At 45.5% G+C, this 70656-nt stretch overlaps 5 long non-coding RNA genes across 5 annotated transcripts; all 5 read left to right on the top strand.

Annotated features, from left to right (window-relative positions):
• Positions 1 to 4522: 4522 nt before the first annotated feature.
• Positions 4523 to 9035, top strand: LOC143694196 (uncharacterized). Its single transcript, XR_013182547.1, has 3 exons — positions 4523 to 5037; positions 6005 to 6202; positions 8939 to 9035. It is a non-coding gene; the product is annotated as an uncharacterized LOC143694196 (long non-coding RNA).
• A 30484-nt stretch (positions 9036 to 39519) lies between these two features.
• On the top strand, positions 39520 to 40633 carry LOC129122275 (uncharacterized). The gene is made up of 5 exons (XR_008534554.2): positions 39520 to 39545; positions 39620 to 39642; positions 39878 to 39918; positions 39997 to 40082; positions 40163 to 40633. It is a non-coding gene; the product is annotated as an uncharacterized LOC129122275 (long non-coding RNA).
• Positions 40634 to 41914: 1281 nt separating this feature from the next.
• On the top strand, positions 41915 to 43064 carry LOC143694195 (uncharacterized). Its single transcript, XR_013182546.1, has 3 exons — positions 41915 to 41966; positions 42894 to 42934; positions 43035 to 43064. It is a non-coding gene; the product is annotated as an uncharacterized LOC143694195 (long non-coding RNA).
• A 3400-nt stretch (positions 43065 to 46464) lies between these two features.
• LOC129121776 (uncharacterized) lies at positions 46465 to 48213 on the top strand. Its single transcript, XR_013182545.1, has 4 exons — positions 46465 to 46518; positions 46603 to 46646; positions 46728 to 46768; positions 46850 to 48213. It is a non-coding gene; the product is annotated as an uncharacterized LOC129121776 (long non-coding RNA).
• Positions 48214 to 62907: 14694 nt separating this feature from the next.
• LOC143694194 (uncharacterized) lies at positions 62908 to 70506 on the top strand. Its single transcript, XR_013182544.1, has 3 exons — positions 62908 to 63018; positions 68517 to 68714; positions 70311 to 70506. It is a non-coding gene; the product is annotated as an uncharacterized LOC143694194 (long non-coding RNA).
• Positions 70507 to 70656: the final 150 nt, after the last annotated feature.

The raw sequence follows: 70656 nt of genomic DNA, 5'->3' as shown, positions 1-70656 counted from the left end.
TAAAAGATTTCCTGATGCTTCAAGCTATTTTTCCTTGGGATCCTATACCCTCTCTCTCTTGCTGTTAAAATTGGCCCTTCCCTCAAATCACAATTTTTTTTCATTTTCAAAGCAATTGACCTGCCTGAAGATTTCACTGCACACCCGATGTACACACCCAACAGCTTTGATTTTCTGCACCACTGTGCTGGTTTTTAACTGGGATACAGTTTGCATGACCTCTTGTTCATTCAGGATTTTACAGTCTAAGTTAGTTTTGGCACAAACTATTCTTCAATGGCTATTGTCAGGTCATTAACTGTGATAAGGATAAAGATATTTATGTACATATGAACTTCTCAGGCAGCCTGGTCAGCAAATCTTACTTATTAGTACTAGCTATGTATGGATTTGCCAGCACCACAGAGTTTAATCAGGATTTTTAGGTAGCTGTGATTGGAGACCAGTTCCCATGACTGGGTTCATTGGGGTTTTTTAAACAACAAGAATTGACACCTCTGACCTCAACCTCCTTAATTTGATGAGCATTGTAATCTGTCTTTAAAAAGACCACTTTTGTTTAAATAAAGGCTTTCAATTTGTGCCTGGAAATAATGCAACCAAAGGAAAAAGAACACAATCTTGACTTGAAATTCCAATGTTTCGAGATGATATAAGAGCTGATTCTGTTGCTAAACGCTGGTATTGAAATTAAGACTGATGAGTAAGTATTAGAAGAAAATAACTTGGAGTTACATGCAATAGCATTTAATTGCATCATTTAAATTCTTCAGCATTTCAATTTTATATTCATTCAGGGTTTTCCATAATTAATTTGCAGATTTCCAGAATGCATTAGGATGAAACTTTTAAATGGCTGGATGGTTATTAATGGATGACATAAATATATTATTCATTGTTTTTGGTTGTCATGGTAAACGGCACCGAGTACTTCTGACTGAATATTAAATTAAACATCATCCCGTGAATTCAAAAGCAAAATGCATCCCAAGTAATAATTGGTTGAAATACAGAATACTCAAGGTGTCATCTTTTATGCAAAGCCCTTTCTTTAGGATTTTTCCTCCTGAGAAGCTGAGAGGCCTCAGGAACAAAATGTAAACAATGATTCTCTGCTGCTGTGGAATGCAACAGGTAAATCTGTGGGTGGTCTCATGTGGTTGTTTCTAATTAATGGCCAATCACAGTCAGCTGGCTCAGACTCTCTGTCCAAGACAGAAGCCTTTGTTATCATTCCTTTCTATTCTTAGCCAGCCTTCTGATGAAACCTTGTCTTCTATTCTTTAAGTACAGTTTTAATGTAATATATATCATAAAACAATAAATCAAGCCTTCTGAAACATGGAGTCAGATCCTCGTCTTTTCCCTCATCCAAGAACCCCTGTGAACACGGTCACAATTTCATAATAAATACTCTGTAACAAAATGTTAAAAATGGCTAATATCACACTTTCCTTTTCTCTAGAAAATGGCAGGATCACCCAGGCAAAACTGAATTTCAAGCAGCCAACCTTTTCAAAGATGTCAACACCAGCAGATCTACTCCAGTCCAGAAATACATTCTCAAAGCTCTGATTACCTAAGCAATACTAAAACCTGCAGCCCCACTGAATGCTGCATTGGAGAATAATGGCATTTATACCAAAAAGCACCAGAGAACACGCGTGAGAAGATTGCCTCAGAGAAGCTCCACTGACTCAGGAACAAGCCATTTTTAAACCTCTTACATCACACAGTCTCTAATGAACAGACAATCACCCTCTCACCGCCAGTTTTATGCCCTCGCTTTTCTCCTTTAGAGGATGGCCAAATATTTCCCCAAGCTGCCACTTCTGGCCCATCAATCGATCCAGCAGTTTGGCATTGACACAACCAAGTTCAGCAGTGCTTCGAAGTTTCCTGTGTGATGATGGCCTGGGTGCTGTGGCTGCAGGGAAAGCCTTTCCCTCACGTGTGGCTGCACTGCTCGAGCAGCCTTCAGGGACACCCACAGCTAAAGCCAGAGAGCTGTTCCTTACATTCCTCATTTCTCTTCTTCTCCTCCTTTTGGCACCACCCCCTGCACTTCCCATGTGCACACTCCTGACCTACTCCACCTACAAGTGACTGTTGTGGTTTCTGTGCACAGGAAATGGATTCAGCAGACCTAGAGTGCAATGCCACTGCCAATCTGCACAGGTAACACTGGAGGGATGAAATGGTTACACGTTAAGCTTTCACACAAAATTGTCTCACCAAGACTCCCCAAAAAGGCTTTCCTGAACTAGGGGATTCCAACATGGAATTCATGGACAGGGTTTCAAAAGGACATTACATATCTGTTAGTACACAGTAAGGTTTTTGACAGAACCAATAAACCGAGGTAGACCTACTTTGCAACACATGAATTTTAACCCAAGTTTTTGTTTTTGTGAATGAAAAGCAGAGTATTAAACCCAGTTATCAGTATAAAATTGATCTAAAGGTTTTTCAGAACCTGAGAGAGTATTACAAATCTCATAAGATCTTTCCTCTACAGTTAGATGAAACTCATACTCTAGACCAGACAATTTCTTCTCTGGAAACTTTTCAAATCTAGCAAGAACCTTTGAAAACACACTGGAATTATGTAGAATGTTAGGTCAGCAACATGCAAGCAAAGAAAAACAAACAAACAAACAACCCAAACAACCCAAACCTTTTTTCCACACACACTCATAGACCACAGTAAACTTCTTTAAGAGTGAGGAATTACCACAGACTTTTAAAAATAAGCTTTTTGCTTTAAACTAGCAGCCTTCCCCTCTGTTCTGTGCTCATTAGGAATGCAAAGAAAACACATCTCACAGTTCCATCAGCACAGAGCTAAACTGAACTGGTTAAACGGCTGGGCAGAAGCTTCCCATGTTCCTACACTGGTATTTCCAGCTGTGTTTCCCATGTTTGGGACACATACAAGGAAAACGATGCCTTGAACGACAGGGAAGCTTTAGAGTTACTAAAAGCTTCCTTGTATCTGCTGTTAGACACAACGATCTATCAGTGAAGCACTGCAGCTCATTCTCCTGAACCTGGACCAGGAGCTCAGGGCAAAAGTGCAGAGACAGCACAAAAAAGAAAAGCACACATTTATTTGGAATTAGAGCAACGCCTTGGGGTAAAACAACCTACTCCATCTATCATTAATACCTCAGCTGCTAGAAACAAGTGCCAGTTTTATATACCAAGATAGTACTTTCATTAATATCTGGGAAATCTAAGAGGTGCTGGGGAATGCTTAGGTCAGGAAATGACATCTGGCTGGGAATCATCATGAATAAAACTACCCCTTTAAAAAGTAAAGTTAGCTGGGTCTGAATGGAGAAAAATCACAAATGCAGAATATAATGGGTAAAACACTAACAGAGATGTTTGAGAAGCAATCAAAAGCAAGAGCACATTTTTAAATATGTGAAAAGCAGCCAGACTGAAGTAAAAAGGATTTGCTTGCAACACTATCAGAGAAAAATGGGACATGCAAAACAACTCCTTGTCTTTTACTAAAGATGAGAGCCTGTGAGACTGCAACAAAGCAACTCTGCCATGAAACTGCCACAGACTGCTGCAGGTTCAGACTGAAAATGGGGACAATTGGGGTTTAAGTAAGATGATTCGTAAACCATGTAGAAGAAATTTCCTAGAATCCTCCAGACTTCTAACTATATAGCAGTCATTGAACGTGCAGGAGATGGATAATAGACAGCACGTGTCAAAATGTATTGGTTAAATTACTTAGGAAAGCAAACATTGCATAAGATAGCATTTGGTGTTGGAGATGCTATGTTAGATTTAAAGCGGATTGTCAGTTTCTGCTTTTCCCCATTTCTTCAAGTTTTTAAAATAAAATTCATGCTTTATAAATATAACTTGCTTTACGAAACACCCCACAGAATAAACACCTGCACACATTCTATAAATCAACCCATTTCTTTCCTAAGTTCCACACCAATGCTGCCATGGTATTTCTCTGTTCCATTTCAACAGTTTTCTACAACAAAGAAACCCATTCACACTTGTTCTAGCGGACTTTGCACAAGCAATGCAAATCATTGTTATCACTCTCTTTATATTTTCTCAGAGCTTACTTAGACTGAGAATCTAGTGATGCCAACTTGGTTTTAAACCACTTTTTTGTGCTGATTGGCCTTCTACCATTTGAGGAACAGTTCTTATATTTGAGAAATACTGGAAAAGATTCTCCTGAAATATTCTAAGAACACCTGAAAGGCCGTTCTGTTCGTTGTGTTTAACAAGGCTTTCTGAGGGTGTTTTATTTTGGTTTGGGGTCTGAGGGAGGCACCCCACGGAAGGGTTGGTTCACCCTCACGTCCGTCAGGACGGACCCGGCTCCCCCCGCAGAGCTCTGAGGAGGCTTTGGGGGCCAAACTCAAAAACAAACCAAAACAAAAATCCAAACACACAGAAAAAAAACGCACAAAAAGATAGCAAAAAAAATTAACTTGCCATGCGCAGACACCCGGAAGTCTCCGCCGGTCCGTGTCCATCTGTTCGCCGACCCGGAGGCGAGGCTGAGGGCGGAAACGCTGCCCCCTCACGGCTTCCCGCCCGTTTTCAGGCCTCTGAGGGCGGGAAGAGCCCTCCCCTCACGGGTGCCCGCCCTCAGAAATCCTCAGCAGGGTGGGGAGCTGTGCGGCGCAGCTGTTCCTCGGTCTTTTGAGGACTTCTGCGGGGGTGGGCGGCAGCTGTGAGCGGGCGGCGTTCCGTCCCTTTTAGAGGCTTTTTAGCTCCTTTGCTCAGTGCTGCTCGACTGTGAGGGTGTGGCTGGGGCCCCGTTCCTCACGCCTGCCGGAAGGTGCTGGCGGGCTCCGGCAGCTTGGTGGGTCTTTGTTCGCTGGGAACGCGTGCGGCTGGCAGGTGCTTCTTCCGTCCTGTTTCTCAGGAAAGTTATGTTTCGTGTTTTAAGAGGAGAACGTCTCTGAGGGGGTGTTTACGGCCCGCCCGTGCTGCTTCCCCTTGCGGCTCCTTTGCTTTTGGCTGTGGCGCGGGGTGAGGTGTGAGGTAATACTTTCCTTTCTGCTTGTGGTTTTATATATATGCCTATTATTTTTCAAGTACTTGTATATATATCTGTATATGCTGTACATGTGTACATACATTTATGCTTGTCAGTCTCCGAGGCTGGCAAAAATACTCTGCTGAGCACTTTCAGGGAGGTGAGGGTTAACCCTGCTTGTGGACCTGATGTGTGAGGGATAATTGTTTCACTTATCTCATATACTTAATAACAAGCAGGAAAAATGTGTTTGTGCTGTGTAAGATGATCTAGATACATTTTTATGGTTTGAGTAATCTGCTGATCTAATTACAAGGTAGTTAAATCATATTAGAGAACTGCACATTAAAAATCTCCTCCAGTAATGTAGCCCTTTGCCCATGAGGGTGAATGTATCTTCATTAAAAAATATTATGTTTCTTTTACATTCTACAGTGTAAACCAAGAAGCGTTATTTTGGTTATTTTGGCCACTCTGCAAAAGTAAACATAACTAAAATAATGTGTTTTACCGTGTTCAGTCTGGATTTAATATCTCCCTTGCTCCTTAAGTAAAAGTGAGGTAAAATGGCAAGAGCTTCTGTCTCTAGGATAGATCTATTATTAACTCTGCTCCTGATGTCCTTGATAGTGTTGCGAGCCTGAAGTTATCATTACTGGGTAGCAAGGGTATAAATGCTCTATGATATGCAGATACTCATTTCTTCCATCCACCAGCTCAAATCAAGGTTAACAACAGAGCCTCTTAGAGAATATGTTGCAGTGTATTATTTTGGGGCAGAAAGGGCTCTGAATGGGTAACAGCTTTAGACTTTGCTCCTTCTGAAAAATACAGCATTAGCTGCTGTATTGTTTATTTGGTGGTGGACTAAATACTCTTTAAGGGCTCCTTCCAAACCAAACTACTCCATGATTTCCATCAGTGCTATGCTTGCATTGGTGTAATCTTAACAGTGTATTTCTTTTTTTTTAGGGCTGAACCAGTGCTCACCAGGATAAAAGAAAACAGGAAAAGAGTAATTTCTCCATCATTCGATAACATTAAGTATGATAATTTTGAAATAGAGGAGTATCCCCTCTCAGCACAAGGCTTTGACTGGGAGCTGTGGTGCAGGTATCTGAACCCTCCTAAGTCCTGGTGGAAACTGGAGAACACAACTGCTCCAATAAGGTAATAAATAACTAAATTACAGTGTCTAAAAGCTCTCCTGGGTGTGACAGGGGGCAAGTGGGCTCAGCTGTGTGATAGGTTTTACTGACTGTAAACTTCAAATACTTAAATGTCCTTGATGCCTACACAGTCATCAAGAAAACTCCTGTTTTCAGTAGATGTTTTTAAAGGAAACTTTTGTTTTCAGTAGATCTTTTTAAACAGGTTTCCTGCCCAAGTGGAATGGTAGGCAGGGCTGCTCTGCAGCACTCCGTTCTCCAAATGTCTTGCCTGCTGATTTAGTGCTTACGGGCCAGAAATGGAATTTTCTTTGCAGTTACATTGCATAAGCAGAGCTGACCTGACAGCTGTGTTCTTTATAGTGTTGTCACATAGGTGCACAGCTGTGCTGTGTCCCAGGAGTTAATGTCTGGTCAGTGACACTGTGAGCAAAGGCTGCATTGGGTCCTTGCTTTGGGACAGTCTGGGTCTGCACTTTGTTCCCATGTCCAGAGTGTTGTCAGACTGGTACAGAACAATCCCTTTGTCTCAGGGAGGGGAGTAGTACCCTCTGAACCCACTGAGCAGCTCTGCTGAGAGTACAGGCCTTGCTTGTAGACACACATTCATTCCAAGGAGGGCACTGGTACCTGTGCTCCAGCTCCCTGCAGAAAGGAAGTGTGAATGCTGTTCTTACCTCCTGAAAGCAGAACCTCAAACAGCACTGGCAGCTGTTTTTCATCCAGCAGCTATCTTGGCAGGCAGGCACTTTTCTCAGGTTCTGTCAGTTTAACACCCTCTGAACTGCACTGACCTATGAACAGAACCTAGAATTGGAAAGCAGGAGATAAAAATTAACAGGTTTGCCAAAGACAAACGTGAAAAGGGGTTAATTTCCACAGCATTAGAAATAGTTATTGCTGTTAATGAACTCTGTTGACACTATAAAAATGTTCCTGTGAAGACAGGTTGAGAGAGTTTGGGTTGTCCAGCCTGGAGAAGAAAAGGCTCCAGGGAGGTTTACAGCACCTTCCAGTACCTAAATGGTGATTCCAAGAAAACTGGTAAGGGACAGAAGTAGGTAGTGATAGGGCAAGAGGGAACAGCTCTAAACTGACAGAAGGCAGGGTTATGTTAGATATTGAGATGAAATTCTCTCTGTGAGTGTGGTGAGGCACTGGAACAGGTTGCCAGGGAGGTTATGGATGTCCATTCATGGAGGTGTTCAAAGCCAGGCTGAATGGGGCTCTGAGCAACCTCATCTGTTTGAAGATGTACCTGCTCATGGCTGGGGTTTGGAATGAGATGATCTTTCAAGTCCTTTCCAGCCCAAGCCATTCTATGATCCTGTGATTAATTATACAGAGTAACCATTATGATTTTTAAAATTAAAAGTAGTGAAACACAAAGTAATGACTTTCCCATTTTACCCCCAAACTCTGTTCCACATGAGGACTGGGCAGTGCATGTACTTTATGAATTTCAGGTTTGTCCCCTAACTCTTTCCCTGGCACATTTTTTAATTCAGTGCAATATGCTGCATGTGTGTGTTGGATAATTAAAACAAGCACACCAACAAACAAAGCCATGTGTCTTGATGGATGGTTTCTATCTGCCTCCATTATTCTTTTAGAATTATAGCAAAGGGAAGCAGGTGCACTGAGAAACACTTAAAAACAACAACAAAGGCAAAAGGACCTATCATAAATGAAGCATAAGTTTTGTATTGATGTTAACTGCTATTTTCTTCATTAATAAATACATCAAAGATGGTCTTTCATTGTTATAAAACGGGTACTATAGCACTTGGAGGCATATATAGATTTCTGTAGAACTGTACAATTTGTGATTAAGACAGCCTATGATCTGTTTGAAAGCAGATGTGTCCACTAGCTGTAGCTTGAGTGTTCTCCATAAAAGCAGGGTGATTTCTTCTGTACTGCTAATTAACATCTTGTCATTACCAGAGTGCCAGCATAATAATCTGAAAACACATATTTATTTCTTGCAATTGTGGATTATAAGGTAGGAGAAAAATGAAAAGGCTAAATGACTCTGTATCCTTCTCTACTCATAAGGTGAAATTGTACCCTCTGTGGCTGAACTCTTACCTGACTAAAATTTGCTCTGTGTAGCAAAAATTGGTTGGTTCCCACCATGACATAGGTAGAGTTTACTGATCCAGTAAAGCTATGTGATTTGTTTAGGTTTGGCTCAGGATAATGGACTAATGTTATGCTGGTAAAGGCAGGCTTTGCTTGATTCTGTATTAAAAAAATGTATCTGGATGGTCCTATTCAAGAAATAATCTCTTTCTTTAGGTAAGCTTACAGACACAAGTTTTTAGCTCTAGCTGAACCTGGCTTCTGGCTAAACACACAGAACTGCACATCATTTGCAATTGTCACAGGCAAGAGCCTTGAGGACTTAGCAAGGACAGAGGCTACACTGGCTGGTGCCCCAGAAACAAAACTGGGGCACCTGGATCTCACACTACTAGCACTGAAATCCTTACTGCTCTGGTGAATATTTATGTCCAATAATTTGACTCTAATTTCCTTCAATGGTGCTCATTTCACTTTAGAATTAGGAATGTCAGAAGGCAAGGCTCAATAAAGCTCTTTGAGAAATACTTTCTTAAGAATCTGTTTTGCTGCATCATTTTACCTAGCAATGATAAATACAGTCTGTGCCTGAAAAATAAAATTCTTCATAATTTATCTGCTAATTTTGGTTGCTGATGATTTATTCTTCCAGAAGTCCTGCACTGCTTGGATGCTTCATAGTGGACAGAGAATACTTCCAAGAGATTGGATTGCTGGATGAAGGCATGGAAGTATATGGAGGAGAGAATGTGGAGCTTGGAATCAGGGTAAGGAAGGAAAACAATTAGCCCATACTGGTGGCTTACATTTAAAATATAGCTTACTTCTTATTGCAGAGGGGGAAAGCAGTCCAAACCATGGATGATGGCATGGAAAGGAGATCCACAGCTCTGCAGACATGTACATTTATTTGAGGAGAGAGGAGGGAAAAAAGAGCAATAGCTCTCTTTACAGAACTTAATCTGGGACAAGGGTAGATGTGTAGAATTTGGGATTGTTCTTTCAACAGAGTTTTGCAGAGTTGATAGCTCAATTTCCCTGCTTACCTGTGGTCCCAGACTCAGTAAGAACAGTTTCTCACAGGTGTGATGAGAAAAACCTTTCTAGATTACTTGGTTTATTTAAATTAGGAAAATCACTGTGGAGCAAAGTAGAATATAGGGGCATTTATGCTGCCTTCCAGACAGAAGGGAATTAAGGTATTCATAATGTGAATATATTGTGAGTGCATATATTTTCTTTTTCCATTGTACACTCTTCACCTGTTTACTATAATGCAGTATTGTGTGTGATTTGTGTACTTCTTTCTGTATCTCTTCACAGTTTAACACCTTTCTGTTCTCTTTGAGAATCTCTCAGGTTTTTGATAAGAGTGGAATTCCTAGGTAGATAATGGTAGTGAAAAATGGGGTGGTGTGTTATAAAAATAAATTGTGAGCCCTGCTAGGAAAGGTAAGGGAGAGGTAACATTGTGTTTTGAGCCTTTTAGCTGCCAGAATATCAGCATACCGTTGTACAATAGCAAAAAAAGGGGAACTTACTGTAAGAATAGATAATTATCTCCTGAGACAGCAAGATAGAACACAAAATACTCATTTTTATTTCTGGCTTCTTGAAATTCTTTTTCTTCCGCCTGTTAGAGATAAAGAGGTTTTTCAGCCAGAGTGAAGCACAGACCCTCTTTCAGCTTTCTCTCTCCCTCTTTCACTTGTTTAAGGAAAGGGAGAGAGAAATGCAAGGCTGCTTCTTTTAATAACATTGTTCTTCTCACTGTAAGGGCCAGAGAGCTGCCTTCTGCTCCCAAAAACTTATTTTGCAGCTCAGTGTTGCAATGAGTTGAAAATTACCATCACTTTGATTTTTCTGTTCTTTTTCCAACTGACAAAACATTATTGTTTCCTCATGAGTGCAAGGAGTTGTCTCTGGGTTTGCATCATGAGATGTCTCCTGTCTGGGCTGCAGCACTTAGCCTTGGAGGAGTTGATGTTGGTATGTTGGTAGACAAGGCCAGAGAGACACAATCTCTGCATAATTGAAATTTTGGAGTATGCTGGATCACTGAAATAAGGCCTGACACTGCTCTGATTTCCTTATGGCTTTTTCTCTGTCTCCAGGGAAGCAGTGCCTGACCTACATAAAATACTCTCATCTGTAACAGATTGTAGTGTGCAAGGTAACATAATACGTGCTTCCTTATCTGAATTTATGCTGGCTTGGATCTGCCTGTATGAAAACAAATTCCAGAGCTGTAATAAATTACAGATTGTTTAACAGTTTATTAATGCTCTTCTGACAATCCTCAGTGTGTCTGAGATCATCCAAGGGTGAGACTCAGTGAGGGGAGACCTCAGTGTGGTCTTCAATATCCTCACCAGGGGAGGTGGAGGTGCAGGCACTGATCTCTTCACTCGCGTGGCCAGGGGCAGGACCCAAGGGAATGGCCTCCAGCTGTGTCACAGAAGGTTTAGGTTGGATATCAGGAAAAGGTTTTTCACTCACAGGGGTGGTTGGGCACTGGAACATCTCTACATTACTTGTGGTGCTTTCAGCTGTGGGGCTGCTGATGAATGCCTTAATCAAAATAGTCATTGTTCTACAAAAACGACATTGTAATTACAGTATTAGTGCAATAAATAATGTTTCCCTTTTAAAATGCTGCTCTCCAATCTGTGACTATGTAGGCTCGCTGCACCTCCTCTTTCATTGTCGTTTTCCTTTTTTTAAAGAAGTATCTAGATTTTTTTAGTATTCTGCTGTGTGAAAAGCATTCTCATTCAGGATAATGGACAAGCAGACACTGTCTGTCCAAAATGGCCTGCTAGGGAAATTTTATGCAAATGCTTGTAAGAGCAAACATCTAGAGGAAGAACTGGAGAGTTTATTTTTGACTGCAGAAATAGCACATGTTAGAATCATTTGAGCTACCTGTTTATCTGAAACACAGTGGGTAGAACATGGTCCCATGTCCATCTATCACTGATTTTGTTCCAGAGGATGTAAAACTTCTGTGAGGAATTAGACCCTGACAAATGGAGACTTTTCCCACTATCCTCACCCAGGAGTTATGTTTGTCACCTCATCATCTGCACAAATATCTAGTTATTTATGTTATAGGAGTGCAAGAAAATCACCAGCTATTGGAAACTGTATTTGAAGGATCCATTGCTGGCAAACCATTACAAGCCACAGAGAGCAGGACTTTGGAGGATTGTTCTCTTGATTCTGAATTTGCTTCAGAGCTGCTACTCAGCTCTGTTGGTCTCTGATTTGGAATACTGTTTTAACTTCTAAGATTTTTACCCTTGTCTATGGATTTGCAACAGCATTTGTAAAATACTAAACATGTATTATTAAATAAATATTAATAGAAATCTTTTGCCTTGAGCTAGAAGCTGGCAGATGAGTTCAAAACATGAATGGATTTGATTCTTAGAAGAAACTCTTTACTTTTCAACCAAATGTTTTCTTGTAAATCTGTTTATTTGCCTCATAAGACAAAAAAGGCAGGCTGGTTGATGCAAGACTTAATAGAATCCTCTTTGAGCAGTTCAATCATTTTAACTGGGGTTTAGAAAGATTCATTTACTGTCAAGAAGCATCATATTTATAAAATCAAGTTAGAATGAGTGGTGCTTCTTTTTTGTTCAATCATTCCCAATTGAATGGACTTAAGTGTGCTTTTAAATTACCAGGTTGCATTTGGAGGGCAGATTGGAATCACATTTTCATCCATGTGCCCAAGCAGGAACTGTGTTGGTAACTGCCTTAAAAGAATGTGAGTGTAAGGCTGGTGTTTCTCAGTGTCATTTGGGCTCAGCTTCTGGCTTGGGCCTGCACAAGCAGTTCTTGTGGCCATGGAAGACCCTAAAATCCTCTGCCATCAGTTGCATTCATTCAGCCAGGTTCTGCTTTGCATGGTTCATGTCTGGTTTGCAGTAGGCTTCTTAAAGGCCTCTTCCAATTCCTACTGAAGTCAGAAGAAGATTTTCTATCAAAAGCAACCCTGTAGCAATTCTTTTGTCTTTTAAAGCAGCCTACATACTTGATAAAGCTCTGGAATATCTGTTACAAGAAGTTATTTGTGCCACTTTTAGGGATGCCCTAACAAATACTCAGTGATCTGCCTCAGGTCCCAGACTAAGTCATCATCAGAGTCCTGGGAATGCAAGCCCAGGCTTTGACTTAGAGTAATTCTGTGTGTCACAAAGACTTTGTGCTTGCAGATGAATTCGTGTTCACTAGGATATAATGGCCCTCTTAAGTGGGTAAGAGGAAAATTTATTAGAAGGTAAAAGCTCTTTAAGGGATTGGGTCTTGTTCCAACTAAATGCTATATCAGGACTTTACATCAGGTGACCCAGGAGGAAAATTGCATTTATAGTTAGACTGAGTGTGGCGCACTACTTTTGTGTAGTATATTTCTGTAGTGAAATTAATTGCTTCATTTCTTGCTAGTCGGGTGGTTTGTCTGCAGACCTTTTGTGAATCTCGTGCTGTTTCTGATGGTGGAGAACTGGAGGAATGCAGTTAATGAATAGAGATGGAGAAATTAGTTACTTGAGCAAAAAATAGTCCTAGGGTTCTTTGGGGTATTTTCCATACATGAGGGTCCCTCTGTGGCAAAGCAAGCAGATGTGAAGTCTGTCATGGCTCTCTCTGATCTATTGTTTTGGAATTCCAGAAGTTAATATTTGTTTGTTAGTTTTGGGCTGGGTCTTTGGGTCTTACCTATCTTGTCTTTTCTTTAACCCCCTCCCCACAACATGCTTCTGGGATCGTGATTTTTCATTGCTTTTTTCATTGCTTCTTAGTTAAGTGAGTCTCTCCCATTTGGTGCCTAGAAACTGATGGCTGCTTACATGTTCCAGCCATTTCCAGTCCACAGTGTGTGTGTATCCTGATTGTTTCTCACCTGAGATCTTTCTTACAATATTGCCCTTGGGATAGTGTTCTTTTTGTTAATCACAGGCAAGTGAAGGTACTTACACTTGGCCCCAAATCTCCATATTTATGGGGAAACATTTCACCCTTTTTCCTCTTTACCTGGAAGTTTCCAGCAATTTTACCTGTCAGTGTTCCTAACACAGGCCATAAATGACACGAAACTGTGACTATATTGCATGTAAATAGATGTCTGACTTTATTAAGGAAAGCCTTTGCACAGCTGTCCTGGCCATGGCTGGGGTGGAGATAATTTTGTTCCTAGAAGCTGGTACAGTGCTGTGTTTTGGGTTTAGGATGAGGATAATGTTAAACTGCACCAACAGTGTTCAAGCTCAAGTGAAGTTTCACAGCACATAGGCTACACTGGGTTACATTTTCTCCTTCTCCTTGCCATGCTCTTGTTCTAGCTCCTGCAGCAGCTCACCAGTGCTTTGGCCCTGCCAGCAGAGTGGTCTGCCCCACACTGCTGCCTCTGAACACCTCTGCTTCAGTAAACTTTTATTTTCTTTCAGATACAGGGTTAATTGTAATGCTAATCAGCTCGTGATTTGCCCTGCTGCCTCACAAACTGTTTTGTTAGGCAGATTGACGGGCTGGCGTGCCAGTGTGATAAATATGGCCAGGAGACTCCTTTAAAAAGGCCTTTATTACCCGAGGGGTCGCGCACAGCGCCGCTGCTCCCACAGCACGGTGCTGAGGAGGAGGAGGAGGAGGAGTGCAGCAGGAGGGTGCGTGCAGCTTTGTCTCTCGGCAGAGCTGGGGCTTCCACCCTCAAGAGAATCCTTAGGAAGATGATGTTGGCTTGTAGTCCAGGGGTATCACCCAAGCTGAGCACTATTAAAGTTATGGTGGCAGGACGGAATCCGGCTCTGGTCAAGGGTGGGTGATTTAGTGTGGTTCTGGGGGGTTAAAGTCAGAGTTCATGTGCTGGTTTGTTGTTTGGAGAGGGTTCATATAGTTCCCACAGCCTCTCATTTGAATTCAGTCCGGGTGCAAGGCCTGGGAGCAGGGGAGCAGGGGAAGTGGTTCCTGACAGGAATGGATACAAATCTAAGGTGAGATGGAAAGGGGCACAAATGCAGAATATGACAGAGAGAGATACAAATACAGGGTAAAATGGTAACATAGAACAACAGCAACTCAAGGCAAGTCCTAGAACTCTGACATTCAATGTTTAACAACAGACCAACACTTCAAATTAAGACCCTATCCATTTCATTAACATCAACTAGCAATTACTTCTCTAAAAAAGAGCTCTCATCTCCAGGGTTTCATTTCTCACACCAAGAGGTAGAAATGTCAGGAAAGGAACCAAGAAGATTGAAGGGATTTTTCACCCAACTGCTGTGTTGTGGGACTGTTTGCATGGAGAGGGAGTAGTGGGCTGTGCCATGTGTGCCTGGTGTCCCTTTCTGTCCTTGCTGCTGGGCCTACCTCCGTTGCACTCCACTGAGCAATGGAGATCTTCCCCAAATATGCCTCAGGAAAATGAATCAAGATGTTCCCCATTTTTGCACTTGCAGCTATCATCACTTCTTGTAGTCTTAAAGCCATGTTTTTAGCTTGTTTTCAGTAAGAAGGCCAATATCCTTTGCCACTAGGGAATGATTTGCTCTACAGAAAACATCCTCAGTACGTGATCACAAGTGCTGCTCAACAGTACAAGGTTGGTGATGTGTAAAGGCAAAGGGCTGAGAAGTCCAAAAATAGAAATATCCTTAGTTGTTACTCTGAGATAACTTTTAAATACTGCTTTTTCATATAATGGTTCTCTTTAAATTTTCGTTAAAGCTTTAAATAGAGAGAAGTTTATTTTGCTTTTATCCATTTTGTGAATTAAGAGGAGACTATTTCTAGATTGAAGCCTGAAAGAAAAAGATGGTAAAGATTGACCAAATGTTGCTTCTTACAAGATGTAGCCAATGCTTTTCATAGCTCACACTTTCACCAAGACAAAAAGAATTCCTTAGCAGTGCAAGTGTGGCATAAGCACTTGCCTAGCACCCTGTGTAACCAGCAGTGGCTTATCTGTGTGCACAGGATTATTCCTGAGGTTAATTTTGTTTTGCAAAGTACCTCACTGTGTCAACAATTTGAATCCCAAGATGACACAGACTAAAATTCTCTCTTTACAGGATTGTAATTCCAACAGGTTAAAAAAAGAAAGGCTCTATTGAGAACAAAACAAGTAATTGCCATGCCTCCAAATTCTGCCAGTCATGACACTACTGAGTTTTTTGGCTTGCTCTGGTTTCAGTCACTCCTACATTGGAATAATTGTTTTTCCCTCTGTTCTTATGAATGCCTCAGCAGGTAATCTGCAGCTACAGCATGTGTAATTATACATTACCAGTGAATCAGTTTTGTGGTTTTGCTGTTTCTGGGGAGAGAACATGTTATTAGCTGCTCCCACAGGAAAGAAAAGTATTACAGCAGCAGCTAACATGGGACATCACTATACCCTACAAGGAAGGATGAGGAGGCACTTGGAGATTTCTCACAAGTGTTTTTTCACCAACTGTGCATGTGTAGTTGCACATTACCAACTGGGAAGTAATACAGATATATTTATGTTTTATGAGAGGAAAGTGTTATTTATAGCGGTATGGGAAATAGTAAAACAGTTTAACTCAATATACACTTACACATCAATGGACTCAGGTGAGATGCAAGTTAATTAGTGCATTATTAGCCTCATGTTTAATGCTCTCCTGCACTTTCAAGTCATAGTGTAATTGCCATTGTACCTTCTTATATTCCAAGTCTTCACGGCCTAAGCTGGGAAGATTCCATATTTGTGGCTTTCCTCTAGAATTTAATTTCCTTGAGATATTTTAATATTGCAAGACTGATTTAGTAATCTAACAAAGATTAGAGGAAGACCAGTGAGGGAGAGCAAGGGGTTGTTGTGGTAGTGCAGAAGTGAGTAGATGACTGAGATGGGTTCACCAGGATGGATGCAGCATGTTCAGGTCACAGGTGTGAAGGCCAGACACCTTTATGTGTGTGACAGCACCTTATGTTGTAAGGCAAGGCAGTGAGGCAAAAGACCAGCCTGGCTGAACAGGGAATTCTTCAGGAGCTCTTGCCTCAGTCTTTAATAGTACTGATAGAATTTGGGCTACTGTGCTGTGGAAAGGGACCTGGGGCTCCTGCCAATGGCAAACTGAATGTGGGTCAGCAGTGCCCTGCAGCCAGGAGGGCCAGGCCTGTCCTGAGGCCCAGCCAGGAGGGCCAGGCCTGTCCTGAGGCCCAGCCAGGAGAGCCAGGCCTGTCCTGAGGCCCAGCCAGGAGGGCCAGGCCTGTCCTGAGGCACAGCCTGGAGAGCCAGGCCTGTCCTGAGGGCATCAGGCACAGCCAGGAGGGCCAGGCCTGTCCTGAGGCCCAGCCAGGAGAGCCAGGCCTGTCCTGAGGCCCAGCCAGGAGAGCCAGGCCTGTCCTGAGGCCCAGCCAGGAGAGCCAGGCCTGTCCTGAGGCCCAGCCAGGAGAGCCAGGCCTGTCCTGAGGCCCAGCCAGGAGAGCCAGGCCTGTCCTGAGGCACAGCCAGGAGGGCCAGGCCTGTCCTGAGGCACAGCCAGGAGGGCCAGGCCTGTCCTGGGGACATCAGGTGTGAGGGTTTCCAGGATGAGGTGAGACATTCATCTGACTCTATATATTTTAGAAGGTTGATTTATTATATTATGATGTTATGTTATATGATATGAAAATGATATATTAAAACTATACTAAAGAAAGAGAAAGACATCAGAAGGCTAGCAAAGAATGAATAATAAAAACCCATGACTGACTAGAGTCTTGACACAGCTGGCTGTGATTGGTCATTAATTAAAAACAATTCACATGGCAGCAATCAAAGATGCACTTGTTGGTAAGCAACCTCCAGACCCCATTCCAAGCAATCAGATAATTATTGTTTGCATTTCTTTTCTGAGGCTTCTCAGCTTCTCAAGAGAAAATCCTGGTGAAGGGATTTTTCATAAAATATAACCGTGACAACAGAGGTGGCTGGCACTGGAACAGGCTCCCCAGGGAAGTGGCCACCACAGCGAGTCTGACAGAGTTGAGGAAGTGTTTGGGCCATGCTCTCAGACACGTGGTGTGACTCTTGTGGTGTCCTGTGCAGGGCCAGTGATTGAACTTTGATGATCCTTGTGGGTCCCTCCCACCCCAGCATGTTGTATTCTATGATCAGGCTTTAGGCACAGTGCAAGATGAACAAGACTGATCAGGCTAAGTGTAGCTGTGGTAAGGAGAGAAAGGTAAAGCCATAAAAGATGGCCAGCACAGTACATTGCTCCATGAATACTAAACCAGTGGCAATCCTGTTTTTCAGTCTCCTTTTGTGCTTTTTAAGAGAAAAAGTGATTTCTTTTACTTCCTGTTGATAACATCAACTTGGCAACGCAGTGATTGATGTGTGGGTTCTTGACTGTGCCTGGCAATGAGATGGACACACTTGGCAGAGAACTGGATGGGGCCCTAAGTGACCCTTGCCATGTGTTACCTCCAAGTAACACAGGTGGAGAGTGGTTCCTGCAGTTCCAAGCAGCAGCACACCATGCATAGTTTAACAGTACACTCTAACAGTTTCACAGCTCATGAAGATACATGCAAAATTAATCCCTGCAGAACAAAACAATTGAAAAAGTACATAATGAAGCAATTAGCTAAAAGAGGAAGACAAGTAATGACCATTTAATTTGTGAAGAATCTTTACATGGATTAGGTTTTCAATAAGAGTGTTCTATGAAGGCACAATTAATGTAAAATGAGGCCTGTGAGGCAATTAATGATGACTTCAAAAGTTAGATTTAAGGGATAATTTACATATTAAAACTGAAGAGCAGCTCTAGTTATGTTAAAGTCTTTTATTTTTCTTTTAAAAAGCCTTTTAGATTGTGAGGGGGTGTTTTTGTAGGTTACTTAGAGTTTCACATTAATCTGTCAGCTTGGTTATGAAAAAAGGCTGTTCTTCCATACAAATAAATAAGTTTACCTGAAAGTAAGTATGACAGGATTGTGTGATGATCAGACATATTTAGTAAAGGTTAACTGAATTCAGTGGAGATATTACCTAAATAAATATTAACATATTCCATCCAGTGGGTACAGTTTCTAGCTCTGCAGAGGCAGATACCCAGTAACAAATGTGCACGACAATCCAAAAACTTCTAGGGTGTGATGAAAAAGCCACTGATAGCAACTAGAAATATGAGCCTTGATTTCAGTGATCTTTGTGTCTGACACTCTCTCTGTCCTTTCTGCAGTCACCTGTCCAGATACCAAAATAAAAATGCAGATTCAAAATGATTATGGTATTAAATGCAAATAGCTTATTCCTACTTGTCTGTAGAACATCAGGCTCATTACTTTTATCAGTAAACAATTAATGGTAATGACAAAGGATGACAAGATTTTACAATAAATTGTTCCCAAAAATATATTTCAAAGATACTGGTAACTAATTAGTTTGTATCCACAGTAGTAATTAATTTACACTGACTGTTTTTTTAACTCTGGGGCATCTTTAATGAGTACTTCTAATTTTGTAATCTGATAAAAGCAGCTCAGCCACGAGGGTTTGCAGGCACACTGCCTTCTCTGTGCAGACCTCAGGCCACAGAATGCACTTCTCAGAGTTACAGCCAAGCCTGCTCATCTGTTTCCAGCAACTGATATGTGTAATTAAGAAAACAATGCAACCCCCCTTTATGTTCTTACATCATGTTTTCTGTAGTGACAACATGCTGAAATGGAATATCCCTTCCTGTTAGTTAAAAATTTAAATAACCAACAATTTCCCTTTATGTTTTCTAGTCGTAATTTCAGGTAAGAGGTAAACGAGCTGCAAGAAAAAGTTCATCTGTAGGGTGTCCTAACAATCCCTTTGTAAGATCATCTTGACCTTTTAGCCTTGCTCGGTCACTACCTCAGTTTCTCCAAAAAAAAAAAATGTCTAAATAGATCATATACATGTCTAAAATAGTTGCTCTGGGCCTGTCTAGAAAGTGCATTCTTCATGTTTAACAGTTTTCTAAGGCATCAGTTTTGTTTGCAGGAATGTTAATAACCTGAGTTGTGGATGCAGAGTGATCTTGTTATAGTTCTTAGAGTTTACTTCAGTCATAACCATCCATTCTGGAAATGTGCTCTGCCAGTTCCTTTATTACCCTGCTCTCCTCCTGTAGGGCATAACTAAACTATTCAGCTTTTCTCTGTTCAACCTCTTAAAACTTCCACTCACCTCACTTCAGCCAGCTCAAGCTTGTTACTGTTTCTGTGGGGTGAGAACAATGAAACTTCATTAAGGGGGCAAAACCTGGGCTTAGTCTAAACCATTAATGGTAACGTAATTAACTTGAGTGCAGCTCTGGCAGGTTACATCTGCCCTGGCAGTGCTACAGGAGGGTAAACTGGGCACACAGTCTTGCCCAGAACACCACCATTTGTTGTGGTTGTATTCAATCCCTGAATTGACTACTTACAGCATTCCATTTTTTTTAAATTTTATTTTATTTATTACATGAAGCTCCGAAATCTTTCATCAGACCTGGCTTGTTCTGCTTTTCTGCTTTCTCTCTTATTTTACCAGAGTGTTCACAAAGGAGAACACTCACACATAAAACAGTTCACAACACCAACAATGAACAAATACCAGGAAAATCTGGGCACCAAAACAACAGGTGTATTCCCAAATAGACCCAGCAGAATTTCCAGTTTCCCTTTTGTTACAGACAAATAGAATAGTTACAGTAAATGGCAGGGGCATTAATTTGGTGCTTCTGTCCACTCTTGTCTGTTGTGACTCTGCCACCACTGAGTTACCACAGACTTAAAACCTGGAGCACGATGTTTCCCTTTAATCTTTCTCATGGTCCTTCCAAGAAAAAGGTCTGATTGTAGCAAAATAAATTCTATTTGTGATTAGCAATCAGGCAGTCCTGGTATAATCCTGTGTTACCTTCCTGGGCTTACACGTAACCTGCCAATCTGAAAGGGGACATATCCCCTCCATCCTTCCCCTTCTTTCCTTTCTTCCAGAGAAACCTTCCACGTATCTTTGTAGTCAAACAGAGTAGAAAGAATTTGTATAACATAATGAACTCATGTCTTTGGTCCCAGGTGTAATCCCTGAGGCCTTTGAGGGCCCTTCTTTGCTAGAAATACAGAGCAGCCAGTGTCTGTCCCTTTTCCTTGTCTCTTGTATCTGTGTGTATGGACTTAGAAAATGTAAAATGAGAACAAATGCCTTGAAATGTGGCCATTCTGTTCTCTCTCATGCCTGTATCTGTCACCAGTTGCTAACAACTTTTTCTTTCTATATAGTATCTGCTTCAAGTGTGGATTTTAGCATTTGTTTGCAGAAAACCTTAATTTATCTTTGTATCTGTCCTATAAAAGACGGAGATGCTCTGAACTCCTGTGCTGCTGTTCTCTTTTATTCCCTCTCCAGTGAGGTGTTATCCTCAGATGAAACAGTCTAATCAGAGCTGATGGCCATATTCAAGCCAGTCCCAGGGGGTCTATCTTCCTCTTTGAAGACCCTCAGAAACAGAAGGAAAAAGTCCCATGATGAGACAATAATCAGTTGTATTTGCATATTTCCTCTTAAATACTTAACCAATATTTAAGCAGTTAATTGTTAATTTAGACCAACTTTTAAAATGTTGTCTTGCTTCCTGCATGAAAGGAGATCCTTTCAAAGCCACCATGGGGTCAGCCTATTCAGCATATTTATCTTTGCCATTAGCTTTTGGGTGAAAGTGCTGCTTCTGTGTAGAGGCCACAAATGCTGTTTGTGCTTCCTGTTGCAGAATGTTCATTACACGAGCAGTCAGCAACTCCACGTGGGTGTTCTGAGCCCCACCATCGACGACGATGACAACAGATGCCTGGTGGATGTCAGCAGCAGGCCCAGGCTCATTGAATGCAATTATGCCAAAGCCAAGAGAATGAAGCTTTACTGGCAATTTACTCAGGTAATTTTTGCCCAGCAGCCATTTCAGAAAGTTTTGAAGCTCTGTTTCTGTGTTGAAGTGTGAGTAATCTGTTTATTAGCAGAACAGAACCAGATTTATCCTCGCTTGCTTTGCACAGAGCCAGGAAGCTCTGTGCGGGTTTAGTTTTGATCCCAATGTCAGCTACCTCAGTAGGGTACAAAACTTGTATTATATTTTCTGAGTTCACCATGAATAACTCCTAAGGCACAGCACTGTTATGGGGAGTGGAAAAAAAGGTTATTTCAGTGGAGTCAAATGCAAAGTAACCTATTTAGGAAAGAGGAACAGAAATCTGTATGGTTTTCTTTTAGAAGTAGCTGTCACAAATGGTGGTAGTGGCTCATTGGTGCTAACAGCCTCATAATGAGCTAGTTCTGCAGTTTCTTTTGTAAAAAGGCTCAGGCTTTTACACATGAGTGTGAGAGAGGCAGAAAGAGGCTCGAGGAAAGGCTGGGAGGTGCTTTCACAGGGATGAGAATGCTGATAGGACACTAAGGCCAGGCCTGGTGTCTGCATTCCTAACTGATTTAGAAACATGAGGGAGAGTAAAGAATCCACACAAGTTCTGGGACTGGAAAAGGTGCTCCAACACTTAGGGAGATCACTCTGGTTTAGCTAAGAGGAAACAGCAGGGTGACTCAAGGCATCTCAGTGCTTCCACAGTGGAACACTTCCAACCACTGGAACCTGTTTTGGCTTCAGGCTAACCTATACCCTGAGGACAAAACAGGTTCCAATGGTTGGAAGCCAAAGACAGTCAAATTCTGTTTTTCAAAGAAAGATGAGTTTTTCCCAAGGTAAGTTTAACACAGTGGAACTTTGCCATGTCAGGTGCTGGCATGCAGATTTGTGGTGGTTAGTGGTGAAAAAGCCATTTTCAATAACTAGACACTATGATCAGAGTCCCAAGGAGCTCAGCCTAAATTCCATGGTAGAATATGCAGATCAATTGAAATACTGGTGCAAATTCATTTCCTAATTTTCTTCACTTTGCACTCAATTTATTTCTTAGGCCCTAGAGACTGGTTTAATCATAAGCATATAATGATAATGCAAGTAGTTCAGTTTCTGGGTTAAAATGCATGAAGCCTCCTTCTTATGAAGCATTCAGATTAGAGAACTTAGATTAATTAAATACAACACCCACACAAACGAAATAAAATCATCATTCAGTATTTTTTTTTCCAAGGGAGTTATTTCTCACAAATAATCTCATCTAAACCCCATAAACCTTTGGAAGTCTGTTAACATGTCTGGGAAAGAGATAAAAATCTTGGGTTTCCTAGTTGTGCTGAAAGGAGTTTCTCATTTATCTGGCTGAAGAAGAGTACCTAGGTATAACCTATGCTAAGGCTGGTAAATAGCAATGTGAAGTTGTGTTCCTCACATCACTTGTGCTATATTAGGACAATATTTTCATCCATGGAGAGAAAAAGAGAAAGAACAAGGCAGTGAGGTGCTCCTAGGCATGAGCTGCAGCTGCAGGATGTGAATGTGTATAGGTTTGGACCCCTCACTGTCAGCAGGACATGGAGATGCTGGGAGGTGCCCAGAGCAGGGCAGCAGAGCTGGTGACAGGTCTGGACCACGAGGCTGAGGGAGATGGGGATGTGGTGTTTGTGAGGGTCCCCAGGACGAGGTGAGAGATGAAAATCTGACTCCATGTTCCCAGAGGGCTGATTTATTATGATAGGCTATGCTGTTATTCTATTCTATTCTATTCTAGAATGCTATACTAAAACTATACTAAAGAAAGAGAAAGGATACATCAGAAGGCTTCACAAGAATGAATAATAATAAAAACTTGAGACTCCTCAGAGCCTCAACACAGCTGGACCATGATTGGCCATTAAATTAAAACAATTCACATGGAACCAATCAAACATTCACCTGTTGGTAAACAATGCCCAAGCCACATTCCAAATCAGCAAACACAGGAGCAGCCATCAGATAATTATTGTTTTCATTCCTCCCTGAGGCTTCTCAGCTTCCCAGGAGAAAATCCTGGGCAAAGAGGATTTTTCAAAAAATGCCATGGTGGCAGGGGGTGTATAGTCAGAAGAAAAGGAGGCTCCTGGGGCCCTCATTGCTCTTTGTGAGGGGAGGCTGTAGCCAGGTGGGTGTTGGTATCTTTTCTCAGAGCTAGGAGGAGAGGAAATGGCCTCGAGCTGTGCCAGAGGAGGTTTAGATTGGATATCAGGGAAGGGTTGTCAGGCAGGGGAATAGGCTGCCCAGGGAAATGGTGCAGTCCCCATTCCTGGATATTGAAAAGACACGTAAAAGTGGCACTTAGGGACATGGTTTGGTTTGGTTATGAAATTGATAGTGTTGAATTAATAGTTGAACTCAATGATATAAAAGGACACTTCTGTAATTCTGTGTACCACAGTGATATTACTTTTATTAAAACCAAATAGGAAGGCAAAACCTAGGAATATACAATTTGCTGCATCACAGATCACAAAATTAATGAAGTGGATTATTTACCTAATCCAGAAGACTGTCCCAGGCAATGGGCAGTGCTTGCAGTTTCACAGAAATGAGCTGTTGTGAGCCAGCAATTCACTGTAAGTCCAGGAGGAGGATTTCCTTCTTGACCCCTGATTTGCTCTCTTGGAGAAGATTGAGGCTTGATTTGTCTGAATGATCATCTCAGCATGCCTAAAAAGAGCTATCAGCACTCTTAAAATTAACTCAGCCATCAGAAACATCTAGTCAGTCACTGAACACTGATGTCTGGGACAGGGAATTCAACAGGTTTCCTGTACTCTGATAAATCACCAATAGCTGTAGCAAATTTTTAACCTAACACTTATTTTCCTTAGAAGCTTTGTTCACCAGTTCCTCACTGCTATTCACAGGTATGCATCCTTTGGAATGCTAAAGGCAGGTCCCACTGATGTCCATTCCCCTACTAAGCAAAGTCCTGGTTTTATTTCATGTTACTGTATTTTGTAATTCCCCACCATCTGAACAGTCCATCGCACTTCAAAACAGCTTTGTTGCCTTCCTCTGTCTTACACTTTGAACATCTTGAAGCAGGCCTAGATCACAGCAGAAAAATCAAGCCTGAGTTGTTTGCAGAAATAATTTATGTAATCTCAGAATGAAAAAGGTAACTTTTCTGAGAGTTTCACAAAATGCAGTGCTAAAACAAATAAAGCAAATGTCTCCAGCACTCCTGGTTTTTTCTTGGTTGTATCAAGGTATTGTTTCACTACAAAAGCAGCTGTTGCATGGCACAATAAATGAAAAGATAGGAAAGAATTCTGGGTTTAGTTAGAGAAGAATTACCCTGCAGAAAACATTGGGCAAAGCATTAACTTTGGATATTTTCCATAGGTTGAGTCTCACATATGACTCCAGAAGTGTTTAAAATGCAGGATTTGCCTATATCCAACTCTTCTACTAGAGGGAGTATAAAATGTAGCAGTTGTTGCTGTGAACTGACATAGTTTAGAAACACATCTTAAGTTCTAATTTAGTGCTTGAGTATCAGAGCTGGAGCACAGAGTAGCCAGTGAGCCCTGAATGTGGTGGGCTCTGCATATGGAGGTTTCTGAGTGCTGCCCAGTAGCATAAGCAGGCAGATTAGGGCAAGGGAGGACACAAAAGACAAGTGTGAACATCATCCCCTTTAGTGATGAGGAAAATAAAATCAGAAATACCCATCTGTGAATCATCCCCCATCAGCATGCATCTCTGCAGCTTACTCCTTCAAGTTCCCAAACAGGCAGTTCTTGCTGAGTGCTGGTAGGGGTTGCTCAGGACAGCTGTGGTCAGAAAAGCCCAGCACAGCATCCTCAGCTGCAGGGCATGGAGCCAGTCCTTCCTTTTCACAAACGGCTTGCTAGGCAACCCTGGCTCTCAGAGCATCAACACAACCCAGCATCATCTGGGTTTGCTGCCACATAAAAACCAACAATGCATGCAGCTCTAAGTTCTGCATTTCCCATCATTATCAGGGCCATGTAGGGATAAAGGATTCCCTTTTTAATCTGCTTTCCACTCTGCCACAGCCACCCCCCAGCCCTGAGACAGTGTTCAGTAATTAATTACAAAAATCTCATCATACACCTAGAATAGCTGTTTCTGCGTGTTTTTCTAGCATGTCAGGAAGATTTCCTGGCCACTGCTGATTGAGTAATAATTCATGTTTACTTTCTGTAAAATATCTTAGTCTGGCTCATGTATTCTTCTCCAAAACTTCTGGTTTTGTAGTCTTATCCCAATTTTCTGTAGTGAAACACATTTCCAGCTGTGATATCCTGAAGAGCTTCTTGGTATTTCAGTAAAGGCTTGAATTTAATTATTTTCAGGTTATTATTTTTCTTAATCTTGCTATTACCAGGACTGCAACCTGTTATAAATCTGTGATAATTTTTTTTATATGTGGAGAAATGTTAGTGATAGGTAGAGATCCACGTGTTCCATTTCTGATTTTTATGCTGCATCTCTCTAATTTCTTTTCTATTCCAATTACATTCTCTGAATGAAGCTGCATTTCCTTGTACCAGGTTTAATTGCTTTTATTTTAAAACCTTAATTAACAGTATAGTGTATTTCTACATCCTGGAGAGAGTAAGCAAATCAGACCATCCAGTCTAGAGTAAAGAAAACAGAAATGATTGCACAGATGTCTAGTTATTAAATCCTGCTCTGGACATGCAGATGAGGCTGCTTCATTTGATTTGTCACAGCTGCAGTATTAAAAATTTAGTGCAGCATTAGGAAAATGTAGCATTTATGATCATGTAAAACCTGAACACTCAGATGTCTTGGGAAAGGAATGAGACAAAATTGTGATGCAGACATTGAAGCTGTGTAACTGTTGAATGGTGTGCCTGATCCCTCTGTCAGAGGATGTTTCACAGTGTTTACACACTGAGTACCAGCAAGTGGGTGTCAGTGCTTGGGTGGCTACCTGACAACAGAACTGGAGTGCAGGAGGAGGGAAAGAGTTTACATTTCCCTTAAGAAATGGTTTGGCTGATCCCTACTATAGCACTACTTAAGTTTACATTGTACATCATAATTAATTTTGTTTAGTACTGGAAAAATGAATTCAGATTTTAAGTGAGTCTTGTAAAAATTCTCATGTGCTTAGCTACCCTTTAAACAAAGATCCAAATAGCTGAACAGATAACAATATATTTTTAATATATAAACCTGCTGTATATGATACTTCATATACATAAAAGCAGTTAAATGCACCTCATTTTCACAGTACTCATCTAAAATATATTAGGAAGCATGTGTTTGAGTAAGGGCAGCTATCAATATACTTGAGTGAGAAATATTTGAATTAAAATAGTTCAAGTTAATTGATGAAACATTTGAACAGGAAAGGATATGTTAAAGAGCCTGCTTTACTTCCAGCACACCTGTTAGACAAAGAGTTGGAAAATTTGTCATACTTCTTTGCATTCAAGAAGAAGTTAATTCATTTCCTCTATGTTATATATATCTGTGTCCTTTATACAGCTAAAAAGCAGAAAATTTAAACTGAATAACATCATCCAATATTTCTAAGAAATGGGCAATACTGAAAATGCATAAATTACTGGATGGGATAAATTATTCCCTTCTTCCTGTGAACATTTTCTTATTGCTTCCACATCCATACAGAGGTGAATCACACGGAGGAAAAAAATAGATATCTTTTTTGTATAATTTTTGAGTAATTTTCTTTAGGTTTAAATTTGGTGTACTAAGAGTCACTGAAAATGTAGCCCAGTATTCCTGGGAAATGCACAAGGAGATCAAGTGTTCTGTTTGAAGTGGAGATTGTCTCATACACCTCACCATAATTCTTTGATTCAAATGTATCAAAGCAACAGCAAAGATTAGAGTTTCTGCCTCAAAGGCAGAGTGAACATGTAAATATTTGAGGTCACTGGTTGAGGTCCACATAGAAAATTAATAGACTGGAGAATGCAGTGATCTATACAGTGTATGTGATAGGAGGCTGGATATACTTATTAACCTTTAAGGACCTTTTTCTGAAAAATCCAGGTTTAGGCGAGCATGTTTTTTCTCTTTCAGGCAGAATAACAGGAGCTTTAATACGATGAGCAAAAAGCAGGTGTAAACTCTGAAAGGAAAAGTGTTCCCTTTAGAGTAAGTCCTTAAAAACAGCCATCAGTCTGATTTGCAGTAATGCTGACAACCTCCAGCCCTCATCCTTCTTCTCTGCAAGTGACCGGGCCTTACAGAGTGATCAGGTTTGGTACCTGTGCATCTGCCACCCCCAGTAAACCAAAACAGATCCCATAGAACAGTTCAGCAAAAACTAGCCTGTCTAAACTGTCTGATTGCTTTGCACAACTTTGTACTGCAAGGGTTTGCAGGCACAGCAGATGGTGTCCTTAAATGCCATGGCACTGGATAAATTCTGCTTTAGTGAAGGACTGGGAAGGAACCCCCTTCCATCCAGTAGAAATGCAGAAAGTGCAGTAACTCTGAAGGAAGTCAGAAGCGTTGCTTTCCACTCTGTGTACAGGATGTTGACTTGGGACAGTGTTAGCATTAACAGTACACTTACAAATCACCCAGTCAGCCTTCTGTGTGTCTGGGTACCAGCAGGAGCTGAGAACATTTGTGTTTCTCACAGGAATTGCTTCAATTTGCTTTGCAAAAACCATGCAGTTCCCAGTCAAACCTGTTAGTGCTGACACGTTCAGTCCATTTTTTACAGAAGAGTTGACCTGGATGCTTATTTATCCTCTTGAGACTCCTTCTGCCATTGAGCTGTCTCTCATCATCAGTGCTCTTAATCCTAATTCTGTTCAATTGCCCACAATGCCTCTTGAAACTTCTTTCAGTCTACAGAATTATGTTTAATGTTTCATGCTTAAAGACATTACTCTAGGCTATCAAGTTTTGCCTTTAAATTGGAAAGTAGAGATCTTGCCTAGAATGGGGGAAGGAACCCAGATGGGCATCTCTCCTTTCAGTGAGCATGAAGTGTAGTAACACAATAAACCCTTTTGCCAAGCATGCAGTAAATCCAATTATGAGAGTTTTATACAAGTTTGGATAACTGCTTACTATAAAAAAAGGCAAAAAATAATTCACTTAAAGGGCACCTTTGCTTGCATTTGGCTTTAGGGTTCCAAATGCTAATGATGGCAACAGACTGCAGAAACCATTCAGGAATGCTGGAATTTGGAGGCCAGGCCAGTTAGAGGAGCACAAGACAGTGTTAGCTTTTGATGCCTCAGTCCTGCCTGCTCATTTTTTTCCTGGAGTTACTCAGTTTGTGTGCTTTAATCCTTACACAGCTCACTAGTTCAGGCTTTGCAGCCTGTATTAGGTGCACTGTCAGCAGTCCAGAGCTGACAGGACAGTACCACTGTCCCAGGCTTGGATTGGGCATATGAAGGGGTGAAAACAGACGCAGTAAGTAGAAAAATAACAGGAAATTTTAAGTAATGTGTGTGAATTGAGTATAGAAACCTTCCTCCCTGTACTTCAGAGCAGTTCTAAAGCCAAAGCAGAGGCAGAGCTGAACCAGGCACTGCTCTTGTTCCTCCCTGTCTGTGTGGATCTGAGAGCCAGCAGTGCTCATCCTGCCTTTCTTCCTTGCTGCACCCCAGGCCATTGCTGTAGGACACATTCAAGGCCCTGTGCAGAGGAGAACAAGTGGCTCTGTGGGGGTTTAAATGATCTGCCCAGTGCCCTGAAGAGCTGCTGTGCAGGTGAGCTGGGAGTGCTCATCCAGCTGTGCTGCAGCCCCGTCCTCACACGATCACCACAGCTGGATTTCACCAGAGCCCCCGGGGCAGAGTGCAGCCACTGGCTTTCAAAACACTTGCAGAATGTTTGGGCCTAACTCTTTGGGGAGGATTTAATTTTCTTAATGACTCTGAGTAAAGTGTGCACTGCACCCACTCTGAAGGCTGAAGCAGTGGCTCTGCACAGGCCTCTCATCTCTTGGAAACAGAACAGCTTAGCTCCTCACAGGGCTTGAGCCTTCACATTTCCCTTTTGTGGTTAAAAAAAGCACATCTTGCTAGAAGCATCTGTGCTCCCTACAATACTCAATTCACACACATGAACCACTACTTAATTTTGGTGTCTCTTTGTATTCCATACAGCAGCTCCAATGTACTCAGCTGGCTGGTTTTCAGTAGCCAATGCAGAGCACTTTCCCCACATCAAAAAGAGCTTCCTTGGCTTTTTATCTCCCAACTCCCTTGTTTCTGTTAAATAAAAGCCAGATTTTACATGAGGGCACTTCAGAGAGAGTGAAGGAGTGTGAGGGGGCTTTTAATATGGTTTTTTGGTTGCTTGTTTGTTTTGTTTTTCCTTAAGAATGGTTTACACTTAGTTTGTGTAGCTGCCTGTATTAGTGTTTCTCATGAACACATTTACTATAACACCTAGGTCTGCGCTACAAAATTTAGAAAAAAAGAAAAACGTTGTCTCCACAGTGAACATCCTCCTTCCTCCGCCCCCAAATCCACATGGCATTTCAGCCCATTCAAGTGAAAGAAACCCTTAACCACTGACACAAATGGGAATTAAGCAGAAAAATTCCAACTCCTCATGGCAGTCTTTAAGTTTTAACCCTGTGCCTTCCTCTACCTAACAGAGCTCCAAGTGCTGTACTTCACAAAAACATGGAGAGAGGGAATTCTGTTCCTGTTCTTATGCCAGTAAATTAGAAATGACAGGAGAAGCCTAAGAGTGCCATGCACAGAGTCATATCCCAAGTCCAGAAATCAGGCAAATAATGGACCCCAACTAAGGCAGTTTTCTAACAAGACAAAGTGGGAGAACTTTCCTCAGCTTCAGTGCAGGTTCCGAGCTGAGAATGTCTCAAGCACCAGAAGTCGGATGAGAGACAACCAATAAATGGAAGATGCAAAACTGCTTTACATAGCTAACAGCGACACAAGCACCTCCAGCATCAGCTGAGAACACAGGGAAGTTCATCTTGATTTTGGCTTTAGGCAGAAACACTTGTAAGGTGTAATTCCCAATTGCCAGTTTAAGCCAAGAGAGCTGAGCCTGGGTGCCATGCAACCCTGAGTCTCCCCAGTGGAAAACCACACTCTACAGCTTTCATCAAGGATAGAAATGTTATTCTGGAAGAAAACAGGATAACTGTTCCTTTCACAATGAGAAAATATCCATTACCTCAGAGTTTCACATGTGAATAATCTGGTTCAGAGCTCATTAACTTGGAGAAAAAAAAATCAACCTCGCTGCAGTGATCTCCAGAAGGCCAAAGTAACAAAGGGAATGGGGGAATGAGATTGGTGGAGGGGCAGGGATAAAGTGTGAGTGTCTAGGATAAGACAAGAAATGGCATATAATACAGAACTGAAAAAATTTTCATCTTAGTTTCTTCAAATTTCTTGTATGTCATGCAGTGTTATTACTTTTGGATAGTTTGGAGTTTATTTTCCCACCAGGCAGCCAAATGTAACTACTGTTATTAATACAAATGTCAATAACAGTTACACAGCAGTGGGAAAATACAGTTCATTCAGCATTTCATTATGGAGGTGTATTAAATGCCTCTGCAAGCCTGTCTGTCTGGTAAAGTAATCAGTGGGAGTTTTATCAAGGCTGCACATAGGCCTACCAGGAGGATTTATGGGAGCCACACGTTTCAAATTTTTGTGGATTATTCTAGAAATGTCCCTCTTGTCCAAAGCTATATTTAAAATGTGGAGCTTTCAAACCTAATTCTGTATTTCATTAACCAGGTCCAAAATGGTATTTTAGAAGTCCCATCTCAGAGAAAGTTCTCGCTAAGCATTACTGGTGGGATAGGAGGGGACCCTGAGCCACCTGTGTGCATGAAGCAGAACCTGCCCTGAGTGGCACAAGCTGCCCCTGGCTGGGGAACAGCACACAGCCTTTCTGTGGGGTTTGTGCCAATGTCCTTCCACTTTGTAATGACTTTATAATACAAGGGACAACACAGACTTGAACAGAGCTATGAGGTGGTGGGCTTTTGCATGGAATTGGGTATTCAGTTTGGGTTTTTTACAGAAACTCTTTTTTCCCATCGTACCTATAAGCGATTTGAATGCTTCTGCTCCTTCCATACTTCAGGTGTACCAATCTGCACCAAATCCTTTCTTTGATTTACAGATTCAGCCAGTGATTCTCTACACAAGCCCAAGGTCCTTTTTAGAGAAAGCCACTTTCAGACCTGTGTGCAATTTACTCTATCTCCATGTATCTTGGGAGAAACCTCCCAGACCCTGATGTGTACACGTTATCTGTTGCCTTCCTTAGACAGGAGAGAGGAGGAGAGAACCAACTGAAAATAGATTTCAAGAGGGGGAAATGTAATTTATGTCACCTGCATGACAATTTAATTGTAATTGAGGTCTATAGGTTTTTGTGCGATAGCAGAGATTTAAAGCTTGATGCAACTCAACAATGAAGGCAAGGCTTTAATAAGGCAGCATTAAGCTGGGAATTGAACAGAATCAATACTGAGAATTAGCAAGAAAAGATTATAAAAGACATTTCAGTATTCAAGGAAAAAACAGTTTTTGCATTTGATCATTTATGCAGCATACCATGGCTGTGTTTTGCCTTATTTTGGTGTTCAGAAGTGCAGCAGAACCACAAAATCAGGGAACTCAAGCAAACAGGAAAGCTTTTGGCTTTTTTATGGTTAAAATGCATGGGTAGAAACACAGCTCCATTCCAGAAATCCCATTTGCTGAAATGGAAACCAGGCAATTGAGACTATTGCAAACTGCATCAGAGATTAAACCAGCCTGCAACAAAGGAACCTTCATTCCAAATCCAGCAAATCCTCACCTTGTCTCTAACTGTAAAGGTTTTCACAGTAGATGGACACTGGAATGTTCTATAACTTCTGTTACCCCGCAGGAGCAATGCAACAAGGTCAGTGTTTAACACAAACCCCTCTTTTTCTTTTTCTTCTTCTTTTTGCCCCAATCTCTACAGGGAGGTCCTATCCAGAACCGAAAATCCAAGCGCTGCCTGGAATTGCAGGAGAACAATGAAAATGAATTTGGATTTCAAGTGGTCCTTCAGAAGTGCACTGGACAACGCTGGTCCATAACAAATGTCCTGAGAAGCTTGTCATTATAGCAGACTAAATTTTGTACCCATTTCTTTTGCTACTGTGTAGCAAGTACTGCATTGTCGCCTGCTGTACTGTATCCCCCCGCTCCCCATCCCCCCAGCTCCTTCTCTCCCCTTTTTGTCTCTGATTTGATTTTGTGAGTGTGTGGAAATAGGGTTTGTGGGCTGGAAATAAGAAGTTTTTATTTCACCATGATGTTTTCACGACATTTATAGAGATGCTGAATGACAGGTGACGGGTAGGCTATCCTAAAATATTTTACAACTGTAACTATTAAGCAAATGGAGAATATTTACATCTCAAACTTTTATTGAATAAAAAAGCCCAAACACTATTACTGGGTAGGTGTCTCCATGGAAATCAATTTGGAAGCTAAGTGCTGGTTTCATTGCTTCATTAACCCAAGCCTGATCCTGGCATGTTGCTGCAGAGCATCAGAATTCTGCAGACTTTGGATAAAGAGTTCTACCTGCACACCAGCAGCTACAGCAAGGGAGGATTTTCTCCAGTCTCCCTCCAGAGCTCTGTCTAGGCCACGGTAGGTACCGGTGTGCAAATACAGGGGAAAGGTCTGGGGTGTGGAGGTGTTATGTCCCCAAGTATTTTTCCTCTCCAGTACCACTTAATAAAACCCCAGAGAAAGCTCCAGGGCTCAAGTGAGGCAGGGAAGAGAATTTATTAAAAAGAAGGGAAAAAATATCCCAAGAGAAAAGCAGCAGCTACTGGAAGAAAAGTAAAATATAAACCCTGACATTTCACAGTGGGCTGGCCTCCATTTCAGTGGCTGAACCTTCCTTCCAATTCTTCATTGTTCTTACAAGTCTTTTTTTTTTAATGCAGTTGTTCCCTGGGTGCTGCAGACTTGGGTAAAAGTGGCTCCATCCAAGAGAAAAAGGGATGAATTCACTCTGCTTTTCTTCCTGCCTTGAAGGAGGTGTGAATGCAATTCCACATCTCTTCATCTCTGCTCAGACTGGCGAGGAGAGGAAATTTGATGAGGTAAACCAGAGCACTGGGATTACTAGAGTTCATTTCCAGCAGCTTTTATTTGTATGTAAATTCCCCCGTATTTTGATCAGTTTTTCTTGACAATAACAGTACACCTACCACATCTACCAGCTGATAAGGAGATACTGACAATTAAAGGAAATAGAACATTGCAAGAAACCCCAAGCCGCCTTCCTACAGTACTTGCTTAAATATTTATGGACAGCAAATATCTTGTCAGGTATCATCCCTCGTGCCAGGATATCACCTAGGGTGCTTTCCCAAGGTCTCCCACTGTGTGTTCTCTCACCACATTTGCACCTGGGGCAAGCCACCAGCACCAAGGAGGAAAAAGTTGTGCTGGTGATGTGAGGAGAGCCTGCAGAGTATCTCCACATCCTCAGGGAAAAGCTGTTAGGGCTTGGTTGCTATCAGAGACCCTGGGTAATACTTTTGAAGATGGGCTGTTCAGAAGGGATCCAGCTTCCGGGAATTTATTCATTGATCTGTTTATATACTTATTTTTACAAAGCTACCGGTTTCAGGAGCACAGATGACTGACACCATACCCAGTCATTCCCAGCTGGAACTCTGACAGGAGAATTCCTGATTATCCTTGCCTGCCTGATCTTTCCAGGCTGGCCAACATCTGCTGGGAGTGACTGTGCAGGGCATGGTTTAGGATTGTCCTCTTTTGCTGGGGAAGGTTCTTTGGCTTCCTCTTTCTGAAGGACCAGAATTTCATCCTCCAACACCATGTGTCTTTTTCTCTGTCTTTTATAAACAGAAGTTAATCAGTCAAAACTAATCACTGAGCCTTTTTGTGTATGGTAATCAAGAGGTAGTTGCAAAAATTATAATTAAGCAAGTAGCTGTCATATGTCATTTTATACTGGGTAGCACTGAATACTTATTTAGCTGGAGATATAAAGGGAAACAGATTTTAGAAGGTCACACTTACATTTTACAATCAATGTAAAAATGTGTCTGTAAGCATCATTTTGTTTGCAGACCTAAATTATGTGTATTTGTGTGTGTGTATCTCTACATCATCAAATACATGTAAATTTATATTTAAAACATCAGCATGCATGTACACAGACAGCTCACTGGCCAACCACAACAGAAGCAAAATTACATTAAAATGCACTTTCTCCAACTAGAGCCTTTTGAGACGTGCAGATAAGACACCAAAATGTCAGCTTTGGTTCACAATTACATCACTGCTACACAGATCACCTTCAGCACTGCAGCTATTTTTAATGCTGACAAAAAACACAGAACACATGATCCTTTTTCAACATTTTTTCAAGTGCATGTTGGAAGTTTTCCACAATAACTTCTCCAACCAGAATACAAAATAGCTGTGTTCACGCAGAGGCTCTGGAGGCAATTAGCAAGGCTTTTATCTAACAGTGCATTTTCTACTGATTTTCTAAACTTTCCCCCTGCTGCACACCTTGCTTTAAAAATACTTAAAAGTGCAAAAGTTGAGTCTCAGGTCTGTCCTTCATGGCTACATTTTGACAGCAAAGCAGTGTATTGTTGTTTACTGGCTAAGATGAGCTTTGCATTGTCACATGAAATGACAGTTTTACCTGAATTCAGTCTTGTTCTGAACAGTCTGAGGGGATTTTTGTGATAAACCAGCTGAAAACTGTTTAGCACTACAAAAACATACTTTTCATGATAATATATTGTTTCCAGTGAAGTCGTCTCATTTGAGGTGCATATATGATAGGATAGTTTTTCAATTGAAGAATATAATCTTAGGATATGAAAACAACAAATATATATTAGTTCAAAAGGCCAAAGGTGCATGAAATTTTAATTCCAATTTTAAAAGGAAAGAAACTGAGTAGTCTAAATAAACTAGACCACAGTTTAGAAGGTGGTGACTGCTCAGGCCTAAAAGTATGAAGAGTTCAGCCTTTAAACTCTGCTGACATTCTTGATCAGAAGTCTGTGTGGGTGGCAGTTTTGGGGTTTCTTTAATCAACAATAGCAGGCAAACATTTTAACATAGAGACTCTTTCTTACTCCTAGAGAACCAAAGCTCCTGTAAGCACACACAAAGAATGGTGTGAGCCCCAGCTTGTCATTTGGACTGATAGTCCCTTAGCTTCTCTCATTGCTAAAATCACTTGATTTCAGTGTTTTATTTCCCCATCTGCTCTAGAAGTGGCATACCAACAGCTAACCTCAGGAAGATCTGCCCATTTTCTGCAAACACAGATAGTAAAGAACCATATTTAAGTGCCCATAAATGCCAGTTATTCTCATAGCAGTTAGGAATATTTTGCTGCAGGTGACAAGAGCACTCATTCAAATTCAAAACAAGCCACCAAAGGTTACATTCTTATTTTCAGCATCTGTTAATAAGGGTTTTCTGTGCATCATATTTTTGTGATTTACCATTATTTTATAGTTTTCTGTATTCTCCTAGACATTGTTCAGCTGTTAACACAAGAAGTATCACTTGAGTTAAATGCTCTGGAAATGCTCACAATTAAAGAGGAGATTCTAAAAATATGTCCCAAACTTGTGGACAGATCACCTTGAATAAGCACTGACAACCACAAAAAGCATCCTGTTGCACAAAAAGGACCTTGCCACCAATATTGGATGCCGAGACCTTTCTAAACAGTAGAAAAAGTACAACACAAGCAGTGCAAAGACAAGAATCAAAAGCTGTGCATGGGCAGCACTTTCCAGAACAGGTCTCGTGCTTTAGGCATTTTTGCTGACCATATCTCATCAGATCTGGCAGCCATTCAGAGAGAGCTTCTTTTATTAAGAGATGAAGAAAGATCATCACACTAAAGAAGTGAATTGCCTTGACTTTTAGTGTGCCTAACGTGCTTTGCTATTGAACACCTTTTACCTGGGCATGCATTGCAGGAGGGAAAAAAATACCACAAAACCACCAAACCTGTATCAAAGGTAGCTTTACATTTCTGGCAGGCATCACTTTCCTAATCTGCCTCACTTTCCTGTTCTTAGAAATCAGAGTCCAAAGTTCAATTGAATATCTTGGAAGGCACATTGGGTATGTGTGAGGTAGCTAATCCTTCTGCCTGCAGCTGAATGCAATGTGTACCACCGCCATTTTTCTAACCTGTGTGTATTGTGCCTAGGCACTTCAATGTTAGATTTCTGTGTATTTAGCAATGAACAAAGTTAAACCCCTCTCTTACACCCAATTTTTTTAGCAGAGAGACAGGAACATTCAAAGTGTCAGTTCAGGCTTGAACCAGTTCATATTTAAATCATTTTATTGTTCCGCAGCATGACTTCCTCTACTTGGTCTCACAATCACAACTCCTGTCAAGGATGGCAAATTTAAATGATTCTTCTTGAGAGTAAAGCTTTCAGATATTAAACCCTTGACTGAATTTTCCTAGGAGAGATTGAATCACTTGGAGATTTCATCATCTGGGGAAGGGCTTGGGGGAAGCGCTGCGCTGCTGTCCAGGGCAGTCGGACTCGTTCTGAGCCTTCTTTGGGGGTCAGGGAAAGGGGGGGTGAAGGCTCGGGGCTCTGATGCCGTTGGGGGCAGCCCAAGGTGCCCAGGAGAGGGAGCCCCACGGCGGTGCAGGAGCAGGTGGGGGGCGGGCGAGGGGCGGGGGTCACGCTGGGTGCCGTCCCCCAGAGGGACCCAAAGCTGCCACCAAATGCACAGGGAAATTGCATTCCAATGTCTTGGAACAGAGGCTCATCGGAAGTTTTCTCAGCTATCCAAGGCACGGAGCCCTGGAGCCAAGTCAGCCTGAGCTGGTGCGTGCTTGCTGTGAGCCTTGAGGTGAGCGCGCATCATTCCGGCCTGGGATCGATTGAAATGCGCTAAGGAAACCAGCTCTGGGGAGGGAGGGAGGCAGGGAGGCAGGGAAATGCTCTCTTAACATGTGCCAATGCTTCTGTCAAACTCATCAGGGCAGGACAGCGTTCAGACTGAAAGTGTAAGAAGATGTGGAGTGAGACAGAGAACCTGACAGGAGCACCGGACTCACAAGTGCACGAATTTTGCTTTTTGCTTGGATTTAAACTCAGAAGTTGTAAGGAATTTGGAAAGGAGAAGGGACGTTTCAGAAGGAGAAGAAGAAAAAGAAGTTGTTGGTTTTTTTTACAGCCCTGGCAAAATCTTTGGTTCTAGCTAATAAAGGAAGTTAGTTGAAATAAAAAAAAGAAAAAAACATGGGTTTTTCTCCTTCATTGTTGTATTTGTTGGTGGTAGATGGTGTGTTGTTTTATTTCTTGGTCTTATTAACTCTGTGTAAATAGTTTTTTGAGTGAAGCTAACTTTCTGGACAGGTTGGTTTGTATTTGAGGTAGGATTAATTTCAAGAGGTTTCTTTCCTAGACTTCTGATAGGTATTCCTGGGATTTTGGTTTTATTTACTGCATGTATCAACAGAGAGATTTGGTAGGGCCAGCTGGGCTGCTGAAGTTCTGGGTGTTAATTTATTAGATGGCTTTTGTTAAACACAGATTAATTAAGTAAGTTAACAGCAAATTACCCAATTTATCTAGGTATGCTACCTAAACACAATGCTTTATGTCTTACCATTTTTCTGTTGTTCTGCTCCAAGTAGTTGTGTCAAAAAAGAAAGCGCTGTTATTTTTCTGAAGAGCTTTCTTCTATAACAAGACCTTTACTCCCTTTGGATTTGAATCAGAGGAGCCAAACAGCTGCAGCTGCTCTGAGGGCTTTTCTATTCAGTGGGATTAGCCCCCTCCCTTTTCCCAGGCATCATGGGAATGGGAGGCGGGCACCATCAGGGGTATATTAACCCCAGCCTTTGCTGAGGGGCTTCATTCCCTCTCTGGGATGTGCTGGGGTGAGGGCTCTCCTGTCATTTCAGTGACGAGGCTCTTTCAGCTTATCTCAGCTTGCTTTCAGCAGGTGTTTCTGGGCATCTAAAGCAATCGAGGCTTGGAAGATCCTGTGAAGAAAATGGCATGGAATACAGGGAGTATTTAAGGTGACAATGTCAGATTTTGTGTTTAGGGGTGATAAAGTGCATTTGCAATTTCTGGTTTTGTTCTTGTTTTGTGTTTTTATTGTTTTTAGGAGGTGCACAGCTTCCAGAGATCCCAGGTTGTGTCCAGCACAGCACTTCTTTCAGCAGATTGATCATGTCACAGGAGGCATCTGCCCAGTGTCAAAAATGATGTTTGAGATGGAGGCTTCAGGTGAGTTGAGGGTTGTGACTGGGAGAGGGAGGGTGAGCAGGTGTCCAGTTAGGAGTTATTGGGGGGCAGGGGGGTTTGTAGGTAGCAGGGTGAGAAAGGGTGTTTATTTGAGGGCCCCCCCACGCAGGGCTTTTCAGAAGCACAGCAGAGGCATTCCCATGTCTTCCTCACACAAGGTCATCCAGTGCACTCACAGGAATGCCATTGAACTTTGCTTTTCTCTAACCCAGGTGTCACTCATAATAATGCCCACAGCCTTGGAATCAGGATGAAGGTGGAGCCTGAAGGAGCCAGGCACACTCAGGAGAGGGCAAGTAGCTGACTTGCTGGGATTTGGCCCACATAACTCTGAACTCATACTTTGGTTTTGGTTTTCTTTATTGTAGCTGACCGAGAGGCTAACAGGCGATCACGGGGCCCTCCGAGGCAGACTCATTTCAGGTGCAACGTGGATTCACATCACTGATCATCCAAAAGATAAGTCTGGGTCACGGCCTGGAGAAGGGAGAGCAGCGGGTTGGGAGTTCCTGGGACAGATTGAAAAATTAGCAGAGGGAAAAGCAATCTTCTCTAAGGGGCCTCTTAGGACAGCTAAGGGGAGAGACTCCACATTTGATGGCAGCGTGCAGGCGGGCAGGGCAGAGCAGTTCCGGTCCACGTCGTGTTGTCGGGTGTACCGTGTTACCTACTGTGTCTTTGGGGTCCCTTTTGCCTTTTCCCCTCGAGGCCCTCACCACAAGCATAATGTGTCGTGTTTAACGTCCCCCCGTTGGTCACGTTCTGTGTCACGGGTGTCTGCACATGTTTGTGCCGGAGCTGCTCTGCCCTGCCGCAGAGGCTGCTGCAACAGGACAAGGCTCAGGGACACGCAGTTTGTGGGGTGTGGCCGGACTCTAGATGATATTCCTAGATAGACAGAAGATGTTTGGAGCTGTGAAGATATCTTGCAGCCCTTTGACGTTTGTCCTCGCTTTCTTTCAGATGCAGAAGGATAAAATCCAGGGCAAAATCCATCCGCCCATCCCGAGTGAGGAGGTTCCCCTGAGCAGGTCAGTCACCGTTTGTCTCTGCAGGGGGAGTGTCAAGTGTGACTCTGTTACAGCTCTGTTCTTTTTCTTTTTAGGAAGCTGGACATCAGCAGGCAAGGTGAGATGGGCAAGGTGAGCATTGAGTAGCGTACAGAAGCAGTTGTTATTGCTCCAGTCTCACTTTGCGGTGCAGCTCTAAGCATCCGTTCCTGTTTCTGCGCTTCAGGCAATCCACTCGGAGTACGCCAAGCCCCAGTCACCAACCGGCCGACGCGCCGGGTTTGCCGCTCTCCCGAGCCCTGGGGAAGAATCCCGGGACTCAGCGATGAAGCCTCTGCCTTTTCTGTTTAAAGGTGTCACCAGGGTAGCCTTCAGCAATGGCCGAGGAGTTGCGGTGAGTCAGGGAGGTAGGGAGGAGGAGCGAGGCTCCGCTCAGGTTTCAGCAGCGCCACATCCCCTCGTCTCCTCTTAGCCCAGGCGTGCCCCACGACGATGGCGTCAGCCTCCGAGTGCGGCTGAAGCGTGCGGCCCCAGGAGCCGGGCATTCTTGGGAAAAGAGTGAGTGGCAGAATTGTTGGGTTTTGGCCAATGTGCTGCTGAGGTTATGCATTGATATTTTGTTTACTTTATTGGAGCAGATGAAGAAACAACAGGAAGTTGTTGAACAAGAGTGCCAGCAGGACCTTCCCAGCTGTCGAGGCAGCCTTCCTTTGCACCTGACACAGACCGGCATCCCCAGATGTCTGAGAGATAAGTAGAGGGCCACGACCCACAGAGGGGATGAAACCAGGGCGCAGGGCAGGGACCCACCGGGAGGGGTTTTTGAGTCCACTTTGGAGACGGGGGTGTGCACGAAGCGGCCCCTTAGGCCTGGGGGGGAAATAAAAGCAAAGTCTCACTTTTGATCACAGTGCTGAGGTGCGCAGGGCAGAGCAGTGCTGGTGTGTACTGTGTCATTTGTCTATTGTGTGTTCTGTGTGGTTGGATGTGTCATGTCCTTTACCTTAGGCCTTTGAGGAGCCTAGCAGAAACCCTGGCATCATTGTTAGCATCTGTAATCTCTGCATTCCTTGGCCTGGTACCCAGGCCATTGACCTTTTGACTCGGGAGCTCAGACAGGCATCAGAATTGCATCTCTCTTTGGAAGCATCCGGTCAGGTGGCTTTTCAGGTCTTGTTCTGAGCTGCACGGACAGCCGTGCTCCTCAGTGCTCCGTTATGACGGATTAGGCTTTGTAAGAATGCGAGGTTAGGGAGAGGATTCTGACCGTAGGATTCCTGGGTGTCCATCTTTGCAGTTCTTGGAATAAATCATTCAGCCAGCATCTTCCTCCAGGGTTCTCTGAGCCTCATCAGTTTGCCATCAGTCTCACCTCGGTCATCTCCTTTTGCATTCTCTGAGTCCTTGCAGCCACTTTCCTTGCCAGGAGATTTCTGTTCCTGTTGTGTCCCCCCTGTCTGTCACGTCCCGTCCCGTGTCACGGGTGTCAGCACACACATTTGTGCCGGAGCTGCTCTGCCCTGCCACATAGCCTGGTGCAGTAGGAGAAGTCCCTGGGAGTTTGTAATGTGGGGTGTAGTGGGACTGTAGATGGGATTTGTAGATGGACACCAGACGTCTGGAGCTCCTAAGTTATCCTGCAACAGTTTGAGTTTTGTCCTAACTTTTTTTTCAGATTCAGATGGATTAAATGTGTGCCAGAGGGCCCCATCCCGAGTGAGGGGTTTCCCCCGTGCAGGTGAGGCACCGTTTGTCTCTGCAGCAGAAGTGTATATGGTGACTCTGTTACAGCACTGTTCTTTGTCTTTCTTTTTAGGAAGTAAATGTGGATACCAGCAGTCAAGGTGAGCAGTGGAGAGAAGTAGTTGTTATTGCTCAGGTCTCAATTTCTGGTGCAGCTCTAAGCTTCCATTCTCATTTGTGCACTTTAGGCAATCCACTCGGAGTATGCCAAGCCCCCGTCACCAGCCGGCCGATGCTCCGGGTTTCCTGCAAATGTGAGCCCTGTGGATGTATTACAGGACTTGGTGATGAAGCCCTAAACTTTTCTATTTAAAGGTGCCATCCGGGTGGCCTCCGGCAGCTGCCCAGGAGTTGTGGTGAGTCAGGGATGTAGGGGGGAGGAGCGAGGGTCCACTCAGGTTTCAGCCGTGCCAAATCACCTCATCTCCTCTTAACCCAGGCGTCCCCTGTGACAACGGCCTCGGTCTCTGAGTGTGCCCGAAGCGTGCGGCCCAAGCAGCTGAGCGTTCTTAAGAGAAGGGTGAGGAGCAGACTTGTGGGGTTTTGGCCGATGTGGTGCCACGATCAGGCATTGATGTTTGGTTTTCTTTAATACAGCTGTCTAAGAGACACCAGCCCGGTGCCAGCAGGACCTTCCTAGCTGACGAGGTGGCCTTTCTTTGCACCTGAGACCGGCATCCCCAGATGTCTGAGAGAGAAGTAGAGGGCTACGACCCCCAGGGGGGATGAAAGCAGGGTGCTGGTTTGGGAAATACTGCGACGGGTTTTTGAGTCCCCTTTGGAGGTGGGGGGGTGTCCATGAAGTGGCCCCTTAGGCCCCATAAAAGCAAAATCTCACTTTTGATCACAGTGCTGAGGTGCGCTGGGCAGAGCGGTCCTGGTGTGTATTGTGTCCCTTGTCTATTGTGCATTATGTGTTGTTTGGGTATCTCATGTCTCTTACCTTAGCCTTTTCAGGGTCCTGTCAGAAACCTTGGCATTGTTCTTATCGTCTGTGATCTCTGCATTTCTTGGCCTGGCACCCATGCCTTACAACCTTTGCCTGGGGAGCTCAGACATGTATCAGAATTGCATCTCTCTTTGGAAGCATCCAGTCAGATGTCTTTTCAGGTCTTGTTCTGAGCTGTATGGACAGCTATGCCCTGCCAGGATCCATTATGGCAGATTAGGACTTGTAAGAATGTGAGGACCGGTGGAGGCTTCTGACCGGTCTGATTCTCGGGCATCCATCTTTGCAGTTCTTGGAATAAATCATTCAGTTAGCATCTTCTTCCATCAGTGTTTTCTGAGCCACATCAGCTTGCCATCAGTCTCACCTCAGTCATCTCATTTGGCATGCTCTCGTTGCTCGCAGTAATCCTTTTTGCCAAGAGATTTCTGTCTGTGTTGTGTGCCCATTGTTTGTTGTGTCCTGTCTGTCCTGTGTCACGGGTGTCTGCACATATTTGTGCCGGAGCTGCTCTGCCCTGCTGCATAGCCTTTTGTAATAGGACAAGCCCTGGGGAGTTGAAATTTTTCATGTGGGGTGTACTTGTACTCTAGATGCTGTTCCTAGATTGATATAAGGTGTTTGCAGCTTTTGAGTCATCCTGCAGGTGTTTGACATATGTTCTAACTCTCTTGCAGGTGCAGATGCATTGCATCCATGGCAGAGCACCCCATCCCGGGTGAGGGGGTTCCCCATAGCGGGTCAGTCACCATTTGTCTGTGCAGGGGATGTGTCAAGTGTGACCCTGTTACAGCGCTGTTCTTTGTCTTTATTTTTAGCAAGTATAGCAGGATCTCAGCAGTCAAGTTCAAGAGGGTAAGGTGAGCAGTAGCCTTTCTTGTTGCTGAGGTCTCAATTCCTGGGGCAAGTCTAAGTCTCCATTCTCATTTTTGTGCCTTAGGCCATCTGCTCGGAGCATGCCAAGCTCCCATCCCCAACGGGCCGCCAGACCGGGTTTGCCGCTCTCGCGAGCCCTGCGTTCCGGGCAGCCGTCAGGAACCGCCGAGGAGTTGTGGTGAGTCAGGGATGTAGGGGGGAGGAGCGAGTGTCCACTCAGGTTTCAGCAATGCCACGTCACCTCCTGTCCACTTAACCCAGGCGCACCCCACGACGATGGCATCGGCCTCCGAGCGCGGCCGGAGCGTGCGACCCGAAGAGCCGGGCCTTCTTAGGAGAAGGGTGAGTAGCAGACTTGTGGGGTTTTGGCCAATGTGGTGCCAGGATCAGGCATTGATGTTTGGTTTCCTTTGATATAGCTGTCTAAGAGACAACGGCCCGGTGCCAGCAGGACCTTCCCAGCTGGCGAGGCGGCCTTCCTTCGCACCTGACATGGACTGGGATTTCCATATGTCCAAGAGATAAGTCAAGGGCTACGACCCACAGAGGGGATGAAAGCAGGGTGCTGGGTTGGGGCTCCTGGGGGGGAGGGGGTTGAGTTGTCTCTGGAGATGAGGGTAGCCAAGATGTGGCCCCTTAGGCCACGTAAAAGGAAAGTCTCACTTTTGATCACAGTGCTGAGGTGCGCAGGGCAGAGCAGTCCCGGTGTGTATCGTGTCCCTTGTCTTTTGTGTATTATGTGATGTTTGGGTATCTCATGTCTCTTATCTTAGCCCTGTGAAGGGCCTGTCAGAAACCTTGGCGCCATTCTTAGAATCTGTGATCTCAGTGTTCCTCAGCCTGGTACCCAGGCCATTGACCTTTTGACTCAGGAGCTCCGACAGGCATCAGAATTGCATCTCTCTTTGGAAGCATCCAGTCAGGTGGCTTTTCAGGTCTTGTTCTGAGCTGCACGGACAGCCGTGCTCCTCAGTGCTCCGTTATGACGGATTAGGCTTTGTAAGAATGAGAGGTTAGGGTGAGGATTCTGACCGTAGGATTCCTGGGTATCCATCCTTGCAGTTCTTGGAATAAATCATTCAGCCAGCATCTTCCTCTAGGGTTCTCTGAGCCTCATCAGTTTGCCATCTGTCTCATCTTGGTCATCTCCTTTTGCATTCTCTGAGTCCTTGCAGCCACTTTCCTTGCCAGGAGCTTTCTGTTCCTGTTGTGTCCCCCCTGTCTGTCACGTCCTGTCCCGTGTCACGGGTGTCAGCACACATATTTGTGCCGGAGCTGCTCTGCCCTGCCACATAGCCTGGTGCAGTAGGAGAAGTCCCTGGGAGTTTGTAATGTGGGGTGTAGTGGGACTCTAGATGGGATTTGTAGATGGACACCAGATGTCTGGAGCTCCTAAGTTATCCTGCAACAGTTTGAGTTTTGTCCTAACTTTTTTTTCAGATTCAGATGGATTAAATGTGTGCCAGAGGGCCCCATCCCGAGTGAGGGGTTTCCCCCGTGCAGGTGAGGCACCGTTTGTCTCTGCAGCAGAAGTGTATATGGTGACTCTGTTACAGCACTGTTCTTTGTCTTTCTTTTTAGGAAGTAAATGTGGATACCAGCAGTCAAGGTGAGCAGTGGAGAGAAGTAGTTGTTATTGCTCAGGTCTCAATTTCTGGTGCAGCTCTAAGCTTCCATTCTCGTTTGTGCACTTTAGGCAATCCACTCGGAGTATGCCAAGCCCCTGTCACCAGCCGGCCGATGCACCGGGTTTCCTGCAAATGTGAGCCCTGTGGATGTATTACAGGACTTGGTGATGAAACCCTGAACTTTTCTATTTAAAGGTGCCATCCGGGTGGCCTCCGGCAGCTGCCCAGGAGTTGTGGTGAGTCAGGGATGTAGGGGGGAGGAGCGAGGGTCCACTCAGGTTTCAGCCGTGCCAAATCACCTCATCTCCTCTTAACCCAGGCGTCCCCTGTGGCAACGGCCTCAGTCTCTGAGTGTGCCCGAAGCGTGCGGCCCAAGCAGCTGAGCGTTCTTAAGAGAAGGGTGAGGAGCAGACTTGTGGGGTTTTGGCCGATGTGGTGCCACGATCAGGCATTGATGTTTGGTTTTCTTTAATACAGCTGTCTAAGAGACACCAGCCCGGTGCCAGCAGGACCTTCCTAGCTGACGAGGTGGCCTTTCTTTGCACCTGAGACCGGCATCCCCAGATGTCTGAGAGAGAAGTAGAGGGCCACGACCCCCAGGGGGGATGAAAGCAGGGTGCTGGGTTGGGAATTACTGGGAGGGGGGGATTTGAGTCCGCTTTGGAGGTGAGTAGCTTTGGCGGTGGGGGGGTGTCCATGAAGTGGCCCCTTAGGCCCCATAAAAGCAAAATCTCACTTTTGATCCCAGTGCTGAGGTGAGCGGGGCAGAGCAGTCCCAGTGTGTATTGTGTCACTTGTCTTTTGTGTATTATGTGTTGTTGGATATCTCATGTCTTTTATCATAGCCCTTTGAGGGGCCTGTCAGAAACCTTGGCACCAGTCTTAGTATCTGTACTCTCAGCGTTCCTTGCCCTGGCACCGATGCCATGGAACTTTTAACTCGGCAGCTCAGACAGGTATCAGAATGGCAACTCTTTTTCGAAGCATCCGGTCAGATGTCTTTTCAGGTCTTGTTCTGAGCTGTATGGACAGCTGCACCCTGCAAGGTTCTGTTATGATGGATTAGGACTTGTAAGAATGTGGGGACAGGTAGAGGCTTCTGACCGTAGGATTCTCGGGCATCCATCTTTGCAGTTCTTGGAATAAATCATTCAGTTAGCATCTTGTTCCTCCAGGGTTCTCTGAACTTCATCAGCCCGCCATCAGTTTCACCTCGGTCCTCTAATTTTGCATCCTCTTGGTGCTCGCTGTCATTTTCCTTACCCAGAGATTTCTGTTCCTGTTGTGTCCCCGTTGTTTGTCCTGTCCTGTGTCACGGGTGTCTGCACACATTTGTGCTGGAGCTGCTCTGCCTTGCTGCATAGCCTGGTGCAATAGGAGAAGTCCCGGGGACTTGATGTTTGTAATGTGGGGTGTCGTTGGACTCTAGGTGGGATTTGCAGATGGGCACAAGATGTCTGGAGCTCTTAAGTTATCCTGCAGCTCTTTGATTTTTGTCCTTTCTTTCAGGTGCAGAAGGATGAAATCCAGGGCAGAGCCCCCCATCCCGGGTGAGGGGATTCCCCCGAGCAGGTCAGTCACTGTTTGTCTCTGTAGAGAGAGCATAAATGATGGCTCTCTTTTTAGGAAGTCAAGGCCGAGTGGGCGAGGTGAGCATTGAGTAGTGTACAGAAGCAGTTGTTTTTGCTGATGTCTCAGTTTCTGGTGCAGCTCTTAGCATCTCCACTTTTTATTTTAGGTGGTCCACTTGCCGTCTATCCTGGCCGGGCATGCCCATTCCAGCTGTGTGCAGCTTAAGGTATCAGTGTGGCATCCTTGTCAGATTTGGGAGGTTGTGTTTTCACAGTGTCTCAGCATGCTTTTCTGCTTTGTTTCTTTGCAGGTGCTGTCGCTGCCCTAGGCATGCCAAGGAACAGAGGAGGGCAGGTGAGTCGGTGTTTAGGCAGGCTGACTCACAGGTGAGTGTTACACAGCAGCATGCTAAGTGTGTACCTATTCTTTTTGCAGGTATCTTCTGGGCACCCTCTGGAGTCAAATCAAGATTTGAGGTGGGCCGGGGCAGGGGTGCGGAGGAGCCCTGGGGATTACTGTTTTTGACGGCAATAGTCACCTTTTCTGTTTTGTCTTAGGTACCCTGAGGAGCCTCGTAGCCAAAGGTTGGAAACGACAGCACCGAGGCACACACGGAGCACATTTCACCATCCACGTCCGACCGAGGATGGATTTTGTCTGCTCCTTTTCCAAAAGCTAAGTGTCGGGGCCAGCAGTTGGGAGAAGGGGAAAAACCTTTACTATCACAGAGGGCAATTTGATGTCAGCTTAGCGGAGAGGTCTGTAGTGGGACCAGCTCTCTGGAAGAAAAGGGAGAGGGTTTCTCCTCAGCCTGACCAGAGCCTTTGCCGGGCAGGGCAGTTCCGACCCATCTCAGCATTCTCGTGAACTTTGCGTTGTCCGCCTTCCTCGGCCCGACGTCGTCACGGATCATTCCCCCGAGGAGCTCGCCTTCACGTCCGGAGCTACAGCCACGGTCACCCGGCCGTCGGCTTCCTTCTCTAGGCTCGCTGAGCCTCTCGAGCATCCTCTTAACTGCTTTGGCACTAACTTCTTTTAACGAGTTACATTTCATCATCACATGCTATCGTCATAGGGCTTCCTCTCCTTTGGCATCATCAGCCTCTGGCACATCTTGCGCTAGGCATCTCGGGTGCCTAAGGGGACAGTGCCAGGCAGTTGCCACTTGTCTCTGTGTCTATGTTGTCCGTGTCTGTGTCCGTTGTCTTCCACGTCATAGGCCTTTGTTACGTCTCGATGCTTTATCAGCACTATTCTGTGCCATATAGGCTGTATTCTACTCACATTCCTTTCTGGATATCCCTTATTCTGGCATCTTTACATTTTTACTCTTTGAGACAGGAATGTCTCAAACGGACAAGATGTTCTCATCCATCTTCCTTCTCACTACCAGCTTTGGTAGTGCCTTTTTTTCCATGCCATTTTCTTGGACTGCTAGAGGGAGTGTCTTGCACCCTCCTCATGTGACTGCAGTACTTCTATAGGTTCCATCTTCTCAAGGGTATAGGACTCAAGAATTCATCTTCCAGCGAGTTATCTCAAGTCCTGGCTTATATTGTGTGTACCTGTGCTGGCTTATACTGTATGTACCTACCCTCTATGTACACTTGCACTGTATGCATCGACTTAGATTGTTGTGTGTACTTATATTGTACCACTTATGGTTGGAGCTGCCCTGCCCGGGCACGTAGTCACAGTCAGGTAGAAGAGTTATAAAAACTTTACTGTTCATCTGTCTTTTATGGGATTTTGGGTAGAAAACTTATTGGTCCAGAGTGGAGACAAGTCCTAGCTGTCAGATAGCCACTCGTTGACCGCTTCCTGTCGTCTCACAGGTCCCCGAGGCTACCGATTTCCCCAGAACCTACCAACTGACGTCAAGGAGCGCAGCCAGAAGATGTGTCGCAGCACGTTCTTCAGCGTCTCGGTTCTTCAGCGTCTCGAGTAAGGGCCACAGCGAGTGTGTAAGTGGGAAGAGCGTGTGAGCATGTGTGAGAGCATGTGTCTGTGTCTGTCTGCGTCTGCTCGTCTCTGCGTGTGTCAGCGCATGCCGACTGGATTACTGGATTTAACCTTGTGTGTGTGACTCTTGCTTTTCAAGTTTTTCAACTCATTTTCAAATTTAGAATAAAAAATCCCCAGCTGGGTTCCCCCCCCCCGGCTGTTTTTTTTTTCTCGGTCCCGGTCGGTCTGTGAGGTGACGTTCATCACCAGAGTTTGGGCGCGGACTGTCCAGGGACCGGGGTTTTTGTCAGGCAGGAAGATTTTTTTGAGGCTCCCGGGAACCACGTTCCCGAGGACCAATGATTGCTGGGGTGTAATTTAGCAGTTGTGATGAGAGGGATGGTGACTTCATGTGTCATCTGAAGGGGGTGTTAAGTGTAGATGAGTGTTGTTTTTTGCGTGCTTTTGTTGTTTTGGGTTTCCTGTAACAATAAATCCACATGTAAAGAAAATAGAAAAAGGTTATCATCTTGTGTTAATATGTGTGTTGTGTTGTATTGCTCTGTATTGCAGGGTGAGCACAGGGTGAACTCTCTCCTCCTTGCTGTGACACCTGGGCTGGCAGGGATGACACAGTGACCTCGGCCGGCCGATGCTGCCTGTGCCATCACCTGGCACTGACCTGTTTGATGAAAATCTGTAGAGAGCTTTTTAGAGAATTGGTTAGCTGAGAAAAGACATTCCGATGTGATACCAATGGATAAGGGTAAGAGAAACAAGCTGGGAACTGAGCAACCGATGCCCAATTACTGATGAAGGTCACAGTGACCTTCTCTAAAATGAGAAGACAGAAGAGAAAATTGCTTGCCAGAAAATGTAGTTATCCCAAAGTAGAGAAATTAGAAAAATGTACACATAGAAGCAAAATAATTGTTAAGAGATAGAAGTAAGTGTGTTTGATTATAGTGTGCTTTAACCAATAATGAGCTCAGATTTTGCAATATGCATAAGCTTCATTAACACTAATATAAAAGTGTGTAAGCTTTCAATAAACTTCGAGATTTGCTATTCATCGCATATAGTGTGTCGCATCTCTCCCGCCGTTACAACAAAAATCCTTTTGCTGGGATTTTTCTCCTGAGAAGCCTCAGAACAGAAATGGAACCAATAACGATCTGCTGGCTGTGGAGTGTGGGCTGGAGATGGTTTAGCAACAGGGGCATCTTGGATTGGTCTCCTGTGCAGTGTCTACTTGATGACCAATCATGGTCCAGCTGCGTCGGGGCTGTGAGCAGTCCCAGGTTTTTATTATTCATTCCTTTCCAGCTTTCTGATGTCTCCTTGCTCTTTTAGTATAGTTCTACTATCTCATTTTCTTTTAATATAATAGAGATCATAAAATAATATTTCAGCCTTCTGAGAGGTGGAGTCAAGATTCTCGTCTCTTCCCTCGTCCTGGGGACCCTCAAACACCGCCACAATCAGCGGCCGAGCGGGTTTGTGTGAGCCTCCCAGTAACCCTCGGCCGGTCCCGAGTCGGCAGACACCGGGGGGCAGCCCTGACACGGCCGAGAGCGGGGAGACACTGTCTGTGCCCCGAGGGTGCTGAGGGCACCTGGGCTGGGGGGAGACACTGTCTGTGCTCCGAGGGTACTGAGGGCACCTGGGCTGGGGCGAGACACTCTCTGTGTGGGCCCCGAGGGAACTGAGGGCACCTGGGCTGGGGGGAGACACTGTCTGTGCCCCGAGGGTGCTGAGGGCACCTGGGCTGGGGGGAGACACTGTCTGTGCTCCGAGGGTACTGAGGGCACCTGGGCTGGGGGGAGACAGTCTCTGTGTGTGCCCCGAGGGAACTGAGGGCACCTGGGCTGGGGGGAGACACTGTCTGTGCTCCGAGGGTACTGAGGGCACCTGGGCTGGGGGGAGACACTCTCTGTCTGTGCCCCGAGGGTGCTGAGGGCACCTGGGCTGGCAGGGAGACACTCTCTGTGCCCCGAGGGTGCTGAGGGCACCTGGGCTGGGCCCCTGTGCAGCACAAGAGACACCAGAGACAGCGGTAGATGATAAAGGGCCGACTCTTAGCAGGGGTTAATCCAAGGTTTTATTAGGAGTCCCAAAGGAGCTCCTGCACCTCAGGGGCCTCCTGCCAAGCCCCAGGGAGATGTGCCAAAGTTACATTTAAAGGGAGGTGGAAACCCAAAGTAGATAACATTTTACCAACCATTAAGTGACCCTAAGGGATGGATGCTGGGGCATAGACATACAGGACAGCGTATGGGGCAAGGCTCGGGGGGCTGACCCCTGGCCTCTGGCTGATCACTGGACGACTTGGACCGAAACTTCTGCATGGAGGGGATGGGAGGCTGAGTGATTGACAGAGAGCCAGGGTCGGGGTTTGGGGATGATCTCATCCCGGGAGAGGGATAACACAGGGAGAAGGAGGGGGGTACAGTTTGGGATAAACCATTTGGGAAAAATATGGGGATACAAAACAAAATGACTTCAAAGTATTATAAAGTATAAAAATGCACTACAGCAGGTTTGGGCAGCACCAAATGAAATGTAATAAAATGCTTTAAAAATAGAAAAATTAAAAATAAAAATTAAATAAAAGTAAAAAAACAAAATTAATTTAAAATAAATGAAAAACAAAACAAAAACTGTAAAGTGCTGTAAGAGTTCCATAAAAGGTAGTGCCGTAATGCAAGACCCTCAAACACCACCACAATCACCAGCTTGAGTTGGTCTGGGCAGCACTGAATAAAAAAAAAATAAAAACCTTTAAAAATAGAAAAATTAAAAATAAAAAATAAATAAAAAATAAAATTAGAAAAATAAAATAAAAGCTTTAAAAATAGAAAAATAAAAAATAAAATTAAAAAATAAAATTAAAGCTCTAAAAATAAAAAAATTAAAAATAAAAATTAAATAAAAAATAAAAAAATAAATGGTTTAAAAATAAAAAAGTTTAAACTTAAAAAAATAAAAATCTTTAGAAATAGAAAAATTAAAAATAGTAAGTAAATTTAAAAAATAAAAAATAAAAACGTTAAATATAGAAAAATTAAAAATAATAAGTAAATAAAAAATAAAATTAAAAACTAAAATAAAAATGCTTTAAAAATAGAAAAATTAAAAATAAAAATTAAATAAAAGTAAAAAAACAAAATTAATTTAAAATAAATGGAAAACAAAATAAAAACTGTGAAGTGCTGTAAGAGTTCCATAAAAGGTAGTGCCATAATGCAAGACCCTCAAACACCACCACAATCACCAGCTTGAGTTGGTCTGGGCAGCACTACATAAAAAAAAAAAAAAAAAAACTTTAAAAATAGAAAAAAATATAAATTTAATCAAAAATAAAATAAAAAAATAAAATAAATTCCTTATAAATATAAAAATTAAAAATAAAAATTAAATAAAAAATATAACTAGAAAAATAAAATAAGTGTTTTAAAAATTGAAAAATAAAATTAAAAAAAAAAATTAAAGCCCTAAAAATAGAAAAACTTTTAAAGAATTAAATTTAAAAAAAAAGCTTTAGAAATAGAAAAAATAAAAATTAAATAAAAAATAAAATTTAAAAAAAAAAGCTTTAGAAATAGAAAAATGAAAAATAATAAGTAAATAAAAAATAGAATTAGAAAAATAAAAGCTTGAAAAATTAAAAATAAATATTAAGTAAAAAAAAAAATTTTAAAAAAATAAAAATAGATTAAAAACAAAATAAAAACCGTAAAGTGCTGTAAAGTACCATAAAAGTTCCATAAAGGGTAATGCCATAAAGCGCGACTGTCGTAAAAGGTACCGTAAAGCGCGGCTGTCGTAAAACTGTCGTAAAGCGCGGCTGTCGCAAAAGGTGCCGTAAAGCGCGACTGTCGCAAAAGGTGCCGTAAAGCGCGACTGTCGTAAAACAGCCGTAAAGCGCGGCTGTCGCAAAAGGTGCCGTAAAGCGCGACTGTCGTAAAGCTGCCGCAAATCGCGACTGTCGCAAAAGGTGCCGTAAAGCGCGGCTGTCGTAAAACTGCCATAAAGCGCGACTGTCGCGAAAGGTGCCGTAAAGCGCGACTGTCGCTAAAGGTGCCGTGAAGCGCGACTGTCGTAAAACAGCCGTAAAGCGCGGCTGTCGCAAAAGGTGCCGTAAAGCGCGACTGTCGTAAAGCTGCCGCAAATCGCGACTGTCGTAAAACAGCCGCAAAGCGCGACTGTCGCAAAAGGTGCCGTAAAGCGCGGCTGTCGCAAAAGGTGTCGTAAACCCCGACTGTCGCAAAAGGTGCCGTAAAGCGCGACTGTCGTAAAACTGCCGCAAAGCGCGACTGTCGCAAAAGGTGCCGTAAAGCGCGACTGTCGTAAAAGTGCCGTAAAGCGCGGCTGTCGTAAAACTGCCATAAAGCGCGACTGTCGCGAAAGGTGCCGTAAACCCCGACTGTCGCAAAAGGTGCCGTAAAGCGCGACTGTCGTAAAACTGCCGCAAAGCCCGACTGTCGCAAAAGGTGCCGTAAAGCGCGGCTGTCGTAAAAGTGCCGTAAAGCGCGGCTGTCGCAAAAGGTGCCGTAAAGCGCGACTGTCGTAAAAGGTGCCGCAAAGCGCGACTGTCGCAAAACTGCCGTAAAGCGCGACTGTCGCAAAAGGTGCCGTAAAGCGCGACTGTCGCAAAAGGTGTCGTAAAGCGCGACTGCCGTAAAATTGTGCCGTACAGGCTGGCGGCGCCCTGGCCGACACGGGGTGCCGTACAAGAGGGCAACGGCCGCCCGAGTGGGCGTGTCCTGGTCGGGGCGCCGTGTCGACGGGCTGACGTCATTAGGCGGCACTCTGCCTGCAGTGCGCCCATGCAGACGGCAGGGGGCGCTGTGCCTGTAGTGCGCCAAAGCAAACGGCAGGGGGCGCTCTGCCTGCAGTGCGACAAAGCAGACGGCAGGGAGCGCTCTGCCTGCAGTGCGCCCATGCAGACGGCAGGGGGCGCTCTGCCTGCAGTGCGACAAAGCAAACGGCAGGGGGCGCTCTGCCTGCAGTGCGCCCATGCAGACGGCAGGGGGCGCTCTGCCTGCAGTGTGCCCATGCAGACGGCAGGGGGCGCTGTGCCTGCAGTGCGCCAAAGCAGACGGCAGGGGGCGATGTATAAATAGAGTATAAAGTATAATCTATATAGAAGAAGGAATAAAAGCTCTATGTTACCTGCAGCTGTAGAAAATTTAAGGCTCCCATGGAGGAAATAGTTTTCCTAAAATCATTGCCGTTTTGGGGTTTTTTGCACTCCCCAGTCGCCTGAACGTTTCTACTGCTGCTTTTTTTTATTCTAAAGCTAGAATGGAAAGCCAAGATTAGAAATACAGCGAAAGAAAGAGAGAAAGAATTAAAGAAAGAGAGAGAGACAGAGAGACAGAGACAGAAAGAAAGAGAGACAGAAAGAAAGAGAGAGACAGAAAGAGAGCGAAAGAAAGAGAGAGAGAGAGAGAGAAAGAAAGAGAGAAATAGAGACAGAAAGAAAGAAAGAAAGAGAGACAGAAAGAAAAGGAAAAAGGAAAGGAAGAAAGAAAGAAAGAGAGAGAGAAAGAAATAAAGAGAGACAGAAAGAGAGCAAGAGAAAGAAATAGAGAAAGAAATAGAGAAAGAAATAGAGAGAGAAAGAAAGAAAGAGAGAGAGAGACAGGAAGAGAAAGAGAGAGAGAAAGAAATAGAGAAAGAAATAGAGAAAGAAAGAAAGAAAGAGAGAGACAGGAAGAGAAAGAAAGAAAGAAAGAAAGAAAGAAAGAAAGAAAGAAAGAAAGAAAGAAAGAAAGAAAGAAAGAAAGAAAGAAAGAAAGAAAGAAAGAAAGAAAGAAAGAAAGAAAGAAAGAAAGAAAGAAAGAAAGAAAGAAAGAAAGAAAGAAAGAAAGAAAGAAAGAAAGAAAGAAAGAAAGAAAGAAAGAAAGAAAGAAAGAAAGAAAGAAAGAAAGAAAGAAAGAGACAGGAAGAGAGCAAGAGAAAGAAAGAAAGAGACAGAGAGAGAGACAGAAAGAGAGACAGAGAGAAAGAAAGAAAGAGAGAGAGAGACAGAGAGAGAGACAGAGAGAGAGACAGAAAGAGAGACGGAGAGAAAGAAAGAAAGAGAGAGAGAGACAGAAAGAGAGACGGACAGAGACAGAAAGAGAGACAGAGAGAAAGAAAGAAAGAGAGAGAGAAAGAGAGAAAGAGAGAAAGAAAGAAAGAAAGAAAGAGAGACAGAGTGAAAGAGAGACAGAAAGAGAGACAGAGAGAAAGAAAGAAAGAGAGACAGAGAGAGAGAGACAGAGAGAAAGAAAGAAAGAGAGAAAGAAAGAAAGAGAGACAGAGAGAGAGACAGAAAGAGAGACAGAGAGAAAGAAAGAAAGAGAGAGAGAAAGAAAGAAAGAGAGACAGAGAGAGAGACAGAAAGAAAGAGAGACAGACGGAAAGAGAGACAGAAAGAGAGACAGAGAGACAAAGAGAGACAGAAAGAGAGACAGAGAGAAAGAAAGAGAGAGAGAAAGAAAGAGAGACAAAGAGAGAGACAGAGAGAGAGACAGAGAGAGAGACAGAGAGAGATAGAGAGAAAGAAAGAGAGACAGAGAGAAAGAGAGAGAGAGAAAGAAAGAAAGAGAGACAGAGAGAAAGAAAGAAAGAGAGAGAGAGAAATAGAGAAAGACAGACAGAAAGAAAGAAAGAGAGAGACAGGAAGAGAGCGAGAGAAAGAAAGAAATAGAGAAAGACAGAAAGAAAGAGCGAAAGAAAGAAAAGGAAACAGGAAAGGAAGAAAAAAAAAAGAAGGAAGAGAAAGGAAGAAAAAAAATGAAAAAGGAAAAGGGTGAGAGTGAAAAAGAAAGAGCGGAAGTGGAAAAGGGGGTGAAAAACAGAGTGAAAAAAAGAGTTGGAGTGGAAAAGAAAGGACATTCGGGAGGGGCGGTGCTGCCTAAGGTGCTTCCGCGCCCAGGAGCGAAGGAGCCGTTTGATCCCCTGGCGGGAGCGCAGCTCCCGGTGGCGGAGAACGGAGCGGTGGCTGTCAGTCCGAGACTACAACTCCCGGCAGGCCCTGCGGCCGTAAAGCGCGGCGTCTGACGCAACGGCCGACGCGCCGTAGGAGTGGCTGGCGGCCCGAGGCGGCCGCGCGCCGGGGGAGCGGGCTGGGCGCGGGGAGCTCCCGGCGCCTGTGCCACGCGGGACGGAGCCGCGGCAGCGACGCTGGAGGGGCGAAGCCTCCGTCCGGCCGCCCACACGGAGCCGAGCGGCGCGGAAGGGGCGTCCGCCCGGTGCCTCGGCCTCGCTCAGCGGTCCCGGTGGCGGGGGCTCAGCTCGGGCGGGGCGCGCTGCCGCCCGCCGATGGCGGAGCGCCAGGCGGTGCTTTGCTGCCGCGGGCCGGGAGCTGCAGGAGCCGCCCCGGGCGAGCGGCGCCGGGCGCTGCCGCGGTCACTGTGCGGCGGCTGCCCTCGGGCTGGCGGAGGCGCGGGAGCCGCCGAGCTGCAGCCGTCTCCCTCGGGCCGCTGCCGCTGCTGCGGGCGGGGGCGGACGAGCGGCTGCGGAGGCGGCTCCGCGGCGGGCTCAGCCTTGCGAGCAGAGAGCGCTCGACATCGCTGGCATGACACGGCTGCTGAGTGCCTCAGTGCTCGTGGCTCTTCCTTCCACGCAAACGGATGGAGCGGCATCGCTGAGCAGTAAAACACAGCGATGGCCCGGAGAATGGCGAGCGCAAGGAGCGCCGGGCAGGATCCTTCTGATGGCACAGGTGCGATCGGCAAACTCAGCCCCTTGTGGCCCTGCCCTCCCGACCCCCAGGGGAAATGCTCTCCAGCCTCGAGCTGCTGAGAGACAAAACGTGTGATTTGACACTAGGGTCCGGAAAAGGTTTCCGTTTAGATTAGCAAATGCCTCCATTGTTCTCGGTTACATCCTAGGATCGGTTTTAGGCAGTGACTTTCTACCGCTTGTCGGATTTTCTTGTGCAATGGTAAGAAAATAGGCAGGTCTGATACTGGTTTCGCTTTTTTTCTACTTCATGTTCCATGAGCTGCTTTTATCCAAGCAATTGTTTTAAAGTTCTACTGTAGGCGTTTCTGGTTCACTTTTTTTTTTTTTTTCCTCTAAATCGGCAGTAAATATAGCTGAGTAAAATTACCTTGGTTTTCTTCCTTCTTAAATGTTTTTATTGATAATCCTATTTGAATATGCAGAACACGTGGGTATGTCCTGTAATATATCCTAGCTTTTCTTGTTTACAGGGTACTCAGAAAATATTTTTCCCTTCGAGTCCCACTGAAACATTCTCCGTGCAATGTCCGTTAAGGTCTGTGTTTGCAAATAAGCCACCATCAGCTGAGATATTTGCCTGTGTACCTTTTCCTGTCATTCAGAGCTTGCGTTCTGTGGTTTTTATGATAAACCTATCAAACTTGCGAAACCGTTTTGCAAGTCTTAACCGTTGAAGGCAGCAAGAAGTGGTTTTAAAGCCTGTTCTTGAGCAGTCAAAGGGAAAAAGTGTGAATTTGATGCTGAACTTGTCCTTTTTCATTTGACGTGCCTTGAATTATTTAGGAAGAGAGAGCACTAGAAAAAAGAGAGAAATAGAATTGGTTCTTGAGCCCTCCTAAAATGCTCCCTGTGATTCCGTGTGGAGCCAAAGTGAAGGGTGATGGAACAGAGCCCCTGTGCTTTAGAAGGAAATCAATTTCAACCTGATCTCCACCCTGTGTCTCCCTAATTTCTGTTTTTAAAATGCAAACTCAGTTTAGGAAGTGTTGGGAGTTAGTATTTTGGGGAACAAACCGTTCCATTTCCCAGAGGCTCTGGGAAGGATTCATTTTGTAAGCGCTGTAACTGCCATCAGTTGGTGGTTCGGGGTTGGAATGTGCACTTGCCCTCCTATAAAGCACTCGTTCATTTGCATTTCAGTGCCAGGAGTCTGGAGAAACTGGAGAAGAGCCCAAGAGACATTTTTCATCCTGAGATACAAAAGGTAGGAAGTGACTTTTTTTGGTTTGGTTCTTTTTCTTTATGATTTCCTGGAAATAGAAGTAATTAAGTATAGATCCTACTGGTTTGTTTCTTCCAGTCGCTAATAAGAATAAGAATAATAATCTAATACTACTTAAACTGTCTCTTTATCCATTGATCTTGCCATTTCAAATCCAAACTTCTAAACACCGATAAAACCATCATCCTTGTAGAATCTTTAATAGGAGGGGGCTAAAGATGCTGTTTTTGTTGACAGGATTTATTGGTTCTTGAAGGGCAAGAGGTGAGTACAAGCCTGACTACTTCTTGCTCACAGACCCGTCCGGTGAATACGGCTTTGTATTTTGATGGGCTTTTGATGACTTCTAAATCAATTGCTCGTTACAGTAAAAAGAAGTCATGTTTTTTTGAACCTGACAGCAAAAATAACTTGAAGCACCAACTTAATAATAATTGATCACCCATCTAAGTTAATGATTTTATGCTATACTATCAAAGTTTAAAGGTAAATTATTGTGTAGTAGGAGATGGTATAAAATGTATGTTCTAACGTGTAGGATGTAGGCAAAGATTAGAGGAACCAAATTTTTATGTCTTCTGTTTGACTGTTCACCAAATAATATTTGGTTTTATTTTCCAGGGATCGGTGAATTTTAAATTTGGAGTCCTCTATGCTAAGGATGGTCAGCTTACAGGTGATGAAATGTTCAGTCATGGTGAGGTTTTCACCTTCTCCTTAATTGTTTTGCTCATCTGAAAAAAAAAAAAAAAGGCAAGTTAAAAAAAAAAAAGGTATGTTTATTATTTGTTACCCTGTTCTGATCGTTTCCTCAGTATTTGCTGGAGCTCTGCTTACCCAAGCTTTGGGTAAAACAAGCTTTGGGTTCCTTCTGTCCCACTGGGAGTTGCCCAGTTTGGTTGCATCTGGTGAAATTCACCCTGAGCCCTTACAGAACCAGCTCAAACCAGGTGAGAGCCATTCGCAGCTCTCTCAGGACACCCGGAGGAGGATGGGTGACGTTTCTGAGCATCTGGCAAGTGCACTTCTATCAAAACTCGGCCTGTGACATTGCTGGGGAAAACCCTTCTGTATCCTGAAGGGTTCCTCAAAGTCTGTTGAGGATCCGGTTAGCAGTTGCTCACCTGGATGGTTCCAGCTCCTCAAGTTAACACTTGTACTCTTGCCATGTAGTTTAGATCTATTGTAGTTTTGTTATTTTGCAAGATTTTACGTCTTTGGACAATAATGTGCATTTCACTCTTTGGAACCTCTCGGATCGTGCTTTGGTGCAGCACCACCTAATGGGACACTTGGCTGCTGTGCTGAAGGGCTTGGTTACTGGAATTGTAAATCCCGGAGAGTTTGTAAGTCTTCTGTCCCCAGGGAGGTGTCACGCTTTGTTCACCGTTGCTCTGTTTGTCGGGTGCTGCTTCTCGTCGGAGGTATTAACTTCAAACTGCCCTGTTCTTTTTTGAACTTTTTTTCCTGGTTCTCTCCGTAGGGCAGGGAAGGACTCTCGTATCCCGGTCGTCAGACTCAGCGCTGCCCGAGAAGATACAGAGACTGTAAAAATCATAAGAAGCAGCTAGGACTGCAGAGGAAACAAACTGGAGAGAACAAAAGGTGATATTGTTCTCCTTAGCCTGGATTAGAAACATCCACTGCGCTTTGATGCCGGTGGCTGCCAGGGGCTCGTTAGGTCTCTTGAGGCAGGTGTAGGTGTTCACTTGTAGGTTCTATTTTTTGGCAAAGGACCACGAGAGAAGTTTATTTATAGATCCAAATAAACATTCATCTTATCTGAACATAACCTGTCATCCCCTTTCTGACATTAAGGACTCCTGTATAAATACTTGGGGGGGTTTTCTTTGTCATTTCTGAATGGTTCCATTTTGCCGGATACTTGAACGAGTCTGAGGTGGTTTAATTGCATACTGCTTCCTTGAAATTCTGTTGGTCTCTGCTTGGAACCCTTCTTGTACTGCTTAATGAAAGACTTCTGATGGTGTTTTCTTGCCTGTTTGTGGTTAAGGTCATGCTCTGATGCATTTACAGAAGCCATGGCAGGAGAGAGTCAGCTGCTGGAGAAGAGGAGACAGTACTATCCCTGTGCAGCACGGAACTGTGCTACTGCTGTGTCATCAGCTGTGTCTGCACTGAAAGTAGCCACCTTCACTTGTAGGTAGCTCCTTGGTGCTTTAGGACACGCTGAGGGATTTATTCCTTTTGGGATCCACGATGAGAATTCCCAAGAGAGGTAGTAGTAATAAGGTCTGAGATTGGAAAAAAGCCTGTGTCCTTGGAATGTTGTTGTTGTCGTCAAAAGTTAATTTTTCCTTCTTTCTTAGCCGGTAGTCAGCTTTTTGCTTTATTTTTTGTGGTATCAGTATTTGATTGTTTAAAAAGTTGCTTCAAAAGAACTGCAGTGGCTGGCCACCAGGACCTTGTTCCGATTTGCCTATTTGCTTGTAGCTAAAACGTTTCCATATTGTTTATCATTCTATTGAAGAAACTGCTGCCCAGGCAACTAAGAACTGAACATCTATCCCTCTAGGACATGGGGAGAGGATTTAGGTCATGTCTTTGTTTCCAGAAAAAAGTTCCAGTGTAGTTTCTAACTAGAGGAAAAGGGGGGGGGGTGAAGACTCGGGGCTCTGATGCCACTGGGGGCACCCCGAGGTGCCCAGGAGAGGGAGCCCCACTGCGGTGCAGGAGCAGGTATGTTATCACGTACTAGAGAGCAAATTATAAATAGAAATAGGAAAATTATAAATATAAAAATATTTTTTAGATCGTTAAAGAAAGCGGTTTTTTTTACTTGTCAATAGGCAGGGTTTTGATGATAAAAATGATAAATACAAAGAATATGAAGGTAGAAATCTAAGTCTAGAAAGATATCATAAATACATACAGATAAAGTTTAAAGCTAGAAGAAAAAATCAGTTGCAGCAGTAGATACGATACATAATATAGATAATACTTTAAATACTTGTCTAGAATTTTATAGATATTATAGATAATTATTAATAGATTGCATCAAAAGAAACGATAAATATAAATGTGAGTATAACTATACAAAGTATAAAAATATTTCGATACCGTTTAAAAGAAGGTGTTTTCTTGTATTTATTTGGTTAGAGATGGGGTTTTTCTTTGGATTAATAGAAGTATTCTAGAAATATAAATCTAACTGTAGAGAGATCCAATCGATAGAGGAGGATATTTCTAAAACCACAACCGAACGCCGCCGCCTTCGGGGGAATCGCACGAGCTCGGCCGAAGCAAGGCGAGAGCGGCCGACCCTGACGGCCTCGAGCGAACCGAGGCGAGGCTTCCGAGGCTGCCTGAAGCGAAGCGAGCCGAGCTCAGGCGAAGCGAGCCTGCTGCTCTCGTGCGCGCTGCTTAGCGCCAGTGCGCTCCCAGCCTAATGAGCTCCTGCCCGAGCCCGCGCTCCCGGTCGTGTCCGCGCCGTGGCCGGGCCGCCCGCGGGACGCGGCAGCGGGAGAGCCCCGAGCCGGGCGAGCTGAACGGGAGGCGGCGGCGCTTGCCCGCCCGCCGTCGGGGAGCCGAGGCGAGGCGAGCGGAGCCGAGGCGCGCCGAAGGCACAGAGCGGCTGGGAGTTGGGCCGAAGCGAGGCGAGCTCGGCCGAAGAGGCGAATGCAGGCGCCAAGAGCCGAGTTGAGGCGCCAAGAGCCGACCGGAGCCGAGCGTCTCCGGAGCGAGCCGAGCTCCGCCGAGCGCCGCAGCATCCCGGGCAGGGCGAGGCGCCGGGCCGGGCTCGGGGTGCAGCCGGGGCTCTGGGAGGCTTCCCCGCCTGTCCCTCTCTCTAGCCCTCCTTCCTTCTCCCCGTCTTCGCCTTCTCTCGCTCCCTTTCCCCCATTCCCTCTCCCCCCGCAAAGCCGGCTCCTTCCTGTCCTGTCCCTACCCCGCTACTCCCTTCTGTTCCCCCTGTCTCCTTCCTCTGCCCAGCCTCCGTGTACCCTCGTCCCGGGCTTTCCCTTCCCGTGCCGCTTTCCTGCACAGCCCGAGCTCCCTCGCCGCCCTTTGTCGTGCCCTGCTCTCGCTCCTCTCTTCCCGTGCCCCCTTTCCTTCTTTGCCCCGCAGCCGCGGGGCTCGGGCTGCCGGAGAATAAAGCCCCGAGGGCCGGAGCCCGGCGCCCCTGGGCCCTTGCGGGAGTCCCCGCGCGGGGCCGGAGGCTCTCGGCGGATCCCCCCGTGCCGCTCAAGCAGCGCGGCCGACAGCGCCGGAGCTGCGGCTTTGCCGGCATCGCGCTGAGAGCGGCCCCCGCTCCGTGCCGGGCCGTCGCCGCCGTCTGTGCCGCTCCCTCTCTCGCTGCCCCTGGCCCGTGACAGCGAGGCTGGGCAGGAACCTCAAGCCTTCTGGGGGCTGCCCCCCCTTTCTTGTTGCAGCAGAATCCCTTGCTGGGGCCATGCACGTGTGGGAAGGGCTTGGGGGAAGCGCTGCGCTGCTCTCCGGGGCAGTCGGATTCGTTCGGAGCCTTCTTTGGGGGTCAGGGAAAGGCGGGGTGAAGACTCGGGGCTCTGATGCCGTTGGGGGCAGCCCAAGGTGCCCAGGAGAGGGAGCCCCACGGCGGTGCAGGAGCAGGTGGGGGGCGGGCGAGGGGCGGGGGGTCACGCTGGGTGCCGTCCCCCAGAGGGACCCAAAGCTGCCACCAAATGCACAGGGAGGGGTGAGTGGGTGTAGGATGCTAAAACCTGGCAAGGCATTCGGTTTTCTAGGTATTGCTAAAGAATAGGAATTGGTCTCTAAACGCAGCTGGGGAGAAACCCTCTCTATGCACTCATTTGTTTACAGGAATGTAGAAGGTTCCGACTGGAGATGCGTAGTAGTTCTGAAGATATTGCCGTGAGGTTTTGATCTAGGAACGGAGCGAGCTGTGCCCTGGAACCCTCAGAACAGCTGCAGGGGCTGAAGGCGATAGAAAGGGCTCTCTGGCACCTTTTGCCTCCGTTCTCTGCCAGCGCCCAAAGCGTGTCGCAGTCCCGGAAGAGGCGCTTGTCATCCCGAGAGCCAAAAGGAAGACGTGTCAAATCCCAGCTCTGCCTTGTGTTTCGTGTGGGTTTTTTACTTCGTATTGATGTCATTCCAGAGAGCAAGGAAAGAAGAAATGTGACCGGGTCCCACTATTACTGTGTGAAGGCTTTCTTGAAAGGCTGCTGTATTTATATTGTCTTTTTCCACTCCAAGCTTGACTTTTGCCCTCGTTTTTCGAGCTCTGCTGCATTGGGTGTCCCAAGGAGGGCGGGGTTCCTCAGCAGGGCTCTTAGGAGGCGGCGCTGATTCTGCTTTTTCTGAAGGCGTCTCAAAGCGTGCTACCAGAATGACAGTTTTGTGCCCTGGAAAGCTTTCCCTCAGTGCCATCAGCGCACGTCCGTGTCTGAATTGTGGAAGCAGACGGACTAAGAAAAGCCAGCACCCGGAGCAGATTTCTGTTGGCTCTGTGTCTGTGAGAAGCGGGCTGTGTGCTGGACGGGGAGAGGCGCTGTTGGAGAGTGGCATCAGCGCCAGGTGTGAGCTGTGAGGATGATGGGGGGCTCGGAGCAGCCCCAGGTGTGAGCTGTGAGGATGATGAGGGGCCGGCTCCTGCCGGGGGGGCGAGGCTGTTTTAGGGGGAGGCTTCGCCTCAGCTGCCTTTTGCATGGAGCTGCTGAGTAGAGGGGTTCATGGGGGGGCTCCCGGGGCTGTCTCATGGAAGGACTGCGAGAGCTTCTGGCAGCGTCTGGGCGAACACCTGGATACGCGCTTGGATCCGCGGAGCATCGCTTCAAGGAGGTGCCGAGGGACGAATCTTTGTGCCGGGAAGCAGCAGCCGAACGGGTGAGCGCGTGTGGATTTGGAGCGGGGACTTTGGTCCTTTCCCTTTTCAATTGGATCTTGGCAGTCCCCCCTCCCCGCTTCCCCAGGAACAAAAAGGGAGCTTGTGAAGACAAAAGAAATGAAGGAGAGGCAAGCAGCTACTCTCCTAATATTGTCTGTGTTTGAACTGGGGGGGATCCGCTTTCGCTTGCGGTTCCAAGGATGTCGGTTGAAGGAAAAGCTGCCTTTTCCCGGCTGTTAGGGGTATCCCAGGGGTGACAGGGAATCCCTGCGTTCCATTTGAACGGGAATGGGCAAAGTATTGTTGTCATCGGATGGCTTTGATTTGAAGGTAACCAGCCCATTTTCATCATCCTAAGGTTTAAATGGAGGGGACAGCGCTGGTGTCCCTCCTTTGCAAGGGTTTGAATGGAGGTCAAAATCCCCCTTTGCACATGGCTTGCAGGATTTCATTGGAGGAAAGCCCCTTCTTTTCTGCGCTCCTAGGGGATGAATTTGAAGGGGAGAAGCCATTTCTTTGCCCTTGTTGAAGCGAGGTGAGCGCCGCCCGCGGCGTCAGTTTCGGGGTTGAGTTGCGGGAAGCCGCAGCTCTGGCGGCGTTTGCAGGGCTGCAGTCGGGCTGTGCCGCTGCATTTGAGGGCGCTTCTTGTGGCCGCGGCCCGGGCCGGAGCGTTGCCGCTCGGGAGCGCTGCCGGCCCGGGCCGGGCGGGTGCCGAGGCGCACGGGGAATTTGGCGCGGCAGCGGCGGAGCCGCTTTGCCGGTGCGAGCCGCCGTGCGGAGCCGAGGGCAGCTGGCGCCGGGCCGGCCAAGGGCGGTAGAGGCGGCGCGGGCGCTGCTGCGCCGGCCCGGCCGGTGCCGGCCGCTCTGTCCGCTCCGGGCGCGGGGCTCGGGCGCCGCCGGGGCCCCCCGGGCAGGGGGAGCGGGCGGGGGCGGGGGGGTCTCCGGGGCGGCGCCGCCCCTGCGCGCCGGAGCAGCCGCCGGAGGAGCCGCTTTGCCGCCGGGAGCCGCGCTCCGTCCGGGGCCGGCAGCGCGGGGTTGGGCTGCCGCAAGTTCTTGGGTGTCGCGGTTCGGAGGTGGCTTTATAGGGATCGATCGCACGGGTTTGTTCTGGTCGCAGTGGGTGTGCGCTCAGGGCTATGGCGTTCTTCCTGACCGGTACGGTTCTCGGTTCGGGTGGTGACGATAAAGGTTTGGTTTGAATCGAGTTCTGTAGTCGGATATTTTTTTTTGCCGGGCTATTCTGTTTTTAAAGGCGTGCAATGGTTTCTACGGGTCGTTGCGTGAAGCAGCGGCTCGGATTTTAATTCTGTCGCCGTGGCTTTTATTAGCGTGGGCGTGTAGCGTTTGTTTCGGTGGGTTCGAGGTGGCGTCGTGTCGTTAATAGCAGCGGGGTTTTTAAAATCTCTCTAATTGCGTTTGTGTTTCTCGTCTTCCAGGGCTTTTATTTCTTTGGTTTGTTTGATTGTAGTGTATGTTTTATTGTTACGGATCATTTGGGAGATCTTGTGAATGGTTACGTTTCTCTTTCGGCTTTGTGTTTATTTCTGGGTGGTATTTTTATTTTGATCGAATGAGGTTCTATGCGTTTATTCTTCAGTTGGGAATAATTTTTTTGACGTAAATTGAAGTTGCTTTGGTTTGGGGGACTTTTGTTTTACAAATGTATTTTCTTTTTTTTTTTTTTCTTTTTTCTTTTTTTTTCGTTTCTTGTTGTCCTTTGACGTATTTGGTGGTTATTGATCAGTTTTATTTTTGGGAACGTGGGTATTTATATGGTGGGTCTTTTTAAGTAGGGGTTTTTTGTTTTTTTTTTTGGGTAGTTATTTTCTTATTTTTTAGTGGTTGAGATTTTTTGGTTTTTTTCTATTTCGTTCATTAGTTCGCTTTCTAAAGTTCTTTTGACAGAGTATTGCTTATTCTTTGAGTTAGTGTAGATGTAGAATTTTGGTTAGTTTTTAAAATAACGTTCAGGGTCAGTGGCACTGATTGGAGTTGAGCGAGTTGGTTTGGGTTTTTTTAGAGGTTTTTGTGATTTGCTGCGTGTGTTTCTCCAGGGTTTTCTTTTCGTTTGGTTCCATTTTTCTGATGTGATGAGAACTGTTAGTGAAAAGAGTGTTGTGTGTTTTTTTCGCTGGCAGTTGTTTGGCTGGTGGAGGTATCTTGATGGTTTTGGAAGACATTGGTGGGAATTCGCTGCTGTTTGTTTTGTCATTGCATTTAGGAATTGGATTTTAAATGTAAAATTCTAAGGATAGCTATCTTTAAACAAAACGAGTAGATGTGTAGAAATGGGAATAAACTTTTATTTTGATCTAAAATTTAACAGGTAACTTAAGTCATGATATATTCCAATAAGATATTGTATTTTTCAAAGAGCATTGTGTATGTTGATAGATATATCAATAGAGAGGCTAAATATAAACACAGCTCAAAGGAAATTTTAAATCTAGAAATGTGTTGCGAATCTATGCAGATATATAGATCAAATTATTAAAGGATTGTAAATGTAAAGTGACATAAATCCATACAACACGTAATACAAGTGATACCGTATACATCTTATGATGGTATATTATAGGAAACAGCTATAAATCTAGTACGTCGCTATGATATAATATCTAAAACATTATAGATATGGTAACTGTAAATACAACAACATTATTAAAAGTAGTTTAAAAGAAAGGATGGTTTTGTTTTTTACTTGGCAAAAGCAGGGGTTTTATTATAAAAACTACAAATACAAATGATAGAAAGGTAGAAATCTACTTGTAAAAAGATCTCATGAATACATCAAGATGGATATAAAAATTGAAACTATTAGAAAAAAGAAGTTGTAGCAGTAGATTTGGTACATGATAAAAATAATGATTTATCTCTATGATGTGAATAATAGATATGTGATATGTAATGATGAATGGAATGCATCAGTCTAAACGGTGACTATAAAAGTGAATATAATTATGCAAGCTCTAAATATAAAACTATTTCAATAGAGTTGAAAAGAAGGGTTGTTTGGTATTTGTTTGGTTAGAGATGGGATTTTTTTTGGAAGAATAAAAGTATGATAGAAATCTAAATGGAAGTCGAGAAATATACAATCAATAGATAATGATATTGCTACAACCACAAAGTATGAATAAATACAGATAATAGGAATAGGCATAATAGATTGTATAAACGACATAACACATCACTGTCCGGTCTAAATATGCGTGTGAATAGAACTAGGAAAACTAGAACTATCAAATTTATTTCAAGAAGGCATGAAAGAAAGGGGGCTTATTTGGTTCTTGTTTGGTAAGAGGCAGGTTTTTGGCATTTATTTTTAGAGGAGTTTTTGGGGGGGATGGCCCCTGTTCTTTTTTGCCGCCTTGGCCGCCCGCAGCCCCTCGGCGCGCGGCGCCCCCGGCTGGGGTGGGCGGCAGTGCTGCCGCCTTGTGGGCAGAGCGCGGTACTGCAGCCCGCCGCCGCCAGGCAGCCCTCTTGGGCGTGGCGCGTGGCGGAGTTTGGTTGACCTTCTGAAAATGGCGGCGAAAAGGGCGGGAAAGCGGAGGGCCCCCGGCGGTGTGTCTATGCGGACTGCCTGCACGGAACACCGACGCCGGCGCGGCCCCGGCGGGATTTTTGTGGCGTTTTAGGTGTACCCGACACGGGCTGTGGGGTCAGCGGCGCCGCGGGCGGGCGTACTTTTGCGGGTTTCGGACCGGCATGTGAGTAACCGCCTCTCTCGGCCGAGGTGGGGAGGGGGGGGGGGGGGGCCTCTCTCGGCCGCCATGTTGGGAGTGGCGCGTCACCACTGTCGCGGGAGTTTGTTTGACCTTCTGAAAATGGCGGCCAAAAGGGCGGGAAAGCGTAGGACCCCGGTGTGTCTATGCGGACTGCCTGCACAGGACACCGACGCCGGCGCGGCCCCGGCGGGATTTTCTCTTGTGTTTCAGGTGTGCCCGACACGGGCTGTGGGGTCAGCGGCGCCGCGGGTGGGTGTATTTTGGCGTGTTTCTGACTGGCATGTGAGTAACTGCCTCTCTCGGCCGCCATGTTGGGAGTGGCGCGTCGCCAATGTCGCGGGTGGTTTTTTTTTTTTTTTTGACCTTCTCAAAATGGCGGCCAAAAGGGCGGGGATATCGCGGACCCGGGAGTCTGCCGCCCTTTGGCCAGAGCGCGGTACTGCAGCCCCCCGAGCCAGCGCCCTGCCCCTCGCCGCTGGCTGCCGGGGGCGGGGCAAGGACGCGGCTGCCGAGCGAGGCAAGGGCGAGGGGCGGGAGCGAGCGGCGGGCGGGGCGGGAGCGAGCGGCGGGCGGGGCAGGCTCGGTAAATGGCCGGGAGGGGTGAAAGACGTTCAGGAGTGCAAAAGGGACACGATGGCTGAGAAGAATGGCCGGGGGGGGGTGCGGCCCGGCGGGGCCGCTTTCGGCGGGCGGCGGAGGCGCGGTCGCAGCGCTCCGCGGGCCGGGGGCAGCGAGCGGGGGCGGGCGAACGCCGTCGGAACGGGGCTGCACCCCCCCCCCGAGCCCGCGCACGCGCCTCTCCAGGCGGCGGAAGCGACGGCGGGCCGGAAAATCCCGGCGGGGCGGCGGCGCTGCCCGCTCTTTCTGCCGCCAGCTTTGCAAGGTAAGACCGCCCGCCCCGTCCCGCCGCCCTCCGGTGTCTGTAAACAGACAGACTCCCTCTGGCCTCCCACTTCTCCGTGCTGGAGAGTGGGAGAAAGGTCCGTGCTGCTTGCCGTGTCCTCGGTGGGCAGAGAGCTCTGACCTTGCCTTGCATGGGCTGCTGAGGATTGGATCCTTGGGGATGTGCTTGGATGCATTTAGTGACCTTTACAGATTTCTTTCCCCGCTTTTTTCAGTTCACAGAATCATGGAAGAATTCAGGTTGCAAGGGGCTCTAAAGATCACCTCATTCCAAGGCTGCTGCCGCCGTGGGCAGGGACGTGCTTCCATAGAGCAGCTTGCTCAGAGCCTCATCGCAGAGCACCGAGGGGCCTTGAACACTTGCAGCGATGGGGCAGCCCCAGGACCTCTGAGCAACCTGTGCCAGCCAGGTGCCAGAGGAGGAAGGAAGCCCTTCCCACCTGGAGCAGAGGCTGCGTAGCCTTGTGTCACCGAGCGTGTGAGACAGAAAGGCCCTTCCTTTCTGGAGGGGTAACAACACTCAAAGCTCTTTCTCGGGACAAGCCGAGCAATGGAAGGCCAAAGGAGCCTTCAGTTCTTCCAGCAGCTTTGGGAACAACTTGAAGGAGGAGCAGAGCTGGCCTGGTGCCTGCCGGCTCTGCAGGCAGTGGGCATGGCGAAGCTGCAGCTGCATCTGTCTTCTTGGCTGAGGCTTTATAAATGAGGCGCTTTTCTGTAGTTCCTTTTCAGGCATGACGTGCAAGTTGCCCCTAGAAGTCCAAAGGCAGCTGTTTTCTTAGCAGAAGGAAGTCAGGAGGAGGCAAAGCCAGCAGCTAAGTCTGGATAAAAAACTTGGCTAACCTCTTTCCCCCCCCTCCTCCAAACAGGCAATTGTGAAGCACTCAGCAGAGATCTGCCCGGGAGGAAAAGCAGAGCCAATCTCTGAGAAGAAGGGACGTGCGAGCTCTGGCGAGGACGGCTGCTCCCCCTGGCCTTGGTGTGGGACCTCCTGAGCTGCCATTCCTGTGGTGGGAGTGTTTCTCCTCTCCTCCAGCCAAGCCAGAGACCGCCTAGGGAAGGAGCAGGTAAGGTTGAAGTACCGAGGTCTCCCAGGTAAGAAGTGACACGGCAAAAGGAAATGGCCTCAACTTGCAGCAGGGAAAGCTTAGATTGGATTGGAGGGAAAATTTTTTCACTGAAAGGGTGCTCAGGCATAGGAGCCCAGGGAAGTCCCCATGCCTGGAGACATGTCAAGGATGTCAAGATGTGGTGTTTAGGGACCTGATTTGGGGGGGCAGCAGCTGGGCTCGATGTCCTTAGAAGGCTTTTCCAACCGCAAGGATCCTATGGTTCTGGAAAGCCTTGACCCCTCTGGCTCTAGCACAGCACCTGGATGCTGACAAAATGAGGCTGGTCCTAGAGCCTGGAGGTCCCTGTGCCACAGGGAGAGGACAAGCCGGTGTCACCTGCAGGGAGGGTCTCGTCCCCAGAGAGCCGTCAGTGACTCCGTCCCTGCCTGGGGCTCTGGGTGCGCCCTCGGGGGGCGGGGGACGACACCTGCCCTCAGGTGTCCCTCTGGGCACCTGGGAAGGGAACCAGGTCCATCCGTGCGGCAGCTGCAGGGCTTGCAGGCTTTGGGGCTTTGCAGCTGTGTGCCTTGTCACAAGGTGGCAGGGACGTGACACTGCCTGGCAACGCTGCTGGCCTCGGATCCTTGCTGCTCTCATCCTTATCCCATATGGATTTAGCAGCAATCTTCTGTCTTTGCTTTCAAACTGTCCTTGGGAGAGTTCCAAGAGAGGGTCATTAGTTATTTCAAAGCCTACATCTTTTACCTCTTGGCACTGAAGAGAAAAGACACAAACCTGCTTTGCATCCTTCTGCCTGGAAGTCATTGTGACACACAGGGAAGGGAGGAAGGGGCTGGCCGGGGTCAGCCTCTGCTGAGCCTCAGCTCTGGCTGCTCCTGCTCACAGGGTAAAGCCAAAAGCTGTCGTGATCAAAAACGCAGGCCGCCCTTCTGACCTGAGTCACAGGGGCCGTTTCTTCTGAATGAATCAAGGTGGGAAATCATTCTTGGAGCTTCAGAAGAAAAAAAACCCCAAAACCCTAGGTACGTTTGTAAGAGTGTGTATGTACGGACATTTCCTTTGATGAAGAAGAAAATCTTAGAAATATCATGTCACGTCTGGCTTCCTAGAGAAGATCCTGAACTCTGGGCTTCTGAAAGCAAATGGCTGTGCATTTATAGGAGCATTTCCCTTCTTTTTATGTGCCTCCCCCAGTCATCTTCTACCCTTGCCCACGGCAAGGAGAGCGCGGTGATTTGGCTGCTCCGCTCTGCCGAGGTTGTTGCAGGCTGTGTAGCAGGGAGTGAGGCCTTTTGTGGCTGCTCATCAGACATTTTCCTACAGCCTTCTCCCTGCAATGGTAAAATGAGACTTGTGTTAGCGAGCAGTCAAGTAGAGCAGGTAACATTAGAAAAGAATTGTTTCTGAGCTGCTGTTCACTAGCACGTGTTTCCCCTTTCCGGCAGAGCGCGCATCATTGCGGGCTTGGGATCGATTGAAATGCGCTAAGGAAACCAGCTCTGGGGAGGGAGGGAGGGAGGGAGGGAGGGAGGGAGGGAGGGAGAGAAATGCTCTCTTAACATGTGCCAATTCTTCTGTCAAACTCATCAGGGCAGGACAGCGTTCAGACTGAAAGTGTAAGAAGATGTGGAGGGAGACAGAGAATCTGACAGGAGCACCGGACTCACAAGTGCACGAATTTTGCTTTTGGCTTGGATTCAAACGCAGAAGTTGTAAGGAGTTTGGGAAGGAGAAGGGACATTTCAGAAGGAGAAGAAGAAAAAGAAGTTGTTGTTGTTGTTACAGCCCTGGCAAAATCTTTGGTTCTAGCTAATAAAGGAAGTTAGTTGAAATAAAAAAAAAGAAAAAAACGTGGGTTTTTTTTTTCCTTCGCTGTTGTATTCGTTGGTGGTTCGTTATATGGTGTGTTGTTTTATTTCTTGGTCTTATTACCTCT

The sequence above is a fragment of the Agelaius phoeniceus genome, chromosome 6 (assembly GCF_051311805.1).
Source record: "Agelaius phoeniceus isolate bAgePho1 chromosome 6, bAgePho1.hap1, whole genome shotgun sequence".
Taxonomy (NCBI): domain Eukaryota; kingdom Metazoa; phylum Chordata; class Aves; order Passeriformes; family Icteridae; genus Agelaius; species Agelaius phoeniceus.
Note: the sequence above shows the minus strand (reverse complement) of the source record. Positions and strands in the feature narration are given on the sequence as shown.